Source organism: Sprattus sprattus (genome assembly GCF_963457725.1).
Source record: "Sprattus sprattus genome assembly, chromosome: 12".
In the NCBI taxonomy this organism is placed as follows: Eukaryota; Metazoa; Chordata; class Actinopteri; order Clupeiformes; family Clupeidae; genus Sprattus; species Sprattus sprattus.
The window spans coordinates 31,545,640-31,603,639 of NC_137910.1; the positions used below are offsets into that span (position 1 = coordinate 31,545,640).

Sequence of the window (58,000 nt, forward strand, 5' to 3'; positions counted from 1 at the left end):
ATCAAAGAATGAAGTAAAACAAGATTACTTAAGATTCACACTTAACAACATGACGATATCAAAAAGAAAGTTTTTTTAGTTAGAATGTATGTCTGCCATATTTGTCTGGCAATGTGTGTACTCAGAATTGTAGAATGCTGTAGCAGTTAATGATGATTTGTAGATTGTACAAGTTAACATGCCTCTTGTGTTCAAATAAGGTTAGACAAGACTGTATGGAAAGGATTACAGTGACTAGTTCATGCAAAATCTGACACAATATAATGTTATAGTTAAACATTTGACTGTTGAAGATGTTTCATTAGTATTTTACTTTTCATTTTTCTTCAATTTCTCAAAGACCAACTCCACCCAGTCCTTGGCTCAGTTGAATCCAAAAGGCACAGTTTGTTTCCTATAGGCAAAGTTTGTTTACTAGAGGCTTCTTGGTGACTGCCATTCTCTCATCTTTCAGAGAGTCTGTCAGGGATGTAGCCTGTTTAACTTCTGTGTCCAGCTCTAGCAAGAATAAGAGTGATAAGTTCTACTTAGAAACTGAAAAGTAAAGGTACCAGTTCCAACACTGACAGCAACAGTAGACTGTGATCCCCACGTGCTATTTGAATTCTGTATTCTACCACATTGATAACTACCTGCCATCAGCTGTACTTATACCTATAAGTACAATTCTCTACACAGCGCTGCCAATGGTTCTTCTGCTAGGCAATGTATATCAAGGGTTTACGGCCTTGGTAAATGCTCAGAATTCTTTATTCTCTACAATCAAAGGTTGGAGATGTATGACAATCATCTTTACCATAATCTGACATCCATACCGTAATCTATTATTGTTATACGCATTTTGTTTTCTTATACATAATGTTGTATTTCTCACTGTTATTGATGCCTTTTCCAAATCTGTTTTGGACTACTATACCTACTAAAATAAATTTGTAAAATGTAAATGTTTATTCTGACAATAACCAGAATCTAAAGGACTGAAGACCTATATTTGTCTACTTATAACTACTATTTCTTTGAAACAGGTACAGGTCACTGACAACAGTCTGACCTGTATTTTATGCGTTTTCAACATAATATACTGTCTTGTGAACAATTCTCCCTATGATAGACAATAGAATAAATAGACAAAAAAAAAATCCTTGTAACATTGATAGTGTGGGTGAGTGGAGGTGTTAGTTTCGAAGGATTGGGACAGCTATTTTAGAACTACGTCATAGTTGCCAAATGTAAAAATAATGGACAAGGTGGAGGTAAATACACCAAATAGACTGTAACTGTTTAGATTTTGTTTTGTTTATCTTTGTTCAAGTTTTGTTTTTTGGTGATTTATTTTCGTTTTGATAAGTTTGTTTTACCTTTTGTCTTTCTCATGATTGGGTTTAGTTTCGTAGGAAGTGAGGTCATGGGGGTCAGGGGTCACACACACCTTTATTATGGTAGCATACATTGCACCTGACTAGACCTGAGACGCCGGCTCGCGGTCATGGTAGTATACCGCTGAGCCCAAGCTGATGAGTGTGATTACGTTTACCTTGCCTCATTTCCCCTCTCAATCGTTATGCAGCCAACGAGGTATGTTTGTCTCTTTATGATGCTTTATTTCTTTGATTTCTTTGGGTTTGAATGTTTGGTTTGATTGTCTGTTGATTGTGTTTTTACTGCTTTTAACCAGTTCGACGTTGGATTACAATGAATTAAAGAGAGAAATAAATCCATCAGTAAATTAAGAACTTTGGCCTAGCGTGTTTCCTGGAAAGGAGTGGAGGGGAGTGATAGTCGAACTCGAGTCGAACTTGAGGCGAACTCGGAGCAGAACTCTGCATCGGCTCACGGGTTATCTGTCCTCAACCTGAAGATTCGTCAGTTTGCCGGGGATTAATGAAAGTTTCTCGGATTAAAGCCACGTTTTCGCTGAAGAAGCAAGCGAATTGGACTCGTTGCCTAAAGTGACTTCACGCATGAACTGTGTTCGGATTTACAACGCGCTTCAGCGATTGAAGACGCGTGGAGGAACGGCATGAAACGGATAAGCAGCTTTTAGCATTCATGTTTTCTTTTAGACGGTTTGAAGCTTTAATCAATGAACAATGATAATGGGTTGTCTTTATTAGCCTAATGGCCACATTTAAGGAAATTTAAAACTGATATTGGGGGCTTTGACAAATGCAACCGAATTGAAAATGTTTGCACGTGTATCACCAGGTTGCTGAATTGTATGTTGATGTACGTTTGTATTGTTATTGCCGACTATGTTCAAGTGTAGCTGAAGCTGTCATCAAGTTGTTTTATGAACCCTTCAAGTTTAGTAGGTAGTAATTGTTTGAAGACAGCGACTCAGTGTTACAGTTAGGCAATACAAAATCCACTATGTCTCCAGTGGTAGAAGAGAGGGGCAAAACCCTACACATGGACCAGTTAAACTTATTGCTGCTTCGTTTTAACAATGTCTATGAATATTGGAAAGTCAGGACTAAAGTGGCTAAAAGATCTGTGCAGCAAAACCTTCCAAGTGTCATTCTTCAAGAACTTGTAACCCGCATTGAAAAGGAATTAACTGAACTTAATGATATTTACGATGCCTATAGAAAACTTGATGTTCCAACTCAAGACATGCGCCGCAAATTCGAAAAAAGCACCTCTATTACTAAGGTTATGATGAAGAATGTTAAGTCTCGGATTAAAGGAGCCGAGGAAGAAGCTGCAGTGGAGGGAGAAGCTCCAGTGCTAGAAGAAGCTGCAGTGGAGGGAGAAGCTCCAGTGCCGGAAGAAGAAGCTCCAGTGCCGGAAGAAGCTCCAGTGCAGGGAGAAGAAGCTCCAGTGCAGGAAGAGGCTCCGGTAGAGGAAGCGGCTCTGGTAGAGGAAGAGGGTCCTGTGGAAGAGGAAGCTTCTTTAGAAGAAGAAGCAGCAGTTTCGGAAACCGTAGAGGGTGAAGAGGCACCCACAGAAGGTGAGGCCGATCCTGCTGCTCCAGAGGAAGCTTCTGCTCCACCACCATCAGAAGACGTAGAGGGTGAAGAGACACCCACAGAAGGTGAAGCTGCATCTGATGCTGATACTCCAGCGGCTACTCCTGCACCGGCAGAAGAGGAGCCCCCAGTGGAAGGTGGATCTGACATAGACACGGAGAATGATGCTGCAGTAGTGTCACAAGAGGAAGCAGCGCCTGTAGGAGATGACAAGGTGGGAGAAGTCACTGAGGATGATCCAGAACGTAAAGCTGTCCATGTGTTTAAGACCAAAGCAACGGAAAATGGGACCTTGTTAGATCGTCTGACAAAGTTCTCTGATCGTAAAAGAGTTGTCAAGGCTGCCGCATGTCTTAAGCGTCATGTTAAACGTTTCAGTGGCTGTAAGTCAAACCCAAGTCGTGCCACAAGTATTGAAGAAAGACGAGAAGCAGAGGTATCTATCATTAAAATGGCTCAAATGGAAGCATTCAGCGTTGAAATGGAAAGTTTAAAAAGGAACCATGAAGTACAACCAAGAAGTGTGCCATCAAGGGGTGGTTTCTCAAATGACACTCAAGATCTTGTCAAGGCCTTGGCTGAGGCCATAGCAGCAAATAGGCTGCCGGTTCCAGAACCAACCATCTTCTGTGGCGACCCACTGCAGTTCAATCACTGGAAGTTATCCTTTCAAATTTTAATTGAGAGGAAGAATATCCCTGAATTTTGGTCAAGATGGAGAAAGGAATATCTCCTCAATCTTCGACAAAGACAGCGATGGCAAAGGGATAAGCCTAATACAAGAGTCAATGATATAGTCATCCTCTGAGAAGATGATTCACCTCGAAATCAATAGAGATTGGCAAGGGTGGCTGAAGTTTATCCAAGCTCTGATGGAAGGGTTCGAAAGGTTAAGTTATTGATGAGCGATTCAACTTTGGATCATTTAGGAAGGCGCACTTCTAAACCTGTGTATCTTGACAGACCGGTTCAAAGGATTGTCGTGCTGCTTGAGGCTCAATAATGCTGTACTTTGCACAGTTTGCCATATAGGGTTATAATAGTTTGAACCATTTATGATTTTTTTGAGTGAAATCAGTTATGATTTGGTGGGAGTGTAACTGTTTAGATTTTGTTTTGTTTATCTTTGTTCAAGTTTTGTTTTTTGGTGATTTATTTTCGTTTTGATAAGTTTGTTTTACCTTTTGTCTTTCTCATGATTGGGTTTAGTTTCGTAGGAAGTGAGGTCATGGGGGTCAGGGGTCACACACACCTTTATTATGGTAGCATACATTGCACCTGACTAGACCTGAGACGCCGGCTCGCGGTCATGGTAGTATACCGCTGAGCCCAAGCTGATGAGTGTGATTACGTTTACCTTGCCTCATTTCCCCTCTCAATCGTTATGCAGCCAACGAGGTATGTTTGTCTCTTTATGATGCTTTATTTCTTTGATTTCTTTGGGTTTGAATGTTTGGTTTGATTGTCTGTTGATTGTGTTTTGACTGCTTTTAACCAGTTCGACGTTGGATTACAATGAATTAAAGAGAGAAATAAATCCATCAGTAAATTAAGAACTTTGGCCTAGCGTGTTTCCTGGAAAGGAGTGGAGGGGAGTGATATAGACTGTCTACATAGAAAAGTCCACAGCATTTTTAGAGGTCTCTCTGCATTTAAAAACGCATTCATCACACAGAAAAATAGCCTACCCGCATGTTGAAGCTCCAGCTGTGCTAACTGTGACTGAAGAACAGTTTTATTTTCTTCCGTCAAGTTCATACGGGCATTGGTTTGGGTCATACACTGCATTTCTGAAAACAAAGGAGTTTAAAATGTTAAGAACAACAAATACAAATATTTCTGAGTCATTACTTAACACATACTGTACATTCAATATGAATTCTGAGAATCTTTCCAGCAGCGAAGCAGGTAGCACTTATAGAAGTAGCAGGGTCATCTCCAGCGCTAACTTTCTTTATTGCTTTCCTCCACCTTTTTTTGATGCTTTACTTTAATCAAAGTCCCTACAGGCAAGCCTTGCCTCCATACAGCTATTTCTGGCAAACAAGATCAGACTCCTATCTAAATTAATGTGGACAGACCCATAACTCCACATAGAATGGTCCAACACACATTAAGGGCCCTATCTTGCCAATCAGAAACGCAAGTAGGACGGCGCCAAACGCAAGTAGCTGTTTGGGCGGCTCTATGGCGCAGTTGCTATTTTAACGGCGGAAAAAACACACTTGCGTCCAGCGCAAGTGTCAAAACGGTTGGTCCAAAGGAGGTTACTCAGCCATAGGTGTGGTTTGGGCGTAATATGCAATAAACCAATCAAAGCGTCATCTCACATTCCCTTTAAGAGCGAGGAGCGCATATTGCAAAGCGGCTTGTTATCGTAATTGCGGAATTACCGGGAGGAAGACCGTGAGGCCACCAGAACGTGTGTTACCAGAAACAATCACGGCAATATTTTCCCATGCTTGTTTGGAGAAATGGTTCTACTTTTCATTTCTCGTTTGTATTTTTTCAGTTACTAGCATTCGTTTTTTGGTGGCAACATATTTGAAATAAAAGTCACAAAAACATACTTTCCGATGTTTTGGGTTCACCCTCACTGAATCACTAGGTTATGTATGCATGGTAATAATATTGCACCCATCGGCACATGCAGTTCAACCTCACGTCTTCTAAAGTCCTCTAATCTATCCTCATTTACACATCCATGATTCATGGCAATGTTGTGTAAAACACTGGGGGGGTATGTGAATATGGGTGCAGTCTATAGCGCCAAGGACGCCAGGGAACCCATACTTCTCCCAGAACGCCTGCTTAGCCCACTCTTGGCTGTCGGGTGTTACGGGAAATGTTATGAATTCCCCAGCATGTCGGACTAGACCTGACGTAACTGCATGTATAGCCAAACTTATTGTAGACTGTGATAGGGATATTGTGCGTCTGTCCCCAGCTCATCTGCCAGAGAGAGAGCGAGTGAGTGTGAGTGTGTGTGTGCGCGCGCGCGTGCGGCCAGCCAGCCACTGATCAGGCTGTCCTCTCTACCGATCTCTCCCTCTCCCTCCCTTTTCTCCTTATCTCGCCGCAGAAATGTGATAGGGACAGTGTGCGTCTGTCCCCAGCTCATCTGCCAGGAGATGGCAGACATCAGAACCGCCATTGCAATTAACCTGAATCATTTGGGTCATTGTGTACGCTAGATGTATGCCTATTTTTAAAATATCTTGGATATGTATATGGGCCATTCTACCGAATTGATGCAAAGTCATGTCGGATATATTTAGAATTTTTTTTATGGTTTATTCCCAAAACTTTGTCCGTATGTATATTGTACCATATCTAAAGTACACATATCTAGTAAAAGAACAGTCAAGTTTTATATTGTATTTTCAGAATGTGTTGGAATGTTTTTCCTCTTCCAAAAATTGTCACTACCGAAACATCATATTTACTATAGTAAAAAAGTATTATTATTGACCTGTTCAGATTGTGTTTCCTTCCCTTCTCTGAAGAGTATTTTTACAAATATTTCTTGAAGGTTTTCACAATGAAATCCATAGAAATGAATTTTTTACCTAATTTTCAAGTCCAATTTATCTGTTTCGGTAGTGACTGCACTGTTTCGGTAGTGACTGCACTGTTGGATGGATGTTCATTTCTCTCCCAAAATCATCCAAAAGGTGCTCTGGGCCGCCCTTTAGTCCACACAACACATTTATTTAAAAATTATGGGATTGAACTACTTACCATTTCATTTTGTCACTACCGAAATCATCTGGTCACTACCATATGTTTCGGTAGTGACGGTTTCGGTAGTGACAATTCTAGCTAACTTTAAGCATAAATAAAGAATTCTAGCAAGCACACAGCTTGCAAACACATCTTTGAAGAGGTGAACACACATACAAACATAAGATTTTCCATGAAACCCCAAAAGGTTTACTTAATTGAAGAAAACATGCGTTTCGGTAGTGACAATTCTTAAGGTTACACGTCGATTTTTAGACTTTGGAACACATTTATATAAAAACTATGGTATTAAGCTACTTACCATTCAATCATGAGGGACAGAGATGCAGTGTCACTGCATGGTCAAAAATGCAGAGTCGTGGCTAAAACACAGGCTCAGCCAATGGACTAAAACTCTTGTGTTTCGGTAGTGACATGAAAACTAGGGACATGATTTTTTGAGTATAGTAAATTGATTTAAAAATTAAACCCACAATAAATCTAAATATTCCAAGTTCTGTTTCAACCCAATCAAAAAGATCTTTGAAATTAAATCATTGAAAAATATATAAAAAAAATGAAAAGTGTTATTTAAAGGCATTGAAATCTAGGTGTCAGGGTTGGGGACAGCTACTTCCCAATAGAAAGTACCCTATAAATGATGATTTTGTACATATTTAACTTATCACTATCTCATGTAATGCATTGGGTTTATATAGACCATAACATTTTCTAATTAAATATCTATGCCTAAATACCTAATTGTTTTGTAAATAGTTTTTATTGTTGAGGGACTGCATATTACACGAATTCGGTAGAATGGCCCATATCACAATGATTTCCTCATGTGGTAAATACTTTATTTTCCTTGTAATTATATATGGCTTGCCAAAAAATTGGTGTAAATCTCTCGTGAAGACGACAGAAGTAAAGTGTAGCCTATAGGTAATATACTGTGCGGGCAAGCACATGCGCCCTTAAAATAGCGTTCTGAATACGCGTTACAGACTTTAGACATTGCGCCTCTGACATTAGACCAGCTTTTTTGTGGTCAATGGCGCACGGCGCACGGCGTTGTTTTGAAACTGCAAAATGCCACTTGCGCCAGAGAAACGCCTTCTCTGTTCCGCCCCCGCCCATGTCGACACAAGTTCATTTCGAAGCGCGCCTCTGGAGGGAAAATCGCGCTGTGCGCCGGGTGCAAGATAGGAATGATACATGCGTCGGTGACAATGTCAATTGCGCTGGGTGCAAGATAGGGCCCTAAAAGTAAATCACGTTTAAATCTGACATTAATGGTGTGAACATTGTTTCCCCAACTGCTCAAATATACTGTGTGCACAATTATTAGAAAAAAAATTTGACCGTATCATTATGCATATTTTCCAATTCCAAGCTGTATAAACTTAAATGCTTATTGGATTTAAGCATATCAGGTGATGTGCATCTGTGTAATGAGGGAGGGTGTGGCCTAAGGAGATCAACACCCTAATTCGAGGTGTGCAAAATAATTAGGCAGCTTCTTTTCCTCAGGCAAAATGGGCCAAAAAAGAGATTTAACTGACTTAAATTTAAAAAAGTCTTTCAGAGGGATGCAGCTCTCTATTAATAAATTGATAAGATATTTGGGCATGATCACAGAACCATTACACATTTTGTTGCAAAGAGTCGACAGAAAACGTGTTGAGAAAAAAAGATTCAAATTAACTTTCAAAGATTTGAGAAGAATCAAACGTGAAGCTACCAGGAACCCATTATACTCCAGTGCTGTCATATTCCAGAACTGCAACCTGCCTGGAGTGCTCAGAGCAGGCGCGCTGGAACCTCTTTCATGCCGGGGGTGCTGTGGGCTCTACTAAAATATGTGACGTCACAACAATATGATTTTAGTAGAAGTATTTAGTAAAAGTATTTAGGGGCTATAGCGCTGATTGTGACCACTAACTGATATTTAAAAAACTTTTAAAATACACCAGAAGCAAGCCTGAACTATTTCTAATATATGCAAACTTTATTTCATTTTTCCGTAGCCAGTACACATTCACTGCCGGAGTTCAATTAATGCAAATGTCCTCCATCATCTACGATGATATCCACATACAGTACATAGCCTAAATTAAGCCTAGAGGCTGAAGTTAAAATTAGCTGGGTATTGCCTTACAATTATTGCTCCAACGAGAAATCCAAAAAATACAACAACAAAACATAACACGATCGATTATGTGGCATGTTCCAGATCTCGAGATCTTCCAGATCAACATTCACAACTCCTGTGAATCCATGTAATGGAAATTATGTATTAAAGGAAATAATCATTAATAACCTTGCTTGAGATTTGAGACTTGTATTAAAAGTTAGGCACTCATGTGAAGAAACACTGAGTGGAAAAATACTGTGAAAGTCTGTGCATGTGATTGTGTTACTGTGTCCAAAGTGGCTTCCTGCAAAAAGGAGAAGCGTGCAATGAGCTGATTAAAATGCAGAAGTAGGGGGCCATGAAGACGTCTGAATTTGTGCTTGTCTGTATATGCTGATAACAATAACAAGCCATGTATCTGTTTGGGCGGGGTAACTGCCACGCTTGGATAACACGTTGTGTAAGCTAAGAGTTAATAAAAGGGCTGAGCCAGCCAAGGGAGATCAGAGCTCTTCTAGGGACTTCCCCAAACAAGACCTCTCCTTTGACTGTCAAGGTTTAAACATATGTTCTGCCTCACAGTGTGGTTTGTAATCTAAACTCAAATGTCTAGATAAGGGATTTTTCCCTGACAATCCACAATAAATAAATCGAAAGTTTGGTCTATGTTAATTTGCTCCTTTATCTCTAGATACCCTCAGATAAAGTACATAAACTATTAGCCTAAAATGTAGCCTTTGAACAGAATAGCCTGTGGCCAACGATTTACTCTGTCGTCGTCGTTGTTGACGTCCTTGACTGTTCATCGCTAATTAAACTTATCTTAACTATGCTCCTCGATAACAACTCCAAAATATGTTTCTGCTTATTGCTAGTCATTGCGACAGTTATGCGTCAGTGGAAAGTAGAAGAAGGTGCTGCAGCTTCTCCATCTTCCAACTCGTCGCATTTTTGCCAAAATACTCCAATTTCGTTTACGTTTTTCTTCATCCGTTACAGTGCCAATTTCAGCACACACACGTGAAACTCATATAGCAAGATCTCCATGCATACCTGTGATAACTAAAAACTAGCAAACTAATTTGTTTAACATTAATTTCTTCCCCAAAGCAAAAATATGAGTTAAACCGTTTTAATATATATTTAATACATAAAAATGAGTAAGAGCTTTATTTATTTTTCCCTGCCTGGAGCTAGGGGGTGCTGCAGCACCCTCAGCACCCCCCTTCCCGCGCCACTGGCTCAGAGACATGGTCAAGGTAAGGAAGGCTGAAACTCGACCACCACTGAACAAGACACATAAGTTGAAACGTCAAGACTGGGCCAAGAACTTTCTGAACACAGATTGTTCAAAGGTTTTATGGACTGATGAGATGAGAATGACTCTTGACGGACCAGATGGATGGGCCCGTGGCTGGATCAGTAACGGGCACAGACCTCCACTTCGACTCAGACGCCAGCAAGGTGGAGGTGGGTACTGGTATGTGCTGGTATTTTTAAAGATGAGCTAGTTGGACCTTTTCGGGTTGAACATGGACTCAAAATGAACTCCCAAACCAACTGCCAGTTTTTAGAAGACACTTTTTTTTAGAAGACACAAGCAGTGGTACAGGAAAAAGTCTGCATCTTTCAAGAAGACCATGGTTGTTATGCAGCGCCCTGCATTGAAGTACTCCACTTCGTGACTAGCCAGTAAATGCCTTAAAGATGAAAGAATAATGACATGGCCCCCTTCCTCACCTGACCTAAACCCTATTGAGAACTTGTGGAGCCTTCTTTAACAGGATATTTACAGTGAAGGGAAACGGTACACCTCTCTGAACAATATCTGGGATGCTGTGGTTGCTGCTGCACAAAACGTTGACGTCAACAGATCACAGGGATTAAAGTATTCCGGCACCTTGCCGGATTTCCGGCGTGCGGTGTTTGGCTGCGGAAAGAAAGTCTAATATTAAAAAAAAATACGTCTTGATATCATCACCATTACTTTCGAGTTCATGAGTTCGTCTGCCAATGATATGAAAGGAGCACAACTCTCAGGCTCTCAAAATAACATTAGCCAATCAGAAGTAGATTAGTGTAGGGTTGGGAAAATATGCTTTCACCACCGACTTTTCTATATCGCTCCGCCTATGCTACGTAGACGCCAAAGTAGAGATACCTTCACACCGAAGAAGAGTAAGTTCAAGAATCCTTGGGGAGATGCCCTCTTTGTTGATAAAGGATTGAAAAATAAATGGCGCTGGGCATGGATAGAAGAGATAGGGAAGGATAGTAAGCCTTTTGGTAGCCGGTGTAAGAAGTAAAGAGAAGAAGGTGCTTGCTTCTGCACTTTGCTCAAAAAAGTGCTTCCACATCATGAGTTAGACTCCGCTCATAGAGTAGCTGTTCCTGCTATCCAGCACACAAAGCTTTTACCGGGAGCAACAACCACAGCTGATGTACCGGCATCAATAACTGACCAGGTATGTGCCCTGAAAATACGTGTGTACGTTCATCGCAGAACACAATCTGTCTTCCAGGCTCGCCAAGAACATGGACAATGTCCTCCTTTGTTTTTTTTAAGAAGATGACAACGCAGTAAAAACGCAACACTTGCCAGGCAGGAACATGAATATAGCCAATGCCTCAGCACTTATGCTAGAATAAAAGATGTATATTTAAATGAAAGATGATTTCTTTTGAACAAAGTAATTATGGAAAAGTTTGCAATATAAAACTATGGTATTATCTACAGTTCACTGTTGCACTTTAACGGTTTAAAAAGTGAATCACTGACCTTTTTCATATATCCTCAATAAAATGGTTGCAAATCAAATCTTCTTCCACTGACTGAATTTCACATACCCTTATAACATGTCACCTTGTGATTGTAGGTCATCTTGAAATCTTCAAAGGACAAATCTTAGCATTTAAATCTTAGCAGCAAAACTTGATATCAAAAGAAATCGTAAATGCTACATGTGTTAGTACCATATTGTAGTAAGGTGGAGTACTATTGCTGACCTTCTTGGTATTGCAGTTTCAAAAGTCCCAACATAATCTGCAATCATTCATTTCTATTTTTTATTTTTTTTTACCCTTTAATGTGTCCTTGCCACAGGACAACGCCCCCCCTCGGACTCACCCACACACATAGAAAGTTCAGGCTCAGGATTTTTTTTGCTTTAACCCCTGAGATCAAGAAACTGACAGACTTCATGAATGGAAGGCTTGATACTGTAATTTTTAATGAATGGTGGCTATATTGGTCACTGATTTTTTTTTTTTTAAATGTCAGAAATGTTTATTTTTGAATTTTGAATTGTTTGTTTATTATTCTCACTTATAAATATGGAAATAAACAAATACATCGTTTTTCATTTAGTTACATAGTAAATATGCACACTAATTGCCCAATAATTGTGTACACATAGATATTCTCCTAAGAAAAACCAAACCTCACTTTTACTTTCTTAAACATTCAGGTTTAAGGTTTATTGACATTTTGAATGGGCCGAGAGCACTGTAGTTTTTCAATAATAAAATGAATCCTCAAAAATACAACTTGCCTAATAATTGTGCAAAGTGTAAGGCTAAAAATAATAGCTGTAACATACATTGGTACAAGGATAATTTAAAACAGCTGTTTTGAGTTCCTGTTCCTTTAAACCAGGGGTGTCAAACTCAAATACACAGGGCCAAATTTAAAAACTCTGTCCAAGTCAAGGGCCAGACATATTTTTTCATATGTTACCATGACCTTAAGTTTCACAATGGCCTATTGAATCGGGGACAAGCAGGCTTAATCTAAGGGCCATTAGTTACCGCCTATAAACACAGAGTTCAAATTTCAAAATAAAATAAACATCAGTGGCATTCATTTCTTATGCCTATCTTTTCTGCATGTAGCAGGCGCTCCATTTGTGGTCAGTCCAACAAGTTTGTCCCAAGGCAGCCCCATTTCATTTACACATTTGGGTAGCTCTTCAAAGCGATCTTTCCCCGTCGTTGTGCCAAGCATTGATTTAAATCCCCAAGTTCCTCTATAACGAGTTATGTTCACACAGATGAAGATTGATAGCTGGGCAGTATCAAATGTGCCACTGCTCTCATCCACAGCAAGGGAGTATGCGATAACATTTTTTCCCTTTCCCATCAGCTGTTGTTGTAGATCGGTGGCAAGGTGACATACAATCAGCAACGGTGATTCTGCTCAGGCTCACATTTAAAAATGCTTGCCTTTTATCAGAGCACACCATGTCGCAAACTTTTATCATGCAGTTATTGACAAACTCTCCCTCGGTAAAGAGTTGGGCTGCTTTAGCGATCTCCGCTAGTACAATAAAGTTTGCCTTACAGCAGCCTCATTACACTGTGGCTCATTCAAATCAATGGAACTTTTTGCAACATTCTGAGGAGCCAGATGAAATCACTAGACGGGCCGGATCTGACCCGCGGGCCTTGAGTTTGACACATGTGCCTTTAAACACTAATGATACAGCTAACTCCTCCCCCCTCCTGTGTTCACGTGGTGTCATGTCAATGTTCCGAAAGCCCAGTATTACGAAAACTCGTAATTCTGGAAATATGCTAATTTGTCGAGATACAAAAGTTATGGTAGCCCTACACCCCGACAACACAGAACTCATGAATCCTGTGTATGTGTCTCCACTCCGCCACTCCACTTTATTTTTCATCAGGATATTGGAAGAATAGAAGGTATTGAGGTCAATCACTGGCACTTTTTTGTATTTATTTTAAATGGTATACTTTATGTTGAACTATGTATTATGTTGATGGTGCAACTGGAACTTTAGGTTGAACTCTTTAATGTTTTGGTCAAGGTTATTGAGAGAGTTGCACTGAAATTATTATTATTATTTTTTTTTAAACCAGCTGTTGGTAAATCAACAAAGTCTGTTATGGCTTGTGAAGCAACAGAGAGATGTTTTCTAACAGTCAGGGTTTCCAATGTTCTGAATGTACTCGAAAGTATTGTGGTTTACAGAAGGTCTACCTATCTATAGGCTACCTGAATTTCTGAAATGTAGGCCTACTATATTTCTAAGTATGGTATTGCTACACTTAAATGGCAAAAATTGCACTGGTCTGTTGGACTTGAACAAAAAATATCAATATTTGTGTTGCTTAAGCTTACGTATTCAGTCATTATTCAATGGTATACTAAAAATCCATGTGAAAAAAATGACTTCTCACTGTTCTCAGGTCAAATATTTCTATGCGATTAAAATGCGATTAATTAATTAGAAAGCCCTAGTTCTAACATTAGATAGCTGGCTCAGATGCCTCGCAAATCACCTCAGATGTATTCTTCAGTTACAATAACGGGTTTTTCTACATTGTACCGTTTCTATTTCTATAAAAATTGACGCGAAAAAAAGGCCAAATACGACTTCCTACAGAGTTTTTCTCAGCGTTGCGCTCTTTGGCTATTAGCATTAACACTATTTGATTGGTAAGCGCGGGGGTATTTGCATCAAGGCAATTTGATTGACTGACGCATGTGCTGCCATGTCAACTTTCAGCACAAACAACGTGACTCAATGGAACCTTAATCTGCCCTGAGGGAGTCCAGCATCGATTACCCCATTTGATCATTTGGGGCGATATAATAAGGAAAAACATGTTTTTAGTCATTCTTCTCCATAGCTATGTCTCATAGATCGCCCTTTACGAAGTACACTTTCATAGAGTGCACTTTCGTACAGTGCACTTTCATACGTAGTGCACTTTGTCGGTGATTAGGGCTGACTCAAATGGAACACTTACGTTTACCACTTGGCGGAAGTGACGGACGCAAATCTGCTCACGACACCCGTAAATTGAAGGCGGAAGTGACGGACGGAAATCTGCTTGAGCCTACCGCGAAACTTAACAGAAAAAAATATATAAAATACAAATCTAAACCTGCCGACATGTCTGAAAATAAACGTGCTTCTTGTCCATTTACTGTCCCTAGTTTACCCCTTTCTCCACCCCATGTGGAAATTATGACACACTTCTGTTTTTTTATTTGTTTTGATGTGTTTTTGTGATTTCATTGTACAGCTCTTTGGTCAGTGTGAGTTGTTTTTAAATGTGCTTTATAAAAACATTTGACTTGACCCCTGAAATCCTGGCAGGATCCTCCATCTTCTGGCTGAACTCCAGCTGGTAAGTACATTTGATTAAGCCTTACCTTCACAGCCTAACCTTCTGTGGTAGTTGCAATGACATTCTCAATTATCTGTCAGAAGCCTACTTCTTTGCAATTCACATTCACACCATATGGAAATAAAACATGACAAATCTGTACATGTATGTCCCTAGATTTCAATTAGTTTTAAGAATTATCCACTGAAATCTTAGGCACAATATGCTTGAATTCGCAAATGAATAGGCCTACCTTGACTGACTGTACTTTTATACACATCTGCCTCATTTTGCCTTATTTTATACACATACCCTCTCTGGATCCTGAAGTCCTCTCCAACTACAGGCCCATCTCCAATCTTCCTTTCCTATCAAAGGTTCTGGAAAAACCTGTTGCAGCACAACTCCAAGATCACCTCAAACTTAATAATCTTTTTGAGAAGTTGCAGTCAGGTTTTCGTACTGGCCATAGTACAGAGACAGCCTTGGTCAGAGTCACCAATGACCTCCTGATGGCAGCAGACACTGGCTCCCCATCCTCCTGGACCTAACAGCTGCTTTCGACACAGTTGATCACAACATCCTCCTTCACCGCCTACAATACACCATTGGGCTCTCAGTCAATGTGCTAAACTGGTTCACCTCCTACCTAACCAACAGAACTGAGCACGTCGCCTTGGGCAAAAACAAATCTTACACCCACAACGTCACCTGCGGCGTCCCTCAAGGCTCTGTGCTGGGCCCCACCCTCTTCTCCCTCTACCTGCTCCCCCTGGGTAATGTCATCAGCAAGCATGGGATTTCCTACCATTGCTATGCTGATGACACACAGCTCTACATTAGGACAACACCCACTTCTGCTGCACCTCTGCCAACATCTACTCTGACCACCTGCTTGGAGGAGATTGAGGCGTGGATGAAGGTAAACTTCCTACAGCTGAACAGTTCGAAAACGGAAGCCATACTAGTCGGCACACCACATCAGCTCCGCTCTTCCACCATCACTAGCATTACCTTCTCTGGCCAAAACATCTCTCTCTCCAAATCAATTACCAACCTGGGTGTAAAAATGGATGCTGAATTGACATATGACACCCACATCAAACACCTCTGCAAGGTTTCATTCCATCACCTCAGGAACATTGCCAAACTCCGTCCATCACTCACCCTGGCAGATGCAGAGAAGCTTGTCCACGCCTTTGTCTCCTCCAGACTTGATTACTGTAACGCACTCCTCATTGGGATCCCTGGCAAGAGCATACAGAGACTGCAATACATCCAGAACAGCGCTGCCAGGATCCTGATGAGGGTGCGTAAACACGACCACATCACCCCCACCCTGAAAGCACTTCACTGGCTCCCAGTCCCACTCAGAATTGAGTTCAAGGTCTCCCTCCTCACCCACAAATGCCTATACGGACATGCTCCCCCCTACCTCAGGGAACTCCTCTCCCCCCAGACCTCCTCACGCTCCCTCTGCAAACCTCACGCTCCATCTGCAAACACCCTTCAAGCCACCAGAACTGCACCATGGGTGACCGGGCTTTCTCCTCTGCTGCCCCAAGGCTGTGGAATGCCCTCCCTGACCATCTCAGGGCCCCACAGTCTACTGATGTTTTTAAAAAAGGCCTAAAAACGTATCTTTTTTCAAAAGCTTTCTGCTAATTATGTTCATTGTTGTTGTTTTTATGTGAATATGTAGCACTTTGAGATCTGTATGATGTAAAGTGCACTACAAATAAAATGTATTATTATTTATTATTATTATTATTATTATTATTATCTCTGTTGTAGTTAAGTTTACCCTGATACAGGAATCAATTAGCAATGGAACACAAAGGCATATGAATTGTTGTTACAAACATGCATGAATTATAATATACATCAGGGGCCGTATTCACAAAGAATCTTAGGGCTAAAAGTAGCTCATAAGTGGCGAATTTAGGAGAAACTCCTAAAAATAATGGGCGTGTCAGTCTTAAATTTAGGACTCCTATTTTTTTTTACTAAGAGCAATTCACAAAATATTTTATCCCTAAAAGTAGCACCTAAGTCTAGGACAGCTTAAAACTCCTCATGAGGACTCCTAAGTCACTAAGACCTATTCACAAAAAGTCTTAAAATGGCTGAAGCCAGACGTAACGTGTTGGAGACAATGAACGACTCTGAATTGTTGAGAAGATATCGTTTAAACCGTGAAGGCATCAACATTTTACTAGAATTAGTGCGGGATGCAATCACGTCTCCAACTATCCGAAACAACCCAATCAGTCCGGAAGTTAAATGTTTGATAACATTAAGATTTTTGGCTACGGGGAAAATGCAACTTTGCAACGCAGACGACTTCAGTATATCGCAATCATCAGTAAGCCGATTCATTCATCAAACAATCACCGCACTCTGTAGACCACACATTGTACAACAATTTATCCGGTTCCCTTTGGACAATCGCCTACTTCAAAGGATCAAGGTCAATTTCATGGCGTTTGCAGGAATGCCCGGTGTCGTGGGTGCCATCGATGGAACACACATTAAAATAATTGCTCCATCCAGAGATGAGGACGTCTTTGTAAACCGCAAAAAGGTACATTCAATTAATACACAGATAGTGTTTGATCCAAATTTCACAATCATATTGTTGCGAAGTGGCCTGGATCTACTCACGATTCGCACATTTTAATGGAGAGCGCGGTCTGCGCCAGCTTTTTGAGCGGCACCATGTACCTGCTGGATGCCACTTGTTGGGTGACGTGACAGTGGCCATCCATGCAAGACATGGCTTTTGACACCCTTCCTCAATCCACAACCGGGAGCACAGTTGAACTACAACATGCAAGTATACGCATGAGGCCTATTTTGGTGACACAATACCTGTAGCCGCGACGGCTCTTTTAAAGTCCACTCCGCAATCTCCATCCTACATTGTGACTGGAGCGCATACCACCGCTTCTCGCAGTCATCGACAGAGCGACACACGGCAGGGAATGAAGCATTTACACATATGTCCTCCCATGCCTCACGCATAGTTTGCAGGGTGCTTTAATTATTACTTCTTTGATTTCATGCAATTTCCGTGTTTTTTTCGGCAATTTCTCTTTCTCTTAACGTGCAAAGCGTCATTCTCGTTGGATGCACAAACTTGTCATCATGCGTGTGCATTCTGCTAAGTGCACTGTCCATAACTATTTAATATGACTTCATTTGAAGCCTAGGTTATTCTCTTATTTTCTGTTTATTTAGTGGGATCGTTAGGGGGATGTTAGGACTGAGTTTTTAATGAGAGAGCCTGTCAACAACCAATCACCGTCCTCACCCCTTCTAAACTCGTGCATGAGAAGCGACGTCACCCATAGCAACGGAGTTTTTATCTTTGTTGGTATTATCCTTAGTATGAGTAGGTCTCAGAGCCGTTGTGAATCACTTTTAAGAAATTACTCCTACGTAAAAGGTTTTAGCGCGAGTTAGGAGCACTCCAAGTGGTAAGATAAAAGGCTTTGTGAATACGGCCCCAGAAAAGGCAATAATAAAAACTACAAAACCTCAATGGCACAAGATTTTATTGATTAAAATACTTACATATTAATATATTAATGTAATTAATGTAATCCTCCTATTATTTTAACAGGAAGCTGTTCCACTCCATCCCGCTGCAGGCCAGCTGTGACAACACATGTATATTTCTGGCTGTGTTCATGGGGTACACGGGGTCAGTGCACGATGCCAGGGTCCTGAGGATCAGCCCCATCAACTCCATGCACGTTTACCCTCCAACAGGCTACTGTATCCTTGGGGATGGTGGCTACCCCTGCCTGTCCCTACCCATCTCATAACCCCCTTCAGGCAGCCTGTCCGCAACCACCGCAAAGCTCGCTACAACAGCTGCCTGACGGGATTCTTAAGACGCGATGCCGGTCCATTTTCCTGAAGGCTCTGGAGGTGGATGTGAAGTTTGTGTGCTGCACTGTGCTCCACAACATCTCCTTGACCAACGGTGACCTGCTGGAGCCAGATCAAGATGTCGGGAGGGCAGCGGCGGACCATCCAGCACCAGTACCTCCAGGAACCGTCTCTGGGGCAGAGAACACACAAAGAATAGCCATGCAATGTTACACTTAAATTGATATATTAATTGTTTATATGTATATGTATGTTTATAGTATTAATTCAAGCCACATCCATACTTTACAGTACAATAGAAACATGTAAGCATGTATGAAATAAAATAGCTTGTTTTATTAAAGAAGTTCAACCACATTCATGATCATTTCACTTTTTATATTAAACATCGCTTGTCTGGCTATACAATATGCTTGAATACAGGTGAAGGGACATCCAGAACCACATGAAGCGCTCACACTGCTGCCTGCAGACACCTCACCAGAGAACAGACAAAGAATAGCCATACAATGTTACACTTAAATTGATATTAATTGTTTAAATGGGGTTCTGATGTTTTTCAATCAATAGCCCTGTTTTTCCACAAACTGCCGGTAGAAGAAAAAGCATTCTTGTTATTTTTCCTGGCAGCCCACAGTGACCTTAAACAATAGAACTATGGGTAAAAAAACACCAGAATTCCCCTGTTATTGGCAAACAATCTATGAGTTCGGAATTAAGCATTTTCTTAAACAGTTGATCAGTGATTACTTAGAAACATTACTTCTTGTGCAAACCACTTGTAATGATGCTAATCGCGAACGAATGGAATGGAATTTCACATAGCATTACGCTAACGAAGCTACTATCACAATTAAACATGCAATGCTAAGTGATTGTTTATAGAAACGAATGTTACAAGATAAGATAAAGATGTATTCTGTATGTCTGCTAAGTTTTACAGTGCTTCCTAAGTAAAGATTTGAAAATAAATTCAAGCTTCAGAATTGGGGAAACACTTATCTATCTGCCAAGCCAATGTAGCAGGTTGTCATGTAAACTAGGGCTGCAACTATCGAATATTTTTGTAATCGAGTATTCTATCAAGAATTTCATCGATTAATCGAGAAATCGGATTAAAGTAATTTTGCGTTTTCAACAACGTCATGTCAATAGTGACTCGCATTATTAGCCGCCATGCTAACGTATCCGATTGACTAGCATCGCGCAGTTGCAGCGATCGCGTTATCAAAACCTCCAAAATGTCATCAAAGTAACTAACCCCATTGCATTCAAATTATAAACGTCTTGTGTTTATGTGACACTTAGTCATTGTTTTCTGAAGGATTAGCAGACAGATTGAGATAGATAGAACTAACGTGGATTAGTGACAATTGCGACCACGCTTGGTTTGTTTACCTTCGAAACTTCCTGACATAGCCTAACTGACCCAAAGTGACCCCACCCCATATAAGCATTATAGTGCTGTTTTGGGAGTAATGTTCGTGTGTGTTTCTGTGTGTGCTTGCTATGATAAATGCTGCTCACTGGTTTGCGTTGCAAACTTTAGACTGCTGCCATGGAAACACCATGCGAGCGTTATAGAGACAATGTAGGCTACCAGTACATTGGGTTTAGGGACAGTTGCAGCCTGAAATAATTTAGTTATAATAGCAATTGGCTGTTATTCCTGACAAAAAAACAACATTTAATTGGGTCAAAACTCAGCAGCTGTGTGTATGTGACCGCGTGTGCGGGAGGAGAGATGTGCATGACATGAGATCTTGGTGCATTTGTACTCGCTCTGCTACTTACTGTAACATCATGCCTAGCATCACTATGACTCATAGTATAGTCTACAAATAACCTCACACACCGTAAATTCAAACTTACGCTTGTGTCCATAGTATCTAGCAATCGTAAATCAGCTAGCGTCAACATTTACGTTACATTGAAGTGGCTCCGCATGGTGAACTGTTAACGTTAATGAATTAAAGAACTGTATTTGCTGGTTCTAGGTTGCTTGGTTGTATCGCTCGGGCAGTGACTGTTAGAACACCCACGATTACCAAAGCGGAATTCTTTATCTCCATTTAATTCATCAATTTCCATTACATGACAATGCGTACGATCGTACAATATGTGTGTTCAATGAGAATAGCCTGGGCAAATCAGCACTGCACTGAATTACATTAACATGAGTTATTGCTACATGAAAACAATTACACAACTAATATTGATAGATAGTGGACACACTAGGCAACATGATATCATCCATAATACATTAAACAGTCGAAATATAAACTTATAAGGATGAACCCATCCTTACTACATCGAATCAACATAAGAGCAGAACATAGCTAAATTTCCACTTAGCCCGCTATCGCTACTATAACGTACCCTGCACTTCATGAAACTACGTACTATCATAAGGTAGGCACACAATGCCTAAAATAGTACTTCACCATACTGTGACAAATAAGTTTCGAGTGCTTACATCATTATTGTTCTACGTGTATGTGAGTCTTGTGTGCTTAACTAAACTGGTCACTACCATACTGAAACCTAGACTGACGGAGCTGCTGTCTACCGTAAATCTTTGAATGCGCGCGTCAATAATAAAAGTCCGTATGAAATGGTGACACCAGAGCATGATATGAACTAAACGAACCCTCGAGGCAAAATATCATTTTTTGTAATCGAGTTACTCGAGTAATCGTTGCTGCCCTAATGTAAACCCATTATTAAACTGAGCAAATCGATTGTTAAACCATTATTAAACTAAGCATTTCGACAGCAGTTGTTTGACACTCTTCGATAACTAACAGCTATCTGGACTGGCCTTTGGAGCGAGCGCCTGGAGCTCTTCACCTGCCCCCGCTCGTCAAGCGAAACGTGTCCGAGAATAATGCACCTTCTTCGGTCTGGCAGAGAGGGCCAAGGGCGTTTGTTCCATTAGCTTATAGCATAGCATAACTGCCATGCAAATTCAATGGCATCTAATGCTACCTAGCTAGGTATGTTAACTGTCGGTATCCATCGTAACTCAACCAAAAACTCATGTCGCTGGCTTTAATCTGAGTATGGCATGTAAGTAGTACATTTAATATCAGTACAATGTTTAATTACCGCTGATACTTACATTTACGTTCTGTAGCCTCGTCTGCTACTGCTACTTCCACCGTAGCCATTTCGTCCGCCATTGTTTTAGAAAATAAAGCGAAATGCTGCCGAACGGGCTCCTCCTCTTCCGCTACGTAGCCAAGATGGCGCCCGTTTAGGGCGAGCAGTGTAGACGGTGGAACCCTGGAAATTTTGGACGTTTCAGGGGCGGCATCCGGGTACTTTCAGTGCCCTGTATTATTTTGGTTTTGTGAGTGTGAACGCCCTAAGCCCTGAGATCGGGGCTCCAGGGGCACAAGTGTGATCTATGAGACATAGCTTATGTCTTTGGTCTAAAAACATGATTGTTATTGTCAAGTCAGGCCTTTTGTGATCCTGATGTCAGATCATGATGCCATTTCCTGTTCTGAGATCGTATGCAACAGCAAAGCCGCCAAACAGGAAACTGTCATAATTTGTCACCAAATTATACCCTACTCCAAAATAAATTCTTCCATTTAACCCCTAGGGATCGTCCTCACATCAAGACTCACTAAAGGTAATTGTTTCATTCTTGATTTACTGAAGCAATTTTCCGTGACACCAATCAAAACAGTGGCCAGGCTGTCAAACACGAAATTATGGCATTTAATTGTGGTAAATTGTTATAAAACTTTTGAGAGCATACGACCATGCCCTTGACATGATGGCATTAAGTTGCAATGCCAACTTAGCCAAGCTGGACTGCTTGGCTCACTCATCACTGATTGCCAATATATTTGAGGGCCAAGCAGCAGAGGAAGCATATCTACATGTAAACTCAAATGCTATTCTTTAATAGCATTTTTTTTTAAACATACATTCTCTCCTCTGAACTACAGATTTCCATTAAACCATCAAGGTCATGAAAACTGTTAGCTACATTTGTTATATGTGTAGTACATGAAGTGTGAAGGGAGATCGGGATGAAGAAGGGGAAAAGCAGAGACACGGACTTATGGAGAGGGAGAAACTTTTATACTTTGACTCACCTTTAGTTAAAATGTCTGCCTCTTGAGTCAGCCTCAGCATTTCAGCAATAGCTTGACTATAGAAAGAAGTGTGTTTATGGCTGAGGAGGCTAAATTCACCATTGAAAGCGTTGACTTCCCTCCTGAACGTCTTTTGTTGTTCCACCTCACAATTCTTCATTGTTTCCTTAAAATAGATGTTTCAATACATTAAAAACCTTGATTGATGAAAATGAAAGATGCTGTTCAATCAAGAGCAAAGCTTAAGGCTCACGTGTGGCCTTTGTGAAGGCTATTGGTTACAATGATCTTACTTGATATAAGATGTATTGTTACTGTCACTCACTGGTACTGTCATTTACTGTTCCTGACAGTCAAAATCTACAAGGCAGCAACCTTCATTTGTGCTTTTGCATGGGTCAGGGGTTTTTAATACCCACACCACCCGGCCTATTATGAGAGCCAAGCCCCCAACCCACAAAAATATGCTTTAATCAACCACCCCAGCCTGCCTTGACCTGCAAACAGCTGACTTTTATTATAACTACTGCAATGACATCCATATCATGAAAATATTTCCTTATTTGGTGAACATTTCAAAAGGACAGACATGTCTATAGACTAAACAAAATTGCGCACCAATGACTGCTTAATAAGTGCAGTTTTTAATCTTCATAAGGTAATTCAATGTTGTCAATGTAGTCCATTACCGAACTACATTGACAACACCGAACATTACCGGCTATTATAGTTCATTGGTTTCAATGTATAGTTTAGTGTATTTTAGCATAATAGCAGCTTGGTATAGACTAGCCTACTAAGACGAATGGTTCCAAACAGTGTTTTTTATTGTTGTATAGCAACAAAATAAGTTACCCTTGATTTAAGACCCAAACTGGATCTCTCTTCTGCCTTCTCACACTCACACACACACACACACACACACACAAACGATGCATATCACTCACATCTTTGTCATATTTTAACAGTGAACTTAAGCAAAACATTGTCTCTGCGTATTTTGCTAGTGGTAGCCTCTTCCTGCTTACCAACAAAAAAGCTTAGGTGGTGTAATCTAAACAAAAAGCTACTGATACCATGATATGTTAAAGGTGATGACAATTCTAGGGGCCCACAAAACCCCAGTAACCTATTATATAGGCTTCCCTTTCAATTACTAAAATATTATGCACAGGCTTAACTAATACTCATATTAATGCCTCAGAGTTAAAACAAAGCCACAAAATCATAGCCTGGTGACACCAGCCTACGTATTTCCGCCTGAATTGATTTCAAGCTCATACTCAGTCTGGCCCAACCCCACCTAACATCGTTTCCAGGCTTCACCCTACAACCGCCCCAATCAGCGAACAGTTCAGAGCTGTGACGCAAAACTCGCCTTGCCGAGTTGCTTGTAGTCCAGCGGAGTTTGTAGTTTACCAGCGACGGAGGAAGAGACACGAAAAGCTATCGGAGAAGTTGTCTCAACTCTCGAGAACATCAGAAAATTAAAAGGAGAACAAAAGGATTGTCTTGTAAGTTTTATGATTGGAAAGGACGTCGTAGCTCTTCTCCTAACTGGCTTTGGGAAGAGTTTAATCTACAAGATGGTCCCGTTAGTAATGGAGAGACTGGGGAGACGTTGCTGATTGGTTAAGGGAACTCCACATTTTTTAAACCTCAAGATAAGCACCCGCCCATCTCGGAAACGAAAATGCATGGGGTTGGGCCAGACTGACTGACGGAAAGAAATGGAGTCACAGGCTGGTAATGGCCAGGCTAACAAAATCAAGCAAAATTGCTAAAAAAAAGTTTATATTTTCCGAGGAATAACAACCCCTTCCTCGAAAAATGGAGAGGAAGAAATGAGAGGCCAGGAGCACATCAGGAGCCCAGAATATCACCGATTTGTTTTCTAAGAAAAGTGTTAAGCTAGATGTACAGGTGCCCTGTGGTTCACGAGAAATAGCATAGCTCGCCTCGTCCAATGACACGGTGTTGGAGTAACTAATGTTAGGAGCTAGCGCTTAGCCAGTCTTACTAACTTTCCTGCGTTAACCGAATGACTCTAACGTTTACGTTACGTGTGGTCAACAGTGTAAAATAATCACATGACAAGGCTGACACTGAGATTGCATAATGATCCACTAAATATCATCCATAGAAAAGATCAGTAAGTTTATAATTGGCCAAACGTTACACTACGTCTTGTGAATGTTAAGCAGGGGCAAATCTTACAGCTTGCCGTCCTCATACAATAATAAAGTGAAGCTCTTTGTCTAGAGATATGGCATTGATAAGCCAATCTAGATTATTTTTTATGTTAATGGAAAGACTTGGTAGGTTCGTTCTTCATCAGTAGTTCCATAAAACATAACCATAAATGTGTACAAAAGCAAAATGAAATTAAATAATTAAACCTTTATGTGCTGCTACTCCAGAATTAGCTGTAGCCCCCCCCCCCCCCCCGGCACTTCAAAGATGCTGATGATGGTGAGTGAGTGAGTGAGGTAGACACTTGTTGGCTATTTTGACTTAATAGTGAATTGCTGTACCATTGGCAATTACTTACACATTAGTCTCAGTTCTTTTGATTCTGTAATGATTTGGAAAATGTAGATTTATTAATAAGTCTACTTAAGTCACTGACTGTCCCTGCTGTCTACAGAGCCATGCCCCTCTACCCAACCAATATCAGAAACCAAAGCTACTACAGAGAGTTAAGGGGATAGTTAAGCAATAAGGTTCGAGAGGCAGTACGGTATCGTCAATAATGTACTTGTTCGAGGGTGTTGTTTGGCCCGACGCGCAGCTCGAGTACCTTATTGCTTTTATAACACGGTTGCCAGCGACTTTATAAATATTAAGTAAAATTAAATTATAAACAGTAAGCTGCCTTTCAGCACAAAAAAGTTCTAGCCACCAAACATTGTGTATCGCATTGCAGTAGCCAAGAGAAAATAGTCCCCCTTTGTGTGGCTGTTGCTATGCAACAGACAAATAGCATTGGGAACTTCACGTCTGTTAACCTAGCACAAAAAGTTTGTTGATGATTAGCTAGGAGATCGACATTGATCTCGCACCATTTTATTCATTCACATTGCTCATTTTATAAAGTTGCCATTAAAATACTACAATGGGACACTTTCAACTTTGTTAATATTTGTTTATATTGATTTGGATATCGCCACTAACTCGCGTGTGAGAGCTACGTGTGTTTCAATGGATTTTTGGTCTAAGCGTTAGCAGTCACCTAGAAATAATATTCGAGACATTCAGTTAAGACTTACAATACTCTGCAACATTCGTGTAGCACAGAAACAACTAACTGAGTCAATGTAGACATATGAAAAGTCGTGTAGATAGTAGGGTGGGGTACCGAGAACCGGTACCAATACGGCACCGGTTCCATACAACCGATACCTACCCGGACCGAAATGCAACGCAGATTTCGGTGCTTCCTTTCGGTGCCTGAGCAGATAATTTTTTATTTATTTATTTTTTTTTAATTAAAATTTTTATAATTTAACAAAACTAGCGATAGCTAACGAGAAGTAACGTTATTGGCGTAGATCTTTCTGAGTACGATCTGTATACTTTTTTGTGTTGATAACAGATTTCGTGGGGCACATATAAAACTGCTCCATCTCCCAATATAGACTCTCGCCTGTGTCGCTCACGCTGCATTCCGTATGGGACTAGTGGAAACGGGATTTGTGTTGAGGAGTTGCCATGGTAATGGGTTGACTGGCGTGTGGTTTCGGTTTCAAGATAAGTGTGGTTGTTCTAAGCAGAAGTTGGATACGCTTTATTAAACGGAGAGCTACCGTCTCATCCAAAGATATTCCTTCTCAATGTGAGTTCTTAAGAGAGCACTAACTTGGACGCTACAATAACATTGCAACAGTCTGACAGCGAAGAGCAGGCAGCCTTGCACAGAGCAAGCACAAACAGAGCTAGCCATCAATATAACGGAGAAAATGTCGAAAGGTAAACGATCAAAAGTGTGGCTGTATTTCGCACAAAAAGATTCAAACAACGCGACGTGCAGCATATGCAACAACAAAATTGCGTAATGGGGGAGAGAAGTCAAGAGGCCCTGAAGCTAAACTTTTAAAGGGGCAGTACACATTCACGAAACCAGTGGGTTTAAATAAATGCAAACTAATTAATATTTGTTTTACTCTGAAGGCAAACATGCTCATATTTCTGCAAAAGTATTACTGAAGTGTGAAGTGTGTGTACAGAGTTTGTTATGTATTTATTTATATTTATTTAAGTATACTGTAAACAGTTGTTATAAGTTAATATATTGTTCATAGTTTGAAGTTAAAAGGTTTGAAGCCAAGTGTTTTGTATTTATTTTTATTTATAGTATACCTCAAACAGTTAATATATTGTTAAATTTAAAGAAAACTATTTGCCTTGGCAATAAATAAGCCTTTAATTAAAAAAAAAAAAAAAAAAAAAGTATCGGTTCTGGCACCGTTTAGGCACCGGTATCGTTTTAAAAGTATCGGTTATGTACCGGTATCGGAAAAAACCCAAACGATACCCATCCCTAGTAGATAGCTTAATTCACATGAAACATTCCCCACTACATTCCCCACAACACGTCGCCATCTTGGTTAGATTTTTTTTTTGAGTGCGGACTGATATGGAACGCTCAGGTAGATGAAAACAGGTCGTACAGTTACTATATCGTTGAATATAGCACACCCCGTGACTCACAATCAGAATGGTGGATTCCATCTACCCGTGTTATAATAAATAATAATAACATGATATACTAATACCCAGTGACTCTTTGTTGAGTGGTTAATTGAAAAATATAAACAAATTGGGTGCATTGTGTCAGGCACTGTCAAGAACATAGAGGAACAGAAAAATAAAGAAAAAAATATAATACATATGAATTAGTCTAAGAAAAAAAGTTGTGTAAAATTGATCTTTGAGTCTGGGGGCGGGGGCAACGGCCCTGCCACTAAGAGAAAAAAACTCATAGGCTCTAAAACACAGCTATGCAATCCACAATCACAAATTGCTTATAAGCTGCACAAGGCTTTTGCAATAATTACATACCAGGCCATATACATTTATTCCTATTAGGGATGCACCGATACCGATACCAGTATACTGTAAACTGTTGTTAACAGTTAATATATTGTACATAGTTTGAAGTTAAAATGTTTGAAGCTGTAGTTTGAAGCCAAGTGTTTTGTATTTATTTATATTTATAATTTACCTTAAACAGTCAATATATTTAGAAGATTTTTTTTGTGCCTTTTTTGCTCGTTTTGTGCTATTTAAAATAAATAAATGTAAGTATCGGTTAAGGCACCGGTATCGTTTTAAAAGTATCGATTAAGTACCGGTAAAAAAAAAAAAAAACGATACCCATCCCTACTTTTTAGGCTCCTTTCACTTCTTATTGGTCATCATGTTCCTCAAGGGGACAATACATGGGAACTACCAATGCTCTTAATAAGACATTGTCGAGTTAAAAGTAGCGGCAAGTTTTACAGAAGTCATTACATGTCGTGGAGTGTAAGTTGGCAGAACACAGAGAGCTGCTGCAGTCCTAATTCCCTGATTTTAGACTCCGGCCTAAACACCACTAGATTGAACATTACCTTCGGCTTATCAAGGTATTTGGTCCACTGTCAGAGGTCTGTGCAATGTGCTTTGAGGGTAAGCACAAGTTTTTAAAAAAGGTTATCAGTGATGCTCAAAACTTCAGGAATGCCCAAACACTTGCTGTAAAAACAACATAAAGCAGTCAGCTACCATTTGGCCTCAAGTTCATTTTTTAAGCCTTCAGTAGTGATGGACGAAGTCACTAGTTTTAGTAACATCTTTCCCTGAGACCATTCAATTGGTACTCAATCAGCAAATCCACAAGCCAGCAGCAGTTCTTGTTTCATCGTCCGTCTGTTTAGATGAAATCAAATATAATAGATAAGATGCTCTCTGCTGGATCCTGCTCTGGTCTCCTCTAATCACAGAGATTGGTGCAGTTAACACATGAATCATGTTCGTGTGAAAACTAATGAGTGCATGGTACCATGAGCACCTTCGATCTTATGAAGTTTGCTGCACCAGTTAACCTCTCTGTGAGTGGTTCAGCTGTCAGAGCTTAACAGTGTTTCCCCCCTGTCAGCATCAGGTGGGAAACTAATGGTTACACTCAAACGTTTTTAATCTAGGAAAGACAAAGACAGTAGCCCAAGGTATTTGACATACCTAAATTCTCTGTTGATGTGGAATATAAACTGCGTCTAGGGAACTTTCTCCATCTCAGGGATAGAACACACCTCGTTGTGACGAAGGAGCTTAAACACGACATCCTTGAGAGACTGGCACAGACCATGTATGCACATAAAGCATACCAAAAGAATGCTGAATTTCAAGCTGTTGCCTCAGCATTGGTCTGAGCACACCCATGTCTTGAAGAACCAGGATCAAGACGTGGCTCATGGGCTTGGAAACACATTCTGTAATTCAAGATGGGCAACTACAGAATAAAAATGCATCAGCTGGATCACCTTGAATGGAGGTCAACATGGAACGCACTCTTCAAGTTGTGAGCCTACAAACAAGGACATCATGAAGCCAAAGACAGGAGAAGACAATTACTTGCCTGATTATCCAGATGGAGAAGGGCTCCAGCCCTGAAGAAGTTGGACATCTCATGGTAGACGAAATGAAAAAGAAGAGCCCAAATGGAGCCCTCATTAAGCAGGAGATGGATCTGACATTTGTTTCAGAAGGAGTGAAGATATGAAGGACAAGCCTGCCATTACACAGATGTGTCAACATTCTTTCTTGACTGAAAATCAGGTATGCATTTGTCTCTCATGAAGACTGGCATTAAAGGGTAAAACCATGATGGTGTCAACACCTTTGATTGTGGAGTGAAACATGTCCTGTTGTTCTTATATTTTTCAGGTGTGCCTGGAGTTCAGCAGAAAAAAAACCTGAAGCAGGAATTCTATGAGGCGCTTGACCGTCGCAGTCCCCAATCATGGAAAGCTTCAGAGTAAAGAGAGGCCTCACAGGGCAGCTTTTGGCCGACCCTTTGAGACAGACAAAGGTAAGTTGATTTTCAAGAAAAACAGGTTTTATGTCATTTAAAAGTAAGCCTACATTTACTAACAGGATTGCGGCGTCAATTCTGCGCAAATAGCGGGTAAAGACACAAAACCGCTTTGACAAAAAAAAAACACAGATCATCGCTGCTGGGAGGATATAAGGGAAAGTGAGTGTTTGATGCAAAGAGATGGGAGGAGATGTGTAAAGTGCGCCTATTTACAGTGGGGAAGATAAGTATTTGACCCACTGCCGATTACACAAGTTTGGCCACTTGCAAAGAAATGTGTGATCAATAATTATAATGGTAGGTCTATTGTAACAGTGAGAAACAGGATATCAACAAAAACATCCAGAAAACAGAATTTTTTTTAACAGTTTACTTGCCTTTGTTGCGGCAAATAAGTATTTGAACCCCTAAGCAAAACACGATATAGTACTTGGTGGGGAAACCTTGATGGCAAGCACAGACGTCAGACTGCGCAAGACTCCATCCAGCATCTCCACCAACAGAGCTCATTCCACTGCCATTGTCCTCCTCCACCCCAGAACAAGCAAGGAAAACCCAAAGGAGTAAGGGGTTAAAAGACTTATTTCCCCCACTGTATGCATTAGTAACAAAACAAGAGGTGTTTTAGCACGACATATCAGCTGCTAAATGGAAACTATGTGCGTGCAAGAAATTTGAAAAACAGGAACATCGGATTTTTTTTTATATATACAGTGGGGAAAATAAGTATTTGAACCCCTTGCGATTTCACAAGTTTGGCCATTTGCAAAGAAATGTGTGATCTATAATTGTAATGGTAGGTGTATATTAACAGTGAGAAACAGAATATCAACAAAAAAATCCAGAAAAATGCATTTTATAACATTTATGACTTTATTTGCATTTGATGCAAAAAATAAGTATTTGAACCCCCAAAACTGACAGACAAAAATGACTTAGTACTTGGTGGAATAACCCTTATTGGCAAGCACAGACGTCAGACGTTTCTTGTAGTTGGTCACCAGGTTTACAAACATCTCAGGAGGGATTTTGGTCCACTCCTCTTTCCAGATCCTCTCCAAATCTTTAAGGTTGTGTTTTCAATGGGAGGGAATGAGGGAATGAGGTTCAAGCCCAATATTCCACGTTACATGGCCCCATCCATAGTCCCCTTGATGCGGTGGAGTCGTCCTGTACCCTTGGCAGAGAAACAGCCCCAAAGCATAATGTTTCCACCGCCATGCTTGATGGTGGGTATGATGTACTCTTGGGGTCATATTCAGCATTCCCCCCCCTGTCAAACACGGCAAGTCGAGTTGATGCCAAAGAGCTTGATTTTGGTATCATCTGACCACATTCTGTCTCCCAATCCTCCCTAGAATCATTCAAGTGTGCAATGGTAAACTTCAGATGGCCCTGTACATGCGCTTCCTTGAGCAGGGGGACCTTGCGAGTGCTGCAGTACTTCAAAAAATGATGGCGTGGTGTGTTGCCAATGGTTTTCTTGGTGACTCTGGTCCCAGCTGCCTTGAGATCATTCACAAGCTCCCCCTGTGTAGTTCTGGGGTTATTCTGCACCTTCCGAATGATCACTGATTCCGCACGAGGGGATATCTTGCATGGAGCCCCAGACCTAGAGCGGGTGACAGTTGTTTTGTGTTGCTTCCATTTATGAATTATCGCACCAATAGTTATCTGTTTCTCACCAAGCTGCTTGCCGGTGTTTTTTTAGCCCATTCCAGCCTTGTGCAGGTCTACAATCTTATCTCTGACGTCCTTGGACAGCTCTTTGGTCTTGCCCATGGTGGTGAGGTTGAAGGTGTGAAGTATGATTCTTTGGACAGGTTTCTTTTATACAGGTCATCAGTTGAGATCAGGTATACCTTGTTAGACCTAATGAGGACTAATCTGTGTGCTTTTTGGGCACATAACTGGCCATTGGGAGCCAGAATTATTGCTGTTTGCTTGGGGGTTCAAATACTTATTTTTTGCATCAAATGCAAATAAAGTCATAAATCTTATAAAATGCAGTTTTCTGGATTTTTTTGTTGATATTCAGTTTCTCACTGTTAAAATACACCTACCATTACAATTCTAGATCACACATTTCTTTGCAAGTGGCCAAACTTGCGAAGTCGGCAGGGGTTCAAATACTTATTTTCCCCACTGTATGTTTATATTTGATTTATCATAAAATATAGGCATACACAAAATTGTCCCATCAGCTAGCTGTTCGGCCACGTCTTACCCAAAATCGCCGCTCATTGTATGGTTTAAACCGTATTTACACCCTACTTCAGTTTCCCCTGTCCACTCTACAACTCCAATTTACAAATGTATCCGCCTAGGGCAGCTTTTTTGAAAAGCATGGTTTTCAGTGTTGGAATACGCCGTTTTAAAGGGGTGTTGTGTATTCCTGCCAGAAGTTCAAGCACACCGAGTACAGGGTTCGCCTTATGCGTAGGAGTAACGCGTACCTATTCAGGAAAAGTACCTGTACTTCAACGTTAACTCACTAATCTAAGTAAATTGTAGAAAGTCCCAAGTGCCATGGCAACGGAACCTCTGAAAACTTCAGTTTCCCCTGTCCACTCTACAACTCCAATTTACAAATGTATCCGCCTAGGGCAGCTTTTTTGAAAAGCATGGTTTTCAGTGTTGGAATACGCCGTTTTAAAGGGGTGTTGTGTATTCCTGCCAGACTATTAACAGGGAAGCTTTGGAGCAGTTAACCTGGCTATTAACTAGCCTAGCTATCTCTAGCTTAGGGAACCATCTTAACAGTTTGCAGTTGCCTGTATGTGAGTCACTCATGTTTATATGCGTAGGAGTAACGCGTACCTATTCAGGAAAAGTACCTGTACTTCAACGTTAACTCACTAATCTAAGTAAATTGTAGAAAGTCCCAAGTGCCATGGCAACGGAACCTCTGAAAACTTCAGTTTCCCCTGTCCACTCTACAACTCCAATTTACAAATGTATCCGCCTAGGGCAGCTTTTTTGAAAAGCATGGTTTTCAGTGTTGGAATACGCCGTTTTAAAGGGGTGTTGTGTATTCCTGCCAGAAGTTCAAGCACACCGAGTACAGGGTTCGCCTTATGCGTAGGAGTAACGCGTACCTATTCAGGAAAAGTACCTGTACTTCAACGTTAACTCACTAATCTAAGTAAATTGTAGAAAGTCCCAAGTGCCATGGCAACGGAACCTCTGAAAATTTCAGTTTCCCCTGTCCACTCTACAACTCCAATTTACAAATGTATCCGCCTAGGGCAGCTTTTTTGAAAAGCATGGTTTTCAGTGTTGGAATACGCCGTTTTAAAGGGGTGTTGTGTATTCCTGCCAGACTATTAACAGGGAAGCTTTGGAGCAGTTAACCTGGCTATTAACTAGCCTAGCTATCTCTAGCTTAGGGAACCATCTTAACAGTTTGCAGTTGCCTGTGTGTGAGTCACTCATGTTTATATGTGTGAATATGAACTTGTGAACATAAACTTGTTAAACTTATTTCCCAAAATCAGCTCACCAATAAAAGACAGTCTTGAATTCAAAGTGATCACAACTTTTAGTGTGGACGGAAGGGCTAAACGGAGAAATAATTATGAGTTTCTATATTTACTAAGGGTGGGCAAGTTAACACGTTAATCTTGCGTTTATTTATCAATTATTTAATGCAGACAATTATTTTATCGCGCGTTAACGCAGGTTTTACTATTTTGCTCAAAGGCTTTTATTTTGTAAAAGTCTGCAGCGGAACCAGAAACGGATAAACCATAGATATATCTCGTTGCGTTACCGGCCAACGGAGTCGAACGTCCGCACATGGCGACCAACTTGTCACAGTTAGCTCGCTCACCCATAACATTGTGTTGGTAGCATACATGTACTTTTTAAATAACCATAGCTTGCTCAATTTTCAACAGATTTTTAAACGGTTTGGTTTGTTATAAACGTCAGAGATGTAGTTATGACCCTGCATACTTATGAATCATTATACTAATCATTATAATTTGGTTTTCATATGAATATAACATTAAACAGAACAGATAGGTGCAATAAATACACACATGCACAAGGTATTTATTTAATTTTTGTTAAATCAATATATAATCAATATACTCAGCATACAGAATGGCAACATGAGATATATGTATACTTTTATAATAGGAATATTACTAATGTAATACAATAATTTGAATGTTTCGTTTAAACAAGTCATATTTCTGTAGTAGAAACTGCTACTATATAAAGACTGCACTGAAAGTGTTTTCTGGTTTCTCACTCTAACAGGGACATTTGGTACTGAATATAGACTGGTTATGCTGCTCCCTGATGAAAGTAAAATGTTTCTGCTGTTACCTAATAAATTGCCTGTTTTAATGATATGATTGTGGCTCAGGATTTTGTGGCCAGTTTTTGTTTCTTTTTCATAACGAACAGGATAACATTAATTTAAATTTTGTATTTGCTTTTGGTAACATTGTTTAAATTGAGATTTACACTGAATATTCTATTTACCTGCTGATGTTAAAAGTGTTTGCACAACACATGTTATGGCACTTTCGTTCATATGGCAGAACATTTAAAATAAAAGTGTACTGTACACTACTTTTGAATTCATTATCGGATTTTGCGTATACAAATGCGATTAATCGTGATTAATCATGGAAATCATGCGATTAATCGCGATTAAAATTTTTGATCGTTGCCCAGCCCTAATATTTACCTAAGTAAGTTTGCTGTAACCTCGTGAACCAAAAGCTCAAATTCTAATATTAACTCATCATCCATGGTGAAAGGAACATGCAGGCTCTTTCTTCCCTATTTGAGTGCCGTCCTATTGACACTAATAGGTGGGGGAAGAGATTATTTAGCTCAAGGGATTGTTTATTCACAAGAATCAAGGAAAGGGAGTCTGGATGAATGGGACATTTGTCGTTCTATAAATGAGGTAGTGTAAAGACTGCAAGGTTAACCGATGGGGTGCAGTATCCAAATAGTTGGGCTGGGTGTTGTGAAATATGCGTGCGCCTAACTAAGTTGTCCAGTTTGGAGTCCAAGGTGGGTTTGCTCTGGGTGTTCAGTCTGATGAAGTCAAGAGAGGTCCCAGGCTTTGTGCTGGTTTAGGGGTTTGTGGCTGGGGCTTCTTAGCCTTGAATATGTGTAACTGAGTTCAATTGTTTATACTGTAGTAGCGGGTAATAGGTTGAGTATGAAGTATGAGTGGCAATGACTTTTCTCAACTGTTTCTGGCTAATTTGACCATGAGGTGCCACGCCCTTTTAGCACACGTACAGCACATCTGTATCTCAGCATCTGAAGGTCGTAGTCACTTGAATTTGGTCAGATTACGCACTTTTAAATGTGCACTATGAAGGTTTCTAAGCTCTTAAACCGTTACTTTTCGAGATATTCAAGAAAAAAAACTATCTTTAAAAATTTGCGTGCACTGTAAAATATGATTGATGCAAAAAGTTGTACAAATGAGGAAATACATGTTTGCTCAACATAATGGTTGGGTCAAAAAAGAAAAATATGTTTGGTCAATGATTTGTAATGATTTTCCTTACTGTATTATAAAATGTTCATCAAGAGGACATCTATAATTGTGTTCACCAAACTTTTAACATCCCACAAAAAATATTAAATTGGCCGAGCAAGAGGGACCAGCGACACTTGTCTGAGCATGCGCAACCTAGTTCTACTAGGCTTCTGGAAGTTTCCTCACAAGTAACGAAATCGTTTGAAATGGTGAGTGTTTTTAAAGATAACGCCCTGTCTTTGTGCTACGAGGTTATCAGCAGATTGAGGTTAAGAATATATCTATTTTCAACCAAGTTTGAAATATCTATATTGTCAGTAGCCTACCTGCAGCGATGAGCAGTGCTGGCAAATCACATTTTTAACTATTACAGCTATTATTAGCATTCCTTTCCAACTGACACACGGTTAACGTTGACCCTAACGGTTAGGTAGCGCCATATATTTATAAACCCCTCAAAAAAAGTTTGGAAATGGGTTTTTTTCGGTCGATTATTCCTCCCCTTTAATAATACCAATTGGTATTGTATTGTATATTGTATTGTAATCGTTGGAAAGCCTGATTAGTCACCTTTACAACGAGGTACAACTTGTAAGGATTGTGCATTCGTGGAATGAGCAACACAGCTAACCGTGTGGGTAGCGGTAGAATTTACAGCACTGGAGCTATCACTAGCTGCAAGTGTCTAATCCTTGGGATCCTGCAGCATGTTATCTTTCTGCTTTCTTTTCCCTTTTCTCTTAACTGTTCTGCCCATATACTCAACTCAAAGTATCTGCAATTCAACAAATATATCACACGTGTGTTTTTCTCAAAATTATTGTTCAATTATAAGTTGTTTGACCACTTCAGAGGAAGATCCTCAATGAGCTTGGGTATTCATATCTACCCGCGACGACGCCATCTTGGCTCCCCGAGTACTAGAGATGCGCGGTTGCCGGTCGCAGCCGGGGACTCCGCGGTTAAACCGCAGATCGGGCGGACGACGTGACAAAAAATTATATTTTAATTCAATTCGGGCGGGTGGCGGTTTACCCAATGAAATTCAAAATATCTACACATTGTTAAATGTCGTTACCTACATCCAAGAACATTTTGAAATAATCCATTTTTTTTCCAATTTTCATCAGGCAGTAAATTGGCCTAGTTCCGTGTATGCATACAAAGCAAGTTAAGGAAGCAAAAAAGTTTCAATTAAGTGACAATCCATCCCATGTCGCGTCTCCTTGCAGCGCCGCAAACCTGCAAGCTACGAGTCAGCTGTCAGTATTGGAAGTTTTGTAGATGAAACTGCCTGGGTTATTTTGTTTCGTTAGGCTATTAGTTATATTTTAAAACAGCCAGTCATTGTAGCCTACCACTCGTGGAATAAGGAATTTCAAAGAGATGATGGAGTGATTTGACTCAGAAGTGACATTGGGCATTGGCAGCGCGAGATTTTCAGAACAAGTTAAACTTCTAGCTCAGTAACATCAACAGCTAAGAAAGAAAGTAAGAAAAATAGAGTACAGTATATACAGTATATAGCCTAATGCAGTGAAATTTCGGAATTAATAGGCTTGTGTCGGCGTTTCCTTAATAGGCTTTCTTTCATTTTGAAATAAGGAAAGCTCTCCATTCCATGAAAAAAGGTAAGGCTCCCAGAATTTGCGGGCTTTCACCAGAGTTCTATGTACATTTTTGGGAATATATTCAGAATCCTTTGCTTTGTATGTATAAAGAATGTGTGGAGCAAAGGGAGATGACTACTACTATGAAACAAGGTATTTTTTCACTCATCCCTAAACCAGGTAAAGACGCACTTTGTATTGAAAACTGCCGTCCAATTTCATTGTTAACGATTGACTATAAAATCTTAGCCTTAGTATATGCAAATAGACTTAAAACTGGCCTTGGTGATATCATATCAGAAACACAGTCTGGCTTTATGAAAAATCGTCATATTTAAAACAGTATAAGATTGGTGCTTGATCTTCTAGACCAGGGGTCTTCAACAGGGGGTCCGCAGAGGTACTGCTGGGGGGTCGCGATATCTTTGGTTGATAAGACAATTTTTTTTAATATTTCTAAAAAAGAAAAAAAGAAAAAGAAATCAACCAATTTTTCCCCCACAAATTTAAATGTCTTCCGAATCAGAATTGTATTTATTCCCTTTAAATTTACATTAACATAAATCCAACATACTGTAGCGAATGTATGAATTGATCACGAAGACGTTATCTTTCAGTCCAATCGACACATTCAGCTCCCACAGGAGCTCTCTCAAGCTGGGCACCGTTTCACTCACAGCACCTTTCATGCAAATACGACAGCACAGGCACTAGCAAATCAGATCGCGTTTCTGCTCAAGTCTAAAGAGCGCAAAGATCAAAAATAAAAGATGGCAGACCAAACTCCATAGCTGGTCTTGTTGTACATATAAATTGTTAGCTTGACATTTTTTTGCTTAGATTAAAAAAAAATAAATAATAATCAATAGAGAAATAGACACTGTAAAAGGTCAAAAAACGTTAATTGTAACTGAAAAATAAGTCTGAGAGGATTTGCGAGGTGTATGAGCCCCCTAGCTAATGTTAGCATGCTACTACCTACAATCTTAACAACTTGCTAGCGGTGTGATTGGTTTGTTGACCTGTCAATCTCACTATAACATCTATGTTGTCAACACAACTCCATGCGCCAGACTCCTCCTCCGTCATCCGTTGGATCGTGTCAGTCAGGAGTTATTGAAAAGAAGATACATCTCACTAATGTGGGAGGATGTGTGCCATCGACAGATGCTTGAGGATTCACTGTCCCTTTTTTATGTATGATGAAATAAAAACATATATCTGTGAAGTTGTTATTAATTGTTAGCTCAGAGTTGTTTGCATGATGTATGTCTATAAATGGCAGTGGAACGGCCACCCTGTACCTTTCATGTTGTTAAATGTTAAATTAAATTCAATGTTAAGTTAAATTTGTTGTTCAAAAATGTTAGGTTAAATTCAATGTTAAAAAATCTAAATGTTAATGAATATATTAACCTTTGTATTATTTGAATAGCTTAGTATTGAATACACAATAACAGGGTAGCTATGTTTATTTGGCATTAGGCCCAGTATATTATAAACAAAATGTTATGCAATTTATATAGTAGGGGGTCCCTGCTCATCTCCCCATCAGTTTGGGGGTCCCTGGCCTGAAAAACGTTGAAGACCCCTGTTCTAGCCTATGCTGATGCAGTGCAGTCACAGGCTCTTCTCCTTTTTCTAGACTTCTGACACTATTGAACATGCATTTCTTTTGAAGACTCAAGTTATTTGGTTTTGGTGATTATTTGATTAATATAATTGAAATGCTTTATAAGGATATAAATAGTTCTTCGGCAAGGATGCCCAGTTTCTCCTGGTCACAGAATTGCTAGCATTAAGTGTAATCCCTGATCTTGAATTTAAAGGTATTAATATTTTTGACAGGGAAATAAAAATTGCACAACTGGCAGATGACACAATTTTGTTTATGCAAGACAAAGATCAGTTGTCTTGCGCTTTAACTTTGGTTGAGCAATTCTCAAATGCCTCAGGTCTTGAACATTTCCAAGTGTGAGATTCTACCTTTGCATGAGTGTGATGACAACGTCATAAAGGATATTCCAGTAAAACATACTGTTAAATACCTTGGAATTCACATAACTAAGAATGCAACAAATAGACAGCAGTTAAACTACACAACAAAAATGGCCAAATCTAAAAGTATTTTTATCTCTTGGTTGCAAAGAGACTTATCTATGTTCGGTAGAACTCTTTTATCCAAGGCAGATGGTCTATCTCACTTTGTATATCCCTCCCTTTCTTTATTTATTAATAATAAATTGTTAAAAGAGTTAATAAACTGTTTCTGGACTTCATCTGGAAAGATAAACCTCACAAACTTAAGAAAGAGGTGCTCTCTGATTGCAAAGCCAAGGGAGGTTTAGATTTCTTGGACTTCACAGACACAGTTAATTCATTTAGAGTCGGCTGGATCAGGCGTTGTCTTGTACATTCTCAATTCCTTATGTTTTTTTTTTTTTTTATCCCCAATCATATATTTAACCAGATTGGTGGTCTTTCTTTTTAAAATGTAACTCTGTCCCTACCAAATTACCTGTCATGTTGTCTAAATTTCACCAACAATGTCTTCTAGCATGGAAACTGTGTTTCATTCACAACTTCTCACCTCATAAAACACGAATTTGGAATAATGCAGATATTTAAGTTAAAATCTAGATGGTTTGAGAATGGCATTAATAATGTTATTTCTTTGTTTGATAGATCTGGCACTCTACTGACATATGAACAATTTCTGTCACGTCATGGCCTCCCAGTCCCAATTAGGGAATTTAACTCAGTCACTAAAGCTATCCCTAAGGGATTAATCCAACTTGTCAAAAGTCACCTTTCTTTTGGTATGGACAATGCAACACAACATAATTTACTTTTGAATGGGATTGATGTGATGGACAGAAAATGTGATAATAAACATATTCGCCAAATCTTTCAATTTAAAAAAAGAATAACACCTAGAGGGAAATTCTACTGGGGATCCTTGATTCAGCACATTAACTGGCAAAAAGCTTGGCTGTATCTGTATCACAAATAAGGTAAAGGAGGTTCACTTCAAAATTCTACATAAAATATATCCAGTGAATGTCAATATAGCGAAACAAACTGACATAAGCTCTGCTTGTTCCTTTTGTGGTAACACAGATGAAACAATGTTGCATCTTTTTTTTGAGTGTGAGAAGACAAAAAGGTTTCTTCATGACCTAAATAATCATCTTTTTGAATTATCATATTCCCTTACAGCAAAGGTTTTTCTCTTTTATTATGATAACCCTGTGAACTACCCTTTGGAATTTGTTGTAAACTTTTTTACTTTGCAATCATGGCTACAAAAATGGCTACAAGGACAGCCATCCTTCCATGTCTTTAAGCTAGAAATGGACTAACTTCTTAAATCTCTTCATTTTGTCAGAAATAACAAAAAAAAATGATACTCTTATGTCTCCTCCACACGGTTATTAAAGGATAATTATTTCTTTCCTCCTTGTTTTGTGATGTGCCTTTATTTTTTTTTTCTGTTGCATTGTTCATTATCATTTGTCTATGTATGGATTAATGTACTGCTGTATTATTATAATGTATGATGTTCTTTATGTTGTTGTATTGTCACTAAGCATTAATAAATAATAGTAATAATAAAAAAGTAGTGCCGTTCTCACTCTAAAGGCTGCTACTGGAGTACATGAAAGTCACCTGACAAGCTTTTGGTCTGATCAAAAAACAGCCAACAAGTGCACAGCATGTTTGAGATCTTTTTTTTAGGACTGTTAAAAAACCACTCTCAGTAGCCCCGTATACATGTAAGCCGCTTATAGTTCCTAAGCCGCTTATAATTGCCTCATGTAGCTAACGAAAAAATGTAAGCCGCTTACATTTATGCCGATGTATGAGGCGATCGAGAGAGGTAGTCTACACCGATCGGTAAGCCGCTTAAACAAGGCAGACGTAACATGTAACTAATGGTGACAAAGAAGCCGCTTATAGGGAGTGTTATGCGCATGCGTGCCTACGTGGCAGTAGACCACCAGGCTACAGACCGTAAATGTAAATATCAGCAGTAATTAAACAACTGTACTGATATTAAATGTACTACTAACATGCCATTCTCAATTTAAGCCAGTGACATGAGTATTTTGGTGAAGTTAACGATGTATACGACAGTTAGCATACCTAGCTAGTTAGCATTACCATTGGATCTGAATGGCAGTTATGCTAAGCTAGCTAGCTATTCCACCACCCGACGAAGGTAAACTTTTATCGGATACTTTTCGCTTGACGAGCGGGGGCAATCAGTATCAGGCAATCCATCAGTACGGGTCGTGTTTTCTTGTTGCAGAAGGCCCTTTTTTAAAGACAGGTTAGCCGAAGGCATATGGGATGGCCCTATTGCATGTATTTTCGTTTATTAAAGGAGGCCAAAGCAACATTAGGGCATCAAAATGGAAATATTCTTCTTATACAATCTTTATGATATTGACATTCACTTCACCATATTAGCACATTTGCATCATTACTTGATACTTTGGGCGTTAAAAAGAGCGTTAAACTAGCCGCAAGAGCGTTGCCACCAAAAAAATCGGAAGATTTGAAAAAATTGCCTCTCCCCACCGGCGGCGCTGGCAGCGCGATATTCTATCAGTTCTCACCACACAACGACGTCTCATCTTTGCTCCTTGAATGTCGATATGTAATGGTATGGTGTTATTAACTACTTACTGGCCGAGAGTCAGGTCATGCAGGTAAATATCAGACAGAGGCCGTAAGGTATCGACCGAGCGATAGCGAGGTTGATGCTGCGGGGCCGAAGTCTGATATACCTGCATGACCGAACGGTCGAGGTTAGTAAGTTGTTTATTATATGGCATTTAAGCTCTTTTCATTTTAAAAATAAATGTTAATTGTAATTAGAAATCATGTAGTTTTGTTCAGCTCTCAAGTCTAAACAATGACTTGCTAACTTCAAGTTACAATGATCAATAGAAAACGGACAACAGGGCTCAGCTTAAATGGCTTTAATTTACAGTTAAACACAAGGTTTTCAAACTATAGTAGTCAAGTCTTCATCATCACTTTCAATAACACATTTTCGCTGCTTCTGAAGTCCTATAAAGTATTACCCGATATCAAAATGTTCGCGAATTCTTGAGTCTTTATTCTTCAAATGTCATCAAGTGTCATGTTACCACGACATTCAACTGGTTTCCTGTTCTCAGATAATTTCATAAAAGGAGTCCTGATTCTATCAATACATGCTAATGGCTGTTGATATATCACTAATTTTTAAGGATGTAATGTTTAGTACTTGGTACATGGTATCACTAATTTTTAAGAATGATGGGGTGTGCAATAAGAATACTTATCAGACCGAAGACCGGCTAGAACGTCGACACGCGGCTGGCATGACTGCCCATTAGCCAATCAGAATGCTCGTACTGTCGTTGCCATATAATAATGAAACTTACTACGTGTAAAAAAGACTAGAAATTGAACTTTTATTATTCAAGTCTCAAGCCTCTAATGTTGCCTCGGGCGCCTTTAAGACGTTGATCTAGCTTTCAATTTGGCTGCAAAAACGTTGCCCAGTTCATTGTCAAAATTAAACTCTAGAAAGAAAACGCTATACGTGTATAATCAAGGCTATGATGTCACCATGTGGTTTTCATTAATATCTTGGTGGAGGCTAATACTAATATGAATGCCATTTGTTAAAGCAGCACAACGGACCAATAGCTATTAGCTAAAGGTATGCTAGCAGCTAAAACTAACGAAACTCCTTGAAATGTGCTGACTTTGACATTATGACAAACTAGTTACTCAATGACTGTCCTTACACAGTCAAACATCAAGCAAGTGCAACACAAGACAAAGCAGGACGGCAAATAAGCTACTTACTAGATCGGCAGAAAGTAAACAAGTCAGAGCGGCGGCATGCACCAGGCAAAACTACAGAACGCAGTTATATGCCTATGGACCCTGGTATCGCAATGGCACGGAGGCGATTCTCCATATTAAAAGTCATTGTAGCGCCCCAATTTTTTTAAAGCTGTTATTTTAAGGTTAAACTGCTTATCCTAACCCAAATCCTGGAGTATAATTGTTGCATAATGGGGCTCTAAGTGTTAGTGACAACCCTAATGCTCATCATATCAGCCATAAAACAACAGCAGATATCTGGCTTTTAAAAGTTGCCATCGTTCAGTGAGAACAAGACCACTGAAAAGAGTTAATCATATTTTTTGAGATTTGTACAGAGTGTCAGTCGGGGATGCAAGTTTTTGATAACATTAGGTCAGTGTTTCTCAAGGCTTTTTAGACCAACGACCACTTAGCCAATAAAAAAAACTTGCGAACCATCTAACTAAATAGAAAATCCCAGAAACAACATGCCTACACAGACCTGGTGCCAGACAATTGTTAGCGGCACATGAATTTCACGGGTGGGCTCTCCTTTTTTATGTACCTGTAGGCTGGTTATAAATATGACAATGTGCAAGGCGAAGCATCTGGGACCCTGCTCCATGCTTGACTTGGTTATGTTACAAACTATAGTTCGCTCACAGCCTCATACTCCCATCACACACTCAGACAGGCCAATGTATCACAAAACACAACGATGCGCATACCGATCGCAGTAATTCAGTAGGCCTACCAACAGTAGGCTAGCCCACTGGAATTAATACATGCATCCTAGTAGGGATCATTTCGGAATTAAGAGCTGCCATTATCCAACGTCACACAACACAGAATATAGTTATCATCTTGTTGTTTCCGCAGCGGGAGAAAAAAACGCTGTTTGAATGCAGCTCTGCGGCAGGATAATGCCCAATAAGGCTGAACCATCTCGTCGATGCACCTTCTCCTTGTCTATGTCAGAGGCTTTCTCATTTAATTTTCTTTTCATAGTCCCTGTCTTAAGCCACCAAACCATGACCTTGTTAATAGATTAGGCAACTCTTTATTAGATTAGGCTACTGGCTGTGTTCTCTTCGTTCTGAGTTGTATGTTAGAAATGTCCCAATAATTTGCCTCTTGCTGTCGCGGACCATTACGGGGCACTGGCGGACCACACTTTTAGAATGACTGCATTAGGTGGATATTCCATGTTTGTTTATGTCTTTGTTAACATGAGGCGTGAACTCTGAACTTGTGTCGTCGGTAGGCTCGTCAACTAACAGTAAACGAGCTGCAGATTGCAAAACGTCTCGGCACATCTGAGCGTGTCGAATATGAATGATTGACACAGCGAACGGCGACGGAAGCTGCCTGTGCACGATGCGGATCCATGTTGATGTTGTTAGTAAACAAAGAAGGTGGGAGCACATCTCCGTCGTCTTTGCGCATGCGCAAGGCAAGGTAAGCGGCTTAAATTTTGGTCCATGTAACCACTTACCAACAAGAGCCGCTTCCCTTAGAATTTTTCACACCTGCTCGCAAAGACGATTCTTTCAGAGCGTCTTACAAAAAAAGACACATGTATACGCAGCTACTATCTAACTTAAGTAGACTCTGGGAATGGTATTCCAACAGTTTAAAGGGATCTGCATACTTAGCACTTGTTAGGAGTAGGTGATCCTAAACAATTGCATGGTCGAGTAGATGTGCATAACATGTTTGTGAATAAGGTGACTTAATGTCTTATTTTGGACCTGTCTTTTTGGCAGACCACAGATCTAACCCCTTTTCAGAATGTCTGCTGTTCTTGACACTATGACAAACTAGTGTGTCAAACATCTTTCCTAACACAGTCACACATCAAGCAAGTGCAACACAAGACAAAGCAAGATGACAAATAAGCTACTTACTATCCTGCAGAGAGTAGTACCCGGGCGGCTTCCAGAAACATACTGTTACTTCCAACAAACTGGGTAAAATAGATGGCTCGGGAATGGTTGATTGAAGTAAATACTTAGTTATTGTAACTTGGTTATTAGAACATTAAACTTGCATTTTCCATTCCATTTAATTTGGGGTATAAGTAGATTGATATTAACCAACTTAATGGTGCAACCCAGTGCATTACTTAAATTTGTTAAGGCAACGAGTAATGTACATGTGATGAAAGAATGCACTGTACATGTGATGGAGGAATGCACAGTGCAGGGTTGAAATCCAGCTGAATTTGCATTAAATTGGGTCGTTTAAACCAAGATCATGCTGCAAGATCTCAAATTGCTAACGTTAGCAACTTGCCAGCTAGACAATTTTGTTTCCGGTGGACCTGTTTGTGTTGTCAATCGATAATGGATACAGCTTGCTTTCTCGGGACAAGAGGACTTTTGACTTTCATTTGGCGCATTTGATCATGTTTTGAGAGAAAAATAAAACACAAATCCAGTAATTTTATCAATGTGGTTTAAAATAGCTAGCTACATCCTTTGAGAAGAAACACAGTGTGTGCTGCATTTCATACATCTTTAGAAGAGAGTTTTAAAATTATGTTTTTATTGCTAAGCCTTTATTTTGCAAGTCACCCAATTCCTTTTTTGATGAACCCCAACAGCCGCGAGTAATCGAGGTGATGGTGTACTTTTGTGTGGACATACATATATCCTTCTCTTACTGCTGTAAAAGGTTAGCTTACTGTATACAAATAAACTTTGTTCATTAAAATGAACATGGTTTCAGTGTAACAAGTAATCAATATGTTAGGTAACGACAAAAACGTTCAAAAACAACACAAGTTCATAGGTTTACGTTTCTGGCCGGCAATGGTACAGCTGAGCTAGGCTGGCCTTGTCTTGTTTTCAACTAAGTTTAAGTTCCTCTAAATTAACACTACATGAAGATATAATATGTTATTTAATATTTGTTTATTACTATGTTTGGCTTCCTTGAGATCATTTTACGGCCTATTTGTGTGACAGTCTGTTTGTGTTTCTGCACCTTGTCCACCTAAAAGCAAGGTTCATGAAAATTATATTGTTAACTATATAAGTTGAAGTATATGTAGTATAGGCCCTGAAATTATCTCAAAGAAGCCAAACATAGTTATAAACAAATATTAAATACTACATCATATCTTCATGTAGTGCAGCATTCATCAGTATTGACAGGTCCACCAAATAATTTTCGTCGTGGTAGGGTTCATGTTAGCATTTCCTATGACTTATAGCAGGGAAGGTCAAGCAAGAATCATACATAAATTAAATTACACCCTAAATTCAATACTAGCTTCATGCAAGTGTTTGAAAATACCAAATCATCTCTGAGCCTCTGTTGATCTTGTTGAAGCTGATCACTTCTATTTTTTAGGTGTTGCTGCTGCCTTTTCAAGAGGTCATACTGTAAAATCATCTCAGAAAGAAGATGACCCTAGAAAAGAGTATATAAGAGTGTAAGAGTATATTAAAGCAGAGATGTCTCACTGCCAAATAACCTGCTATATCATCACTTACATAATGTATTTACAAAAAAATTGTGACAAAAAAAAAAAATCAAAAACATGATGCAATACCAAAGAAATATGCCAATTATTTTCAGATCTTACCTTCTGATCTAGTTCTTTCGTAAGGCAGTTCAGCTGCTCTTTGTGGGTTTTAATCTGTTCATGAGTCTTTGCAATGGCACTCTTTGCTGTTGGGACAGTGAAAATATTCTATCAGACTCTTCATTAGTACAATACAGTACATGATGGGTAGGCCATCAGCGCAAGCAAGGTTTGCCCAGCCAAGGCTAAAAATAAACATCAATTTAAAAGATATTGTGGTTAACATGGTAAACATCTATGGACTACAATCACTATGATCCAATGTTACTTGAATTCATATTTTCCTTGACTGTCATCCTGTGGCCATTGTGTTTTCCCATAATACATCTGGAAGAGGTTGTCAACCATCTTATTTGATCCAGTGGCATGAGCCTAAGCCTCTTTCGATTATGTCATGGGTCTCACTGACAAGCAGTGCACCTTGTGGTAGGCCTACTGGCTTTGGACATTCCTGCATGAATATTGCAAACCACTTGATAAAAAGGATTGGTGACAGTGGTAGGAAATGTTGTTTGACAGTCCAACAGCAAGCAACGTTTTGACAAATTGTGCTGAACTTGAATCAGTTATGATGTTGTGCACTATAAACATTACATTAAACAAAAAATATAAAGATTTTCTTTTTATCATAAGTATTGCAAACTGTCTGTTTAAGAGCGGTGGTGACAGTTGATCTCAATGGGAGGCTAGTTAAAGTTAGGTAAACATTCTAGTTGACAACCCACCAGCAAGGAGTGCTTTGGAAAGCATGTGCTGGATTGGAAATCAGTCATGATGTTGTGCGCACTACACACCTGTGACAAAACTAAATAGTATATAAAAAAATGCTTTTTTCCCATGCAAGGTAAAGAGGTATAAGTTCACTAGCAGGCCCGGGCATTCACAGCATTCATCTTTTTGCTTAAAGGGTGTGGTCATCCCCTCCCCTATTGTATTCTACCTGCCTTATAGTCCTGCAAAGCGTTCTGAGTGTGACAATTTAAGAATGATAATGAGTACTTTCAGAGTGAATGTATTATGCTACATAGTGGCATTTCTACATAAGGGGCACTTGGTGCACTGCCCCACCAGATACAGATGGCGTTGTTGTGCAGAAAGCTCAATCTGTACTTTTTTGGCAAAATATATATAATTTTATTCAATGTGCAAAGCAGCGTGAGTAGGGACAGACTCAAGAACCAAAATGAGGCACTGAAGAGAGAGCTTTTCCACCTTAAAAAACAACTGGCTCGATCACAAAAAATAATTGAACACATTAGAAAGGATTTTCAAAGGGAAAAGAAAAAGGTCAGGGTATTAATAATAATGATAATAATAATAATAAAAAACTACAGGATAGTTAGAGCTGAACTGTTGCTTCATTTATCCAATTTCAACTACCATGGAAAAAGTGGGCCGGTCTTGGGCCTTGAATTCCCGGGCTGAAAAGTGGCCCCACCCCGGCCCTGGGAAGGTCTCACGTCGAGAAAAAGTATCTGTTTTTCTTAGCCAAGATAAGAACAGCAGACAGCTTGCAGGAAGAAAAGATACAATTACAAAAAACAAAGTTAAACTTCAGAGACCTATTCTATCAAATACACTAAAGGAACTCCATGGTGTATACAACTCGGAGGTGGCCAGAGAGGACTCCATGTCTTACCAACAGTTTGTATGACTCAGGCCATTCCATATCACTGAGCCAAAAGCAAGTGACAGGGACACATGTGCTTGCATCCACCATGAGAACATGGGCCTCCTGGTAGATGAACTTAAAGGATTGCTCAAAACACAGGAGGGGGCTAAGCAGACCAAACACTTTGCCAAAACAAAATAATCTGGGACCTGGAGTGAGCTTGTCAAAGTGTTTAACAGCAAGCTTGACGCCCTAGCAACACACCAGTATAACCGGATCCATGAGGCAGTGCAGACACTTGAAGGAGACTCTTTGTCATCCACATGGACTTCTCGGAAAATGATGCATGTAAATTGGCCATGGCGATTTGCCACCTGATAAGGGCACATTCAAAATTCACCAGATCGAATCAACCGAGGCGGGTAAGATCCACCACGACAAAAAAAGCCCATGCAAATGTGGACTATCAGTGGAGATTCAATTCCACAATGAAAATTATTCTCCCGATATTGAAAATGCTGAGGACCTAACAGGGAATTTGTTGTGGTTATGTATGACAGCAAGCCCTTTGTTGGGCAAGTTGTGCAGGTCGTAGGCAATGAAATGGAGGTAAACCGTATGCATCAGAGTGCAGTAAGGAAAAAATGCCTTTGAATGGCCGAAGACGAGGTGTTTTACTTCCGAGCAGACATAAAGGCTACAATGAGACATTCCAAACTAATAAGTGCAGATTGGGTGAAGTTTTCTATGTAGTTGTTTTTAAGTTTTAAGTTCTACTTCATCTGAAGTGAGTGATAATATATTTTGTCTACATTGTAGACTTTTGTCTAAGCTCCTGTTCTAGCCTGACAACAACCTGTCTGTTTGTCTGTTAAGCCCCTCCAATGTAACGTTGACGCTAGCCGATATATGATTGCTAACTAATGTGAACACTAGCGCTAGTTAGAATGTACATTACTTGTGATTATTTTTAGCCTATGATATGAGTTGATAGTGATGACAGCCTGTCACCTTTCCTGTTCACCCTGTACACCTCCCGACTTCCGCTTCAATTCAAGTACATGCCACCTACAGAAGTTTTCCGATGACTCCTCCATCGTCAATTGCATCGAGGATGACACTGGGTGGAGTTCAGAGCTCTGGTAGAGAGTTTTGTAGGGTGGTCTGACACCAATCACCTCCAGCTCAACATCAGGTCCTTTAAAAGTATGCAATAGGCTGCTGCAGATACCAGTCTGAGTTAGCCAGTGTCCTCTTCTTTGGCGTGGTGTGTTGGGGGGTAACATCAACACAATGGATGCAGTCATGACTAACCATAGACATGTTAACACTTTAACTGAAATCCAGGAGTTCTACATCGTTCCTGACAAGAATGTCATACCGGGCAGGGCCTCGTTTCCCGATAACGACGTATCTTAACGGCCTACGTGGATTTTGGCGACATCGTAGACTCATCATAGCCGTAAGTGCGGCGTCGGGAAACCGCTCTGCAAGGATCCCTCTTACGACCGATTTCAAGTCCTTTTTAGCGTTCGGGAAACTAGGCCCAGGTCAACCTCTTCCCTTGGTGCTTAAGGTGAACTTTTTAAAGGCACATTTTGTGTTTGGCAAATCATACAACACCAGGCTTCTTAACATGTATGTTTTCCTTCAGACAACTATGTACAACATTGACGTTGCCAGAGTTAACCCTCTATACCCCAATAGAATTCTAGAACACTGCAGCAAATCCCACGAAAAACAGAGAATTCCTTAATTTTTTGTTATTCTGTAAACAAACAGTAACAGTTAGAAAACAAAAGAAAAATTATAATTACAAGTTTGTTTTGTTTGAAAGGGCATGAATTCTTTGTTAATATGATATCAAACATGTATTAGTGACTTCTACAAATATTAAAATCCAAAGCTTTACATACACCCTAAAGTTCAAATTCATAAGTTTTGAACCGTACAGCAGTCCAGCGTTTCCGTTGTCTTTGACTTTGTCCGAAAAAAAAATGAAATGACCGAAAATATTACATCTCACCGGTCAAAATGTCTGATTGGAATTTCTTAAAAATCCCGTCCCTCAAACACAATCTGAATTTGACAACAATCCTAAGATTTAGGCCTATAAACAGTCGTGCACTGCCCTTATTATGTTTTAAAGCAGTCATTCTCAAAGTGTGGTCCGCAAGTGCCCCATAATGGTCCGCGACGGCCAAAAGCAAATTATTGCGACATTTCTAACATACAACTCAGAACGAAGAGAACACATCCAGTTGCCTAATCTATTAACAAGGTCATGGATTGGTGGCTTAAGACAGGGACTATGAAAAGAAAATTAAATGAGAAAGCCTCTGACATGCACAGAAAAGGAGAAGGTGCAACGGCGAGATGTTTCAGCCAATAGTAGGGCCAATAGTTTTCCGCGTCAAAAAAAAGCAAATTCCGTGTCACGTTTTTGGTAATTCCGTGATTCCGCGTCAAAAAAATAAAAACAGCCGTATAATGCCTTTCTGCACGTTAACTGTATGAAAAACTCTGTTGATAGTGATGTTGCCTAGCAACGCTGTTTGCGTGCGTGCAGCACCCACAGTTAAGATACTGTCGAGTTCAGTTTGTCGCTAAGTAGTTGACCATACTGTGCCTTATACATTTCCAATGCTTAAATCATCATTGTTCGACCTGTATGTGAGGCATTATGTGCATACTTAATGAAAGTAAGGGTTTTCATGAAGTTGCTTCTGTAATATATCGTGTATTAAATACCAAATTTTGGGCTACCTGCTCGTGCTATTAGTAGTGATTAGCATGATGCTAAGCGGAGATTTAGCTATGTTCTGTTCTTATGTTGATACGCTGTAATAAAGATGGGTTCAATCCTGTTAAGATTTCGACTGGATGAGATATGAATGACATCCATGTTGCCTAGTGTAATGTCCACTATTATATGTATCTAGTAATATTAGTTGTGTAATTGTTATTGTGTAGCAATAAGTCATGGTAATGTAATGCAGTGCTAATTAGTCCCCATACATTAGACTGCTTGGTAACTCAGTGAATAATACGTGCCCTTCTTAGATTGTTGTTTGCCAGCCATCAACACAACAGAAGACTTAACATTTGTAGTTTTTAATGCGATTGGGAAGATGAGCAAATGAAGTGACTACCCTTGAAAAGGGGGGCGTGGCCGGAGCAGAGTTCAGCGCAGACGTGACATTTTCTGACCGCTTTTGTTCTTTAATTAATGTTTTTTCATTGTTGCGATCGTTGTTGTGTTTATTTGAAAGACATTCAGTCTTACAGTGTAAGATACAGGGGGTTTTGGGCGATTTTGATGCACAAAATTATGTTTCCGTTTGAAAAGTTGCAATTCCGTTTTCAGTGGTCCATTCCGTTTCAGACGGTCCATTCCGCGTATTCCGTCCGTTTTCCGTTTTCGCGGAAAACTATTGGCCCTACGTTTTTTTTCTCCCGCTGCGGAAACAACAAGATGATAACTATATTCTGTGTTGTGTGACGTTGGATAATGACAGCTCTTAATTCCGAAATGATGTCTACTAGGATGCATGTATTAATTCCAGTGGGCTAGCCTTCTGTTGGTAGTACTGAATTACTGTGGTCGGTATATGCACATCATTGTGTTTTGTGATACATTGGCCTGTCTGAGTGTGTGATGGGAGTATGAGGCTGTGAACGAACTATAGTTTGTAACATAACCAAGTCAAGCATGGAGCAGGGTTCCAGATGCTTTGCATTGCGTATTGTCATATCTATAACCAGCCTACCTACGTAAAAAAAGGAGAGCCCACCGGTGAAATTCATGTGCCGCTAACAATTGTCTGGCGCCAGGTCTGTGTAGGCATGTTGTTCCAGGGATTTTCTATTTAGTTAGATGGTCCGCGAGTTTTTTTTTTTATTGGCTAAGTGGTCCTTGGTCTGAAAAAGTTTGAGAAACACTGTTTTAAAGGAACAGGCTATTCTGACGTTTGAAAGTTATTAAACAACACGTATGCTGCATTTTAAATAGCAAACCGTCGGTTGCAAACAAGGAGCGAAATGAGTGAGAATGATCAAACATGGCCAAGTAGACAAGCCTTAAAAGCTTTTTTCAGAGGCTAAACGCAACTGATGAGGGTAACCGTCTGACGGGGATGAACCTGTTATACCTGCAGTGTTGCGTCTGACTCTGAACGCGATTCATTTCATTCTACTGTCTATGCCCCTGCGTCAGAGCGTAGAGGCCGAGAGCGGTATTGCAGACAGAGATTTTGAAAAACGCGCATCAGACATTTATGTTTTTTTCCCATTATAAACTTTGGCAAATAAACGTGTTGCATTCCAAACGACCTGATTGTGTAATTATTTAAGCTACGCATGCCATCAGTTTTCTTCAATAGGCTAATTTAGAAGCAGAAATAGATCTTTGACCGGCTTATCATTAAAATGTCCGGAAAATGAAAACTCTGCCTGTCATTTTGACCGGCAACATTTTTCTCTAGCGGAACCTCTGCAGCAGACGTAGTTATTATATTCAATATATTCTTAATGTATTTAATTAGTATTTGTTATTTATTTTGTACATAAATGAATAAATATTAAAATATTAACACTACTTAACCATACAGATTACCAACATTTTTGCTAATTTGGTGGAAAACACCTAACTCTATGCCTCTTCAAAAGCATCCTGGTGCAATACATTTGTGGAGGAGGTGAAAGTGTTTGTGAGGATAAACATCCCCATGGGTATCCATCATTTACCCTCTTTTCTTGACTACTGTTCATCTGATCCAGCCTTACAAGTGTCCTATGTGGCAGACACCAATGCCATGAAATAAGTATGAGGAGTTATGCATATACCTACCCTGTTCAAACCCAGGGATAGCAGACTCTGGTGACAAGCTTCAGAAAGTGAGACCATTACAGTTTTTTCCAATCATTTTCACACTTGGTTCAATACCATGTACTCTTTCTCAAAACACTTAACACATCCAGTAGTAGACTAACTAAATGGGATACTTTTCCATTGCTTATATACAAAATGCAGTCAATGACCACTTCCAAAATTCATGGATACCTGTCTCAGTCAATGTTCACCACTAGCAAAATGCTGTGCAACTACAGCATTTTTGCCCCCAGATATTTAGATACTCTGTTCAAAACAGTTAACTTTAGTTTTTTAACCAGACACAATTTAGATCACTGTAGATGGAAAGATGCTGTATTTTCAGACAAATTAAATTTACAGCATTTGTTTGCCGATGTTTAGATACTCTGCTCAAAACAGTTAACTTTCAGTTCAAAACCTAATTTATAGTAATTTAGATTACTGAAGATGTAAAGATGCTGTATTTGGACAGACAAATGAAGTTATATGCTTGAATTAGACAAAGCATTCTTACTTTAGCAGAAAGTTTATTTAGATTATTTCAGTTTTTTTGGCTTGCAGACTTCTTACTATCTCGGCAAGCATATATGTAGCTGTCCCTGAAGAGTTGTTTCCACTATTACAGTACTGATTTAAATGTTAATCATGGGCTACCAGTGAGAAGCAAACTAACATATGAACACTGTCTTCAGATACTTGGCTTGGATTGATGTATTTTCTAAGATGCAATACAACATGTTATACTGTATATGCTTGAAGTTATTTATGTTTTTTAGGTCATTGTAATCTGAGAGAGAACATTTGCTAAAGTTACGGCAGCATATCTCACTTTTGGGTGGAGTATGAAGTGTTTTGACATTTTGCACCAAAAGTTAACTGATATGCTGAGGTGTGCGTCTGTTAAGAGTTTGGAAAAAGTGAACATGGTATTGACACAAGTTTTAAAGTGATCGGAAAAAAAACTGCAATGTGTGTCCTCCAGGAGAACGTCCTTAAACTTCTTTGACCATGTAAAAATCTTTCAGTGGGTGAGGCCATGATTAAATTTGACGGCATGTTACTTTGGAAACAGTATATGCCTAAGAAACCTGTCAGATGGGGTATTAAGATTTGGTGTCTCTGTGACTTCCTGAAAGGATACTGTTTAGCATTCAATGTATAAACAGGCATAGAGGGGTGTGTGGCAGTTGATCTTGGTTCGGGATAGAGGGTAGTAATGGACCTAATGTCAGACTACTATAGACTACAGACTCTAATGTCAGACTACCTATACAAACACCACCACTTGTAAGCTGACAACTTTCCATCTTCAATTCCGTCAGTGAGAAACCTACTATGTCCTACTGAAGCGTCCTTACGCTCATCAGGCCTCTCGCTGTTCCTCTCCCCCCATGTCCTCACTTCTCTTTGCTGCCACAGCACCCTCACTCACTTCTCTACCCTCAGATGAGGGTGGAACAACTGACATCCTGACACACAAAAGAAAAAAAACTATCCTATTATTGTAAGCATCACAGTGGGAGTCATTATTGTTTCATCCATTTTTATGTCAATTGTTTTATGCCACAACATCAGCTCAATATCCCAGTGTGCTATAAGCTATATCACATCTAGTACTATACATCTTTGTAGTAGTGATGTCCTATACCAGGGGTCGGGAACCTTTTTTACCTGGAGAGCCACTTTTACCATTTTTTTTTTTTTTATCTCAGAAGAGCCACAAAAAGACCGTTACAAGAAGGGGTTTGGACATTTAACTAACAGTTACTTATATTCAACAGAGTTTTTTAAATTAATTTTCTACTAGTTTTAAAAGTTATTGTACTAGTAACTTAAAATGTAAATGGCTTTGGGAAATTACAGAAGTTAACGACGTTACAGCGTAACAACGACATGAAGTTAACAACGTTGACAACACAACACTCGAAATTGAACATTAGGCCTACCAGAGATAAATGCGACTTCTGGTGCTGCATAGACTTGCTGATGGCCTTGTAGTCTGGCACATATTCAGTGAGGTGAAGCTTCATGCAAGCGTTGAGGCTTTCATCGTTTAAACGCGAGCGCAGGTTCGTCTTTATATTTTTCATATGTGAGAAAGATTTCTCGCATGCATAAGTGGAACCGAACATGGGTAACACGGCAATACTAACATATTGCAATGTGCGTTATGTAATGGGCAGTTCATTCCAAGTTATTAGAAGCAGTTCGTCTTGAGATGGAAGCTTTCCCATGTCTGTCCACTTGTGTTTGCTCGCAAGCTGTGCTCGCTGACGTGCGATTCCTTCCAGCTGATCGTTCACTGATTTGAAGTTAACTTGCCCACCCAGATGCCAGACGAGGTCAAGTCGGCAACTTCTATTTCGAAATCGCCGATAGAAACACCAGGGATGCACAATATGTTTTTTTTCCTTTTCGATATTTTTCTCTAGCCTATCAACTTTAACAATGGAAGTTTTCTCGTTGACGGAAATGTAGGGAAATCTGTGATTTTGTTAGATATTGGCATGGCAACCAGCCGCGAATGTAACAATATTATGCAGGCTATGGTTACGGAGTCAAGTGAGGTGGAAAGTTAAATTAAATAACTCAGATAGACCTACGTATTTGCACGAAGCCTTGTCATTTTAATATAACTAGTATTGACTGTTATTTAAGCCTTCTACTAGGCCTAGGCTGATCCCTTGATTCCACGTTTTTTTTCTCCAACCCATTTCGTCCAAGAGCCCCAGCCGTCAGCAAAAGAGCCAGTGGTGGCTCGCGAGCCATAGGTTCCCGACCCATGTCCTATACCTTGGTCCTGATTTCATTGTGATTAGCTTTTCTACAGCATAAAAGCTGTACAAGCTTAAAATGTAACATCACAACATATTACTAGTTGGCTGTCGAATAATCTGCTGAATACCATTTCAATATTCAATGATGACCTTGCTATTGATTGTAGCTACTGTTGTTACCATAAGCTTACAGCTCAAAACAAAAGAGGGATTTGAAATACTAGTAGATGAAGGTTTTTTTTTACTATACATGTTATTTATCTTAATCTGATCAGTTTAGTAAGTGATGAGGCTGAGTCAATAGCTGGCTATCAACCAACTCCAGACAAACTCCTCAGACTAACGTTACCTTAGTCAATGTAGATAGCTAGCAAGTTAGCTGGCAAACTGGTCATGGAAATTGAGATGACGATACAAATTGTAAGACATTTCTTCTGAAAACCAGAAAACACAGCCTATTACCCACGTTGCTTATTTGTGCAAATAATAGCTCTCACCCACAGACGCGGGTGCTTCCTTCGTAGGTTGCAAAAGTCACGAATTGACCGCCATTTCCACAAGTGAGGTAACGTGAAAATTAGCTTTACTGAACGTCCCTCAAAGACCAATTATTAAATGTTACATATCTCTGCTAATAAAAGTGTCATGGGTTTACAATCTATTCAAACATCACTGATCTATCTATGACTTTAGAGACTGATCTAGCTATGACTAGAGAGACAAACCCAAACAATCTGATTGTGGCCGCTGCTGTAGAAACTCGCTACTCATTTGCATACGATTGAACTTTTCCCAACTTTTTTCGTTGGCATCGCCTAATTCACTCGTCTACATCAAAATCACCTGCTTATAACAGAAATGAATGGGACTTAGAATTTTGCTTCGCTGGCATGTATGCGGCCAGTCAGAGAGAAAAAAAAAAGTTCAGCAAAAATTGGCGCGGTTTTGCTGTGTAGAAGCCTAGAAATGAACTTCAGTTCACGTCAGCTTAAACCGTTCAAAACATAACTCTATCTGTATAAGTTACCCATAGTTTATATTCTACGCTGTTACATGTATTCCCTTCCTCGCCGACACTGTTAGAAGCAATGTTTGACAAAAGGGAGAGTGTTAAGAGTTAGTTGCCCTAGCCAGTTAGCTAACTTACATAGCTATCTATACTTACCTTCTAGAAGCAGACGGCAGTTTTCAGACACATGCTGCTCTGTTAATATAATATGCCTAAATAGAGTATCCAAACTCATATTTCTGAATACCGAGTCCTGAATGACGGAGGAATTAATCTCTGGCTGTGGCCAAGCTCGTCCCAAGCAGTCTCGAGGGTAAGAGGCAAATATGCATAGTAACGACCTGGCAGCGTTACTGCGCGCTAATTTCCCTTTAGAAGGTTGGAAAGGAGGGAAATAATTCACGAAGAATTCGGCATTGGTCCGTGTATGTTTGCGTTCATTCATTCACTTTAAAAAATCAGATTGGATGCGTCCAAAATAGGCAAACAGGCGATTAACCATAACTTAAATGACGAAAAAAAAAATAGAAAATGCATTTCCTGAAGGAAATACCAGTGAATGAAATGCAAAGGCTAAGAAATAAAGAAGAAAAGAAAGAACAGTGAAAGAAGGAAAGAAGAGTGGAAGAAGGAAAGACAAAATGAAAGAAGAGTGAAGAAAGGAGAGAAGAGTGGAAGAAGGAAAGAAGAGTGAAAGAAGGAAAGAAGAAAAGAAAGAAGAGTGAAGAAAGGAAAGAAGAGTGGAAGAAGGAAAGAAGAAAAGAAAGAAGAGTGAAATAATGAAAGAAGAAAGGAAAGAAGAGTGGAAGAAGGAAATAAAAGAAAGAAGAGTGAAAGAAGGAAAGAAGCAAGGAAAGAAGAGTGAAAGAAGGAAAGAAGAGTGTAAGCCCACATTACACCCATACAATATGGCAACATTACTTATAGGGCTACAATTGCAAACACAGCTTACCAACAGCTCGCCTGCCCTCAGTATCCTCATCTCTGCCCTCAGTGTCCTCATCTCTGCCCTCAGTGTCCTCATCTCTGCCCGGTCCATCCTCAGCTTCTGTGCCCTGTCCAGCCTCACCTCCTCTGCCCTCAGTGT

At 39.8% G+C, this 58,000-nt stretch overlaps 1 protein-coding gene across 1 annotated transcript; it reads right to left on the reverse strand.

The window, feature by feature from the left end:
- Positions 1-394: 394 nt before the first annotated feature.
- On the reverse strand, positions 395-57,148 carry LOC308373614 (coiled-coil domain-containing protein 172-like; the record flags this gene model as incomplete). Its single annotated transcript, XM_080849184.1, has 6 exons — positions 395-498; positions 4,658-4,759; positions 22,974-23,139; positions 46,351-46,467; positions 46,643-46,728; positions 57,070-57,148. The coding sequence occupies 6 exons, from the start codon at positions 57,146-57,148 to the stop codon at positions 395-397; spliced, it is 654 nt and encodes a 217-aa protein (XP_080705310.1).
- Between the last annotated feature and the right edge of the window lie 852 nt (positions 57,149-58,000).